At 48.7% G+C, this 61,430-nt stretch overlaps 1 long non-coding RNA gene across 3 annotated transcripts; it reads left to right on the forward strand.

Moving 5' to 3' along the window:
- Positions 1–36,727: 36,727 nt before the first annotated feature.
- Positions 36,728–53,217, forward strand: LOC137201530 (uncharacterized). 3 transcript variants are annotated; one of them, XR_010932210.1, is made up of 5 exons: positions 36,728–37,007; positions 37,640–37,692; positions 38,399–38,504; positions 50,565–50,698; positions 51,368–53,217. It is a non-coding gene; the product is annotated as an uncharacterized lncRNA (long non-coding RNA). The 3 variants fall into 3 exon arrangements; XR_010932209.1 differs by lacking the exon at positions 36,728–37,007 and adding an exon at positions 37,181–37,318; XR_010932211.1 differs by lacking the exon at positions 36,728–37,007 and adding an exon at positions 37,181–37,318 and having other exon boundaries at positions 38,403–38,504.
- The last annotated feature ends 8,213 nt before the right edge of the window (positions 53,218–61,430 follow it).

Raw genomic sequence — 61,430 nt, forward strand, 5'->3', positions numbered from 1 at the left:
AGCAGGTGTTCAGCTCCCAGGCTTACACAGAGACAACCTCCACCAGCCCCACTGGAAGTTTTTTGTTTGTTTGTTTTTAAAGGGCTTCAAATGCTTGGCTTTTTAATTATTTATTTGTTTGTTTTTGCTGTGTTGGGTCTCCATTTCTGTGCAAGGGCTTTCTCTAGTTGTGGCAAGCGGGGGCCACTCTTCATCGCGGTGCGCGGGCCTCTCACTGTCGTGGCCTCTTGCTGCGGAGCACAGGCTCCAGACGTGCAGGCTCAGCGGCCATCGCTCACGGGCCCAGCCGCTCCGCGGCATGTGGGATCTTCCCGGACCGGGGCACGAACCCGTGTCCCCTGCATCGGCAGGCAGATTCTCAACCACTGCGCCACCAGGGAAGCCCCCCACTTGAAGTTTTTAGGAGAGAAAGTCTGACCCAGTTGCAGTGGAATATCTACCCCTGACCAGTCAGCTGTCAGGTGGGGGATCAGCACATCGTAAGGACTCGGCCACCCTCTGACCTGCAGGCCGGGCCCAGGACCGGGAGAGGAGGGATCGTGAGAGCTGGCAGACACCCGGGAAGGAGCCAGCTGGTCCGCCCTCGCTGCCCTCAGTCCAGCCGGAACAAGCCTGCTCTGCTGGCCACCAGGACCAGGGGAAGCTCCGCAGCAGAGGGAAAACCAAGATGGCCCAGAGCTCTCAGGAAGTTTTACAAACAGGCAATTGACAGCCGGTAGCAACAATAGCTGTGGGTCCAGAAAGAATCCCCTTGAGCAAAAGAGGATGTAGCGGGTATGTTGGCCTCTGGGTTCAACTGTGAAATGCAGCCCAAGGGCAACAAATGTGAATAGAGACAGCTGGATAGTAAAAGGTTATTACTGCACCTGGTGCCCTTCAGGACAGAAAGTGCTTGAAAATCCCCACACTCCTGGCACTCTCCTCACGAGGGCCCACCTCTCCACATCCCTCATCCTCCAGAGTCGAGTCAAGTGATGCGAGGTTGGAGCCAAGACCCCCTCTGTGTCCCAGCACTCGTTCCAGACCCCTATTGTTTCCCTCCCCCAGGAAGGAGGTTTCAACTAGTGCATTAGGACACTGCAGGGGTACGGTGAATTTTTATTTCACTGACAGGCTAGGGCATCTCATGAGCTTCTTGGGCACAAGATGGAAAAGTATGAGTGGACCTAACAGCGCAAGTAGGCGGATCCACAGCTGGGTGAGTCCAGCCCCCATCCAAGGGCAGAGGGCTCCCCCGGGGAGCCACAGGGCCCTGCTTTGCCCTACCTCGGTCAATGTTTTTAATGATAACTTGGAATATTATTAAACACTAGGTTTCACAAAGCTCTGAGAAATAGCCAGTAACTTGGGTAACAAATTATAGTTCAAAGAGATCTCAGGGTCTAGAATAATGGATTATAACACCCAAAGGATATATCTTAACAGGAATAAATAATCAGTGAATGAGGTCAAGCAATCAGTATAATATGTTTAGCAGAGTTCCTGATCCTTACGCTTCAAGGAGCTGAGTAAGTTAATAACATGTTTGTCTGGTTGGATAATAGTGTTTATCCCCCATGTAAGTCCAGAGGCAACCCCAGGTGTTGACTGAGTAGCAAGGCACTGTCAAAAATGGCATCGCTGTGATTCTCTTGGCTTGTACCCCATGGTCACAAGGTAGCTGCCACAACTCCGGACATCTCTACATTCACAGCAGGAAGTGGGGAGAAGGGCAAACGCTGCATACAACTACCCTTTCTATCTAAGATGCAAAAGCTTCTCCCGACAGCCTGGAAGCCAACTTCCATCTGTGAACCATTAGCCAAAATCTGACACACGGGTACTCAGAGCCATAAAGGAAGCTGAGAACACGAGTATCTAGTTCTTCCAATCTACAGTGAAAGTGGAAAAGGGGCAAATGAGATGTGAGTGTCTCGCTGGTGTTTTGGTTTGGTTTTTTTTGGCCGCGCCACGCGGCTTATGGGATCTCAGTTCCCCAACCAGGGATTGAACCTGGGCCCTGGTAGTGAAAGTGCTGAGTCCTAACCACTGGGCCGCCAGGGAGTTCCCAGATGTGTTTGATTCCATCTTACAGCTGGAGAACTTGAGGTTCAGAGAAGTTACATATTTGTCCCGAGATCATCCAGTTAATATACTAGATACAGATTGGAAGCCAGGTCTGTACTCTTTTGGTCTTATTGCACATTTTACACAGTGGTGCCTCCCAGGATTAATATCGCAGGAGGAGATTTAACAAAAACATACTGGAACACCTTTTCATGGGAAGACCTCAATTCCATAAATACAAGATAGAAAACAATACCGTTTGGAAAAAGACATGAAAAGGTAGCTTATCACAAACCTAACTGAAGCCAAATCTGTGAGGTAAGGCTGTCCTGGGCTCCATCCAGAGAGGCAGATGTCCAGGTGGAGGGAGAAAATAAAGCCACGGATGCAGCAGTCAGGCCCCAGAGCAGTATGTTGCTCCAGTCTGGGGCCTCCTCAAAAAGGAAGGTGACCAACTCCAGAGACCCGGAGGGGGCAGCCCTAGAACCCTGTCTTGCAAGGAAAGAGTGAGGGACCAGGGGATTCGAACCTGGGCAAGGATGGTGAACCAACAACACAACAAACTTTGTTTGCAAGTATCTAGAGAACTATAAGGTGGACCAGGGGTATATGTTGTCCCAGGGGCCACAGCGAGAGTTCATGGGTAGAACTCACAGGGAACAGATTTTGCCATAATGCCAAGAAAACTCCTTGAAACCAGGGCTGCCTGATAGAGCGGTGGGCCCTGGGCTATGGGGAGCGGCGGGGGAACAGGAGAGCCTGGAGATGGGGACTTGAGGAACTCCTACATCCCTTGCATCTTAGAGATCTCATAAAGACGTAGGTCTCCCAGCGAATACTCACGAAACCAGGGCTCTCTCTATTTTTTTTTCACTTGGGGTGCAGGGGTGGGAGCAAGGGTGAGGGGAGGACCTCTAGTAAAGATTAAAGTAATAGGAATGGTGAATATTTCCATGGACAACCCCAAAATATTTCAAAATAATGCTTTACCTCTGAAATTGTTGCATGTTTTTTCCATATACAGTGCCATGGTTGGGCTGTTCAAGATGTGAGCAGATAGGGTAGGGGGTCCCCAGAGAAAGAGAACCAGGCATAGTTTTCTTGACATCAGAGAAGCCGTCCTTGGCCTAAGCCAGTTTGTGATCTAAGCCTGGACACAGTGCTTGCCCTCGAACAGGTCTCAGTAATCAATGATCTTAAGGGAACAAAGGAATGCAGGAACACAGGAAAAGCAGTCAAGAGACAATAGTTGAGCCATAAAACAGGGTCCTAGTTCCTCCCCAAGGAGCATAACAGTCTGATACATACCTTTGAACTAAGGCCCCAACACAGGTGGAGATCGGAATGATGATCTTGACTTTTTTTTTTTTTTTGGCCGCAGAGATCTCAGTTCCCCAGCCAGGTATTGAACCCGGGCCACGGCCGTGAAAGCCCAGAATCCTAACTACTAGGCCACCAGGGGACTCCCAGATGTTGACCTTTTCTGACCCTAGGATTTCAATCAACTAAAGCTGAGACTCCGTCAACCGTTGCCCAGATTCTAGGCTGAATTCCCCTCAACTCAAGCCCCTTCCTGAATATGCACGGACCCTTACCTTAAATCTTCCCCAATTTTGCTGTTTCGGAAAGGACCCTGCTTTGGGAAAGACCCCCGGCGTCCTCCCTACTTGTTGCAGGTGATAAATCCTTCCTCTTCCCGCTCTTTGGCGTGGCTGAGTCTTTTGGCTTGACGTCCACCAGGAAGCGACCCCATTTTTGGGGTAACAAAGGTGCAAAGAAAAGAGCACCCCAACCCTTAACTAATGGGATTCTGGGGGAGGATATTCAGCATCTCGGCAGCCACACCATGACTTCTGCATTTCTGCGCTTCTCATCTGCATCGTACAACAGACCTGACAGAAGCCCAGGACAGGGGCTCATCCCGGCTCTGCATATGGCATCTCTGCTTCTCTCTGATCTCACAATGAAGCTCCCTTAGCAGAAAGGATCTAGGGAATTCCCTGGTGGTCCAGTGGTAAAGAATCCGCCTTCGGGCTTCCCTGGTGGCGCAGTGGTTGAGAGTCTGCCTGCCGATGCAGGGGACGCGGGTTCGTGCCCCGGTCCGGGAAGATCCCACGTGCCGCGGAGCGGCTGGGCTCGTGAGCCATGGCCGCTGAGTCTGCGCGTCCGGAGCCTGTGCTCCGCAACGGGAGAGGCCACGACAGTGAGAGGCCCGCGTATCGCAAAAAAAAAAAAAGAATCCGCCTTCCAATGCAGGGGACGCAGGTTCGATCCCTGGTCGGGGAACTAAGATCCCGCCTGCCGTGGGGCAACTAAGCCCGTGCGCCATAACTACAGAGCCCACGCGCCCTGGAGCCACAACTAGAGAGAGGCTCACGCGCCACAACAAAGATCATTGCCCACACCGCAACGAAAGATCCCGCTCGCCTCAGTGAAGACCCCACGTGCCGCAACTAAGACCCGACGCAGCCCCAAAACACGGATCTAAACGGTAATTGGCACCATCCAATGAGAAGCATCCCTACTGGCACCTCTTATCAGGACACTGATCCCTGGTCCCAGGGGTTATGGTGAAGGGAGCAGTGTCCACGTTCAGGATGCCCCATGGTCTCCCAAGCACAGGAAATTAGGCAAAAAGAACTTCCTTGGACACATTTCCCCGTTAGAGCTGACTGGCTCAAGGACCACCTGGGACAGCCTCCCTAGATGATTCCGCCCCACAGCACTCACACCCCAAGGGGATCTTCAATGGAATACTTGGAGTAAATAGGCCTGTTGAAGTATGTTCTCCTTACATAAGTGTGATCACACTCCGGGAGGGCTGGGATTATGCGTGTGGGTCTTGGGGAAAGGGAAGTTACAGGGAGGGTCTAAGAACCGTGGAAAGTCAATGGCAGAGTCAGCTGCAGGTTCCTGGGTCCCAAGCCAGGGATCATTGGAGTCTTAGGACTTTATTCCACCAAGCTAAGTTCTCTGCTCTCCAGCTCAGCCCACCCCACCTACAGTTTTAATGCTGGCTTGGAGAGGCCTGAGCAGCTAATGTAATAGTTTTCACTCAGGCATTGGCTGGCAGACCCCTGGAGAGCTAATTCGATTTCTTTCCTTTTAAATTGGATTTCCCCAAACCATCTGCTTCCCCTGTGGCGATGCAGACAGGACCAGATCTGATTCCAGGATAGAATCCCCTCTACTTTGCAATGTCCCACGGAGGCAGAGCTGACCTTTTGGCCAAGTCAGGCAGTGAGGGACCCAGTGCGGGCTGTTCTAACACCCCCTGCAAGAACCCATAGACCTCAGCAGAGTTTGGGCTGTCCACCTGACCCTCAGTACTGCCCTAGGAGTCAGGGATGCCAGCTAAAACTTGTCGCTCACCATCTTGTTCTACAAGAATGAAGTCGTGAGCCATTGCAGCCGCTGACCTTCAACACATCCTGAAAGGAGTCCAGGGTGGAGATCAGGAGTGAGGGTCTCTGTGTTCTGGGAAAAACTGGCAGAACAGTCCTTCAGATAGTTCGATATTTTCAGGAGAAGATCTTATGAGCCCAATTTCTTGCATCTTCTCATATCTAGAAAAGCGCTAGAATCACTAACAGAGATATCTGTCCCTTGTGACGAGCAGCAACCTTCTGCCAAAATGTGGGCTTCACTGCGTGGATCCCCCTTCACTAAAATCATACATGTACTGACCTGCCCCCTCTTTGGAGCAGTTCTTCAGAGCTCCCTGAGAGTCTGTCTCCCAGGCTATACTGGCCCTAGATAGTTAAGGTGCACATCAAAGGGATGGATTTCACTGAACCCAGACTCTTGCATCTTCCCATACACGGAAAAGCACTAAAGTCATTAACTTGAGATATCTGGTGGGTTTTCTTTAATTAACAGTAAGCTTTTTATTTATTTATTTATTTATTTATTTATTTTAGCTGCACCGCATGGCATGCGGGATCTTAATTCCCTGATCAGGGATGGAACCTGTGCCCCCTGCAGTGGAAGCACAGAGTTCTAACCACTGGACCGCCAGGGAATCCAACAGTAATTTTTGATGTTCCGACTACTTGGGATTTTTTGCAGAAACTCCTGTGTATCCTGGCCCTCCCCTTACCTCTTCAGAGCAGTCCCTCAGAGCTACCCGAGAGGCTCTCTTCTGAGCTTAAGTCCTCAGAAAGTCCACCACATAAAACATAATTCTCAACTTTTAGGTTGTGCATTTTTTCTTTCAATCGACAGGGAGACACGTGGATTATTCTACATTCTCAACACATGGGGAAATAAGAGGCAAAGAGGCATGGGACTTCTCTTCGGCGCCGTGGTTAAGAATCTGCCTGGGGGCTTCCCTGGTGGCGCAGTGGTGGAGAGTCCGCCTGCCGATGCAGGGGACACAGGTTCGTGCCCCGGTCCGGGAAGATCCCACATGCCGCGGAGCGGCTGGGCCCGTGAGCCATGGCCGCTGAGCCTGCGTGTCCGGAGCCTGTGCTCCGCAACGGGAGAGGCCACAACAGTGAGAGGCCCGCGTACCGCAAAAACAAAAAAAAAAGAATCTGCCTGCCAATGCAGGGGACACTGTTCGAGCCCTGGTCCAGCAATATGCCACATGCCGCGGAGCAACTAAGCCCGTGTGCCACAACTACTGAGCCTGCGCTCTAGAGCCTGTGAGCTACAACTGCTGAGCCCGCGTGCCACAACTGCTGACGCCCGCACGCCTAGAGCCCGTGCTCCGCAACAAGAGAGGCCACCGCAGTGAGAAGCCCGCGCACCACAACGATGAGTAGCCCACGCTCACCTCAACTAAAGAAAGCCGGCACGCGGCAACAAAGACCCAAAGCAGCCAAAACTAAATAAATAAATAAGTAAAATTTTAACAAAAACAAGGTGTGGACTCGCCCAGGACCACAAAGCCCAAGCCGGCTAGAGAAGACCCACAGCCATGGGGGAGGGGCTATCGGGGGGAAGACATTTTCCTCTACCCTCCAGGCTCCTCTGGCTGATTTAAGAATTAAATTGACGTGAGACAGATTCACAGGAGAAAATCAAACAAAAGTTTCCAACCCGCCTACATGGGAGATGGAAACCTGAGTAAGCCTCACCTTAAATACCACCCTCAGCAGAAGACAAAAGAGGTTGCAGAGGGCGGGAAGAGCCAGTTAGGGGAGGTGACCAGGAACAGCCCAGCAAACAAGGGTAAGGTTGTGATGCGGTTTATTTATTTATTTATTTGTTTGTTTATTTATTTATTTATTTATTTATTTTTCTTTTTGGCTGCGTTGGGTCTTCAATGCTGCGCGCGGGCTTTCTCTAGTTGCAGCGAGCAGGGGCTACTCATCGTTGCGGTGCGCGGGCTTCTCATTGCGATGGCTTCTCTTGTTGTGGAGCACAGGCTCTAGAGCACGGGGTCTTCAGTAGTTGTGGCTCGCGGGCTCAGTAGTTGTGGCGCACGGGCTTAGTTGCTCCACAGCATGTGGGATCTTCCCGGACCAGGGTTCGAACCCGTGTACCCTGCATTGGCAGGCGGATTCTTAACCATTCCGCCATCAGGGAAGCCCCGGTGATTCAGTTTAAAGTCATTGCTTCTCCAAGGATGTTTCTAGAGATCTGGTCGTTCTCTTCCTGGTACAACAAGAAAGACATCTTAGAAATGGAGATTTCCCTTATAAATGTCTGTGTTTCTTACACAAGGGTGACTCCTCCTTGGTTTGCAGAGTTTCTTTCAGGTCTCCTGTTTCTTATAAAATAACCCGCTTAAAAAAATTAACATGCCAAAGAGACACATTTGGAGGTGACAAATTCTGGTCCCCCACAGGGCAGAGACACTGAAACAGATGTACATTCAAAAGACCTGTCCCTGGCATTCAGCAAACATGGTCCTTGGCCTTGGTTTCTTCATGTGTAAGTTGGAGCTGATAAAACATATCTCTGGGGTAGTTTTGGAAATAAAAAGTATTAAAAAGAAATGAGCTATCAAGCTGCAGAAGGACTTGGAGGAACCTTAAATGCATATTACCAAGTGAAAGAAGCCAATCCGAAAAGCCTACCAACTGTGTGATTCCAACTACATGACATTCTGGAAAAGGAAACCATATCCCACAGGGTTAACAGAAACTGGTGACTAACAGAAATTCTTGAGCTTGTCTTACAGAGCAGCAGGTAAGGGAACAAATTGTTTTAAAAAAAAAAAAAAAAACCCTCTGCTTGTAACCTGCCTTCAATTATCTTTTGACTCCTTAACTATCCCTACAGATAACACCTCTGACCTGTGGGTCGCTATAGTAACAGGGTGGGGGGCGTGGCTTAAGCCATTTTGAAACTTGGCATCAGCTCTTGTCCAGTTCATAGTCTGGTCCATGAATGACATTCTGGGCAACTTTTGGTGTAAAGCAAAGGCAGAGAAGAAAGGTCATAGCACTTCAGTTAAGTACAAATCTCTCTCCCCTGGAGAGTAGTATTTTATCAAACCCTGGCTGACATAAGCAAATATTTCATCATTTCCTTCATAAATAACTGGTTGTTATATTCAGTATAATTTACATCTGCTTTCAATTGTGGTGGATTGGAAATTGTTAAATAACCAGTGTATAATCACGGTCTGGTCAAGAAGACAGAGTCCAAAATAGGTAATTCATCAGAGAGAATTTAATATAGGGAATTGGTAAACAAGTTTTGGAGGACTGAAAAATCAAAAAGAGAATACAGGGAATGAAGAAGTAGTGTCTTTTTGAATTATGGTTTTCTCAGGGTATATGCCCAGTAGTGGAATTGCTGGGTCATATGGTAATTCTGTTTTTAGTTTTTTAAGGAACCTCCATACTGTTCTCCATAGTGGCTGTATCAATTTACATTCCCACCAACAGTGCGAGGGTTCCCTTTTCTCCACACCCTCTCCAGCATTTATTGTTTGTAGATTTTTTCTTTTTTTTGCGGTACGCGGGCCTCTCACTGTTGTGGCCTCTCCCATTGCAGAGCACAGGCTCCGGACGCGCAGGCCCAGTGGCCATGGCTCACGGGCCTAGCCGCTCCGCAGCATGTGGTATCTTCCCGGACCGGGACAAGAACCTGTGTCCCCTCCATCGGCAGGTGGTCTCTCAACCACTGCGCCACCAGGGAAGCCCTGTTTGTAGATTTTTTGATGATGGCTATTCTGACCAGTGTGAGGCGATATCTCATTGTAGTTTTGTTCATTGCAGTACTATTTACAATAGGCAGGACATGGAAACAACCCAAATGTCCATCTACAGATGAATGGATAAAGAAGATGTGGTACATATATACAATGGAATATTAGCCATAAAAAGGAACGAAATTGGGTCACTTGTAGAGACATGAATGGACCTAGAGACTGTAAGAGTGAAGTAAGTCAGAAAGAGAAAAACAAATACCATGTATTAACGCATATATGTGGAATCTAGAAATGGTACAGATGAACCTGTTTGCAAGGTAGAAATAGAGACACAGACGCAGACAACAAATGTATGGAAACTAAGGGGGAAAGGGGAGGGGTGGGATGAACTGGGAAATTGGGATTGACATATATTCACTATTAGTACTGTGTATAAAATAGGTAACTTGGGCTTCCCCGGTGGCGCAGTGGTTGAGAGTCCGCCTGCCGATGCAGGGGACGCGGGTTCGCGCCCCAGTCCGGGAAGATCCCACGTGCCACGGAGCGGCTGGGCCCGTGAGCCATGGCCGCTGAGCCTGCGTGTCCAGAGCCTGTGCTCCACAACGGGAGAGGCCGCAACAGTGAGAGGCCCGCGTACCGCAAAAAAAATTTTTTTAATTAAAAAAAATAAAATAGGTAACTGATGGGAACATACTGTAGAGCACACAGAACTCTACTTAATGCTCTGTGGTGACCTAAATGGGAAGGAAATCCAAAAAAGGGGATGTATGTATAAGTACAGCTGATTCACTAACCCAACATTGTAAAGCAACTATACCCCAATAAAACAATAATAATAACCAGGGGAAACAGCTACCAACCCTAGGGTTAGGGGAACAGAGAGCAGATGTGGGGTTCCCGGGCCCTAGAAGCTCAGAAGAGGGGCCCTGAGAGCTGGGACAGACTCTGAGGAGGGACCACGTCCCCGCTGTTGCCGGCACCTCTGCCGGCTGCCAGGAAGCTGATTTAGGGAGCACCACATCCTACATTTCTGATCGTTGGCATGGGATTTCTGAACTTCACTGACTGGGAACTCAGAAGAAACACTTAGGAGAGCAGGGGTGAGCCATGCCCCTCCCCCAGGAGCAGGTCCCTCGAGGCCCAAAGAAAATGGACATAACTTTGACTATAATTGGAAGCTGTGGCTATTATCTGAGACTGAACCTTGTCATTCTGGAATGAAGGCTGTTTTGCAACTCGAAGCCGCTGTAGACCTTATCCTAAAAGTCATCAGGGAAGTGTTGGGACTGCACATCACTGCTGGGCCAGGGAGAACTGCCCCACGGAGCACAAGTTAGGAACAAGGCAGAGTCGCTGTGACACTGCAACCCACGGGCCCTGCTAACCTACTAGGTGCAAATATAAGATGCCCACCACACAGTAGGCACGCACTGATCGAATTGTTATTTTGAATCCCAGGGCTCTGACTCCTCCCACGAAGCTACACCAAAGGTAAGGTAAAGAGAATGTTGGATTTTCACCTCCTCGAAGATTACAAAATCCTCAGGCCCAGCTCTGCCAGGAGCAGGGCTGTCTGAAAGCGGCTCTGGGATTCCCTGTTCTGAGCGGGAAGGGCTGCCCCACGCTCAGCTTCCCACAACTTACAGGGAACAGCCACGTCCTAGGCCGAGGTCTCCAGGTGCTGGGCTGTTCCCAGTGCCCGTCAAGCACCAAAACCCAGGCTGGCTGACCCCAAGCAGCTTGTGGGTCTGTAACCGATCAGGACCCTATGGGGTCCTCCCCCATACCCTTTGCTTTAGCTCCTCCCTGAAGGACCTACGTAACAGTATTTAATGCACATTTCCTGAGTTGTTTTGCAGATGTGAAAACCCCCCACCAAACGGAAGATGTTAACTACTGGATGACCTGAGAACGTAGCCCCAGGCCACCTGGAGCCCAAGGACTGCTCATGGTAACCCCTGTGACACCGCCCTGTCACCTCACCATCAGCCAATCAGAGAACTGTGCACGAGCTGATCCCAGACCCTGCGACCCCGCCCCCCCCCTCACCTGGCTTTTAAAAAGGCTTTGCCGAAACCCTTCGGAGAGCTCGGGGCTTCCTAGGGCATGAGCCCCCCGTCCCCTTTCGTTTCGGTACGTTTGGCCTCACGGTGCGTCGGGCACACGAACGTGCACTAACATGTCCTTCACTACCAAGGCTGCTTTAGAATTCGCCCTACAGAAAGGGCCAGGGGCTGTTCCCTGAAACATGCCAACTGGGTCTTGCTGACCCTGGGCTTGTCGATATTTCCTGTCCCCACCCCCCAATAAATAAATAAAGCTCATTCCTTTATCCATGCCATGGGATACTGTGGGATTCATCCCAGAACCCAGTGATGAGCAGTGAGGTCCCACATGTTACTGAGTCCAAGCTCACTCTGCTCGCCACATGACAGGCCAGTGAATCGGCAGACTAAAGTCTCAAAATAACCATCTTATCGGGGTTTGGATGCCAGTTTCTTTTATAGCACAGAGAGGGGGAGGAGATGAGGAAGTAAAGCCAAAAGGTCATAAGTTTTGCAGATATCCCCTGGAATGGCCCCCCTCTTGGAGGGAATGTGTTAATTTCTTCTTTCTTGCAGCCATCCACAGGTAGACAGGTCCGGATGTTTCCCTAAACAAAGGCACTTTGGTTTAACATTCAGGCAGAGGAGCAGGGTTCCCCGAGGCAGGCCGTTATGTAGAGACAGTATCCTTTTAGTGAACAGAAGCAGCGGAGAGCAAAGGTTCAAGTAAAAGGAACAGATCCAACGTGTAGCCTGATTTGTCTCTTCCCTGTTACAGGTAGAGTCCATCTGCATAAGAGTTCCAAACACAACACAAAGCAGACTGACACATTCAAGGCACTATAATCTGGTCTCTTTCTTTCTCCCCAAATGGACATACCTCTCCACCCCAAATGCAGGCCCTACCCCAATCAGCTCTTTACTGGGCCCAGCGCTACCCACTGAGAGACCCTCCCTCTCTTCCTCCCTAGGTCCCTCCTTCCTTCTAGGCCGGCTCAGATCCTCTTCAGCCGCCATAGTAGCTGTGGCAGAGGACACCCGCTGAAGGTCAGAGGTCCTGCTCCCTTCCCGGAGGGAGCAGTTGCTGCTGGAATGGCTGCCCAACTGGTCTCCTGGCAGCCGTGTGTTTAAGAAGCAGGTGTGTTTTCCTCACCAGCTAAGTGAGTAGAACCCCAAGGACCCAGAGGAAGGAAGGAAGGATCTTGGGTGTCTGAAGGAGCACGGGAAAGGCCACCTTGTCAGGACTGACTGTGCAGTGACAGTGACACAGTGAGAAATAGTTTGTACAAAAACTGAGACTTTCCGGCTTGTCTGTTACAGCAACTAGCATCACAGATCCAGCTGCCACCGGTTGCTGCTCTGCCTGACCTTGTACAGTCCTTACCAGCAGGGCCATCCGATGCCATGCTTCTCCTTAACTGGTTATGTAAGCAGAGAAAGTAGGGGGTCCCCCGAGAAAGAGAACCAGGCATGGCTTTCATGACAGAAGAGAAGCCATTTTGGGCCTAAGTCATTTGGGGAGCTAAGCCTGGCCACCATGAGTGTCCTTGGACAGGTCTCAGTAATTAACAATTGAAGGTAACAAAAGAATGCAGGGCTAAAGCGCCGTTATCAGGCAAGAGAAGTAACAATAGCAAAGCTAATACATCAGTTGCAAAGACTCCCCTTCCTGTTTCAATGGTAAAGATTAGCCTGAAGCGCTCCACCACCAGATCAACTGGAACCTAAGTGAGGATGACGTTGACCTTTTCTGACCCTTGTGACTTCAATCAAGAGAAGCTTGGCCTGTCAGCCACCCAAGCCCCTCCATGAATACGCACGTACCCTCAGCTTAAAACTTTGCCAGTTTTACTGTTGGGAAGACGCTGCTTTGGGGAAAATCTTACTTGCTGCAAATAATAAGTCCTTCCTTCTCACGCTCTTTGCCTTGGTTGTGTCTTGGCATGACTTCCACTGAGAAGTGAACCCAGTGTTTCGGGTCACACTACCATCACAGATCCAGCTGCCACTGACTCCCGCTCCGCTTGACCTTCCACAGTCCTTAGAGGCAGGGCCACTCAATGCTGGTTAGGATGCTGTGGGCTACAGATGTGAGGAGCACTAAGGAACTTGCCTCACAGATAGGAAGTTCAGAGGTAGGGCTGTTCCGTAGCGTTTGCACTTGGGTTTGTCCCTTCGAGGTCACATGGTGCCAGAAGTAACTCAGGGCTTCATCTCCTACAAAGTCTCTGTCTAAAATAGGGAGAAATAATGTTTCCTCATTGTGTCTCTTTTTCAAGAATATGAAAACTATTCCTAGAATTTTCTTAGAAGAGATTCCCTCACATCTCATTGGCCAGAATTGATCATATACGCAGTTAAAATCAAAGCACATGGAGCTGAATTACCATAATGGGTCAGACAAGACTCATTCCCCAGGCCCAGGGCTGGGGAGGATCCCAGCCTCACCTGGGGCACATGGCCTCTGGACACCTGCACCTGGGGTGGTGGTATTGGACAGGCCCTAATGATGCTGAAAACTCAGTCTCTGTGCACCAGTGCCGAATCAAATCTCAGAGGCAGAGTTTTGGGTGAGGTAGAAAAGAATAGCTTTATTGCTTTGCCAGGCAAAGGGGGACACAATGGGCTCGTGCCTCAAAAACTGTGTCCCAACCCAGGGGGATTTGGTGAGGAGTTTTATAACAATGGTTCAAGGGTGAAGTTACTGGTAAGGATCAGGGTGTGTGCAGGGCCTGCATTCCTTTTTTTTTTTTTTTGCGGTACGTGGGCCTCTCACTGCTGTGGCCTCTCCTGTTGCAGAGCACAGGCTTCGGACGCGCAGGCTCAGCGGCCATGGCTCACGGGCCCAGCCACTCCGCGGCACGTGGGATCCTCCCGGACCGGGGCACGAACCCATGTCCCCTGCATCGGCAGGCGGACTCTCAACCACTGCGCCACCAGGGAAGCCCTGCATTCCTTTAATCTGGTGTCAGGTGGTCTCTTGGTGAACTTCTCTGGTTCCTTTGATCTGGCCTCAGGGGGTCTCCTGATGAGCTTCTTGAGGTTATCAAACTGTGATCTTCTCTGCAATGAAGAATGCTTGGAATTCCCTGCTATTCCAGTGGTTAGGACTTGGCTCTTTCACTGCTGTGGACCTGGGTTCGATCCCCAGTCCCTGGCTGGGGAACTAAAATCCCACAAGCCAAGCAGCAGGGCCAAAAAAAAAAAAAAAAAGAATGCTAACATCTTCAAACATATTGTCATGTGTATCCCTTGAAGCGGAACCAGGACCTGCCCCGAGGCTGCACTATTGTTTCTGGGCTGCTCCTCCCTTGTCTCTGCATCCCCTCCCTTCCCTGACTAGCAACAGTTCCACTCTGTCTTTTGGAGCTCAGGGAAGGTCATGGAGGCTGGAGTCTGTTCCCTACAAACAAGAAACAGGGGACACAGAAAGGCTTCCATGCCCAGGAGCCCCACAGGGTCCTGCTTGGTTTCACTAACAGCATAATCAGATTCATATGTGTCCCATTTTTTCCTTTTATCATCTCAACCTGTGAAAGGTATAAGATACTGGGCAGGAGACCTGGATTCTGAAGAGCCACCAAGATGTCACAGGGACAGAGTTGGAGGGAAAGGTATGTTACAGGGCACTAAAACCTCAAGAAATGACAAGGAGGGACCAGGAGTCTGTAAACAATTACAACGACCATTACTCCTTGCTCCAAGGCTTCTCTTTCCTGCCTTGTGACACAGGCCTCAGTTGTGTCACTTGTTAAGTGTGGAAGCTCCCTAAGGCCTCCAGTCCCCTGATGGTAACTTTCTGCAGCGCCAGGACCGGGTCTTCCCTCTTCCTCTGCATCCCCATCCTCGCAGCTCTGGGTGCAGGGCTGGCATTCTGTGGGGACAGTAGCCAGTCAAGAATTGTAATGTTTACACTTCAGCTCTGTGGGAGAGCCTGTGATATTGTGATTTATAACAAGAAGTGTATTTGGTCTTCATCCTGTTTCTGGCACAGAGCTCCTAAAACCCTTGGAATTTCCTTAGTGAGAACAATAAGGGGTACTGTTTTAGCCAGCTCCTGTCCACCACACCCGAGGTTATGTTCATGAGGTGACTTTTGGAATGCACCTAAAGATGGGGCTGGTTGTCGGGGGAACCAACTAGGCGATTGGAGGGCTGGGCATTTCAGTCTCACCCTTGACCTCCGCTAAGGGGAGACGAGCTAGAGGTTGAAGCTACCAATGGCCAATGATTGAATCAACCATGTTTACATAATGAAGCCTCCATAAAAACCCAAAAGGATGGGGTGTGAAGAGCTTCCAAGCTGGTGAACCAGAACACATCCACGTGTGCCGTGCTGGGCCTCAGGCTCCCCGGGGACAGAAGCTTCTGCCTTGGACACCTCACCCCATATATCTCTTCATCCGGCTGTTGATTCCTATGCTTTAATATCCTTTGTAATAAACTCATAGTCTAGTGAGTAAACTGGTTCCCTGAGTTCTCGTAGCCGTTCTAGCAAATTAATGGCACCCAGGACAGGGTAGTGGGAACCTCTGATGTGTAGCCAGTCAGTCAGGGCACGGTTAACGACTTGGATGTGCACTGACATCTGAAGTTGGGGGGGGCGGGTGAGCAGTCTTGTGGGACTGAGCCCCCAACCTGTGGAATTCGATGCTGTCTCTGGGTAGATGGTGTCAGAACCACGTTGACCTGTAGGATACCCAGCTGCTGTTGGAGAACTGGTGTCAGAGCTATAGAACCCAACATCTACGAAATAGGTGCTTTGTAGTTGTATTGAAGCATGAAATCTGAATCCTATGCTGTGAGGATGGTCTGTAAGAGGAGATCAGTCAGCTGGTGGGGGAGGTTGGGAGGTGCTTTGCAAAGGCTACACTGAGGAGTGAGATGGACCTGAGTTCAAATCCTGCCTCTGATGCTGAGTGACCTTGCGCAAGGCACTCAACCTCTGAACTCCTGACTCTCCCCTATAGAATGAGAAGTAATTTGTGCCCTGCAGCGTTGCTTGTAGGCACATAGAGGGGCTCCAAAGTTGGTGACTGACCTTGACATTGTGTTGCTGTCCTGATGAACACACCTGGAAAGAGTGAGAGGTCTGAGTGAGGAAACCCACCCCGGGGCTGTGACCCAGCATTGGAGGCAGGTTGCTAGGATACTGAGGCAGGTTGGAATCGCTGGTGGGCAAGGAGCCAGCAGCTGCTCAGGGTTGGGGGATCACTGGAAAGAGTTAGACCCAGAAATCTTGGGGCAAGGAGGAAGGACCACCTTCAGACTCCTGGGCATTTCTTGAAGAGTTTTGACCCTGGTACAGTATGCTCTCCAGCGCTACCCCTATGAAGCATTGGTGATTTCAAGACTCACAATAAAATTCCTCCAACCACCTGGCCTCTGAGCTCTTCCACCTCCTCACCCGCTCTCAGTGCCAATGGCTTTCAAATTTGTTTGTCTATGACCCAATCATATGTGTGACTCGGGACACACAGGCACCATGGGTACAGACCTCAATAAAATAAGGCTTTATCATACGAAACTTACCCTTCCTACACACATTGATCTCTGCTACTTCCTGTTCTGTTCTATTTCAATTTTAGAGATGCACTAACTTAATTTTATAATCCACTGATGGGCTGTGTCTCTCACTTTGAAAGACACTGGCCTCGATTTTTTTCATGGCTTTGCCCCAGCCTTAGAGACCAAAATGTTGAGGAGGAACCAGCAAAGGTGGGCTGAGACGAAGTAGCCAGTGAGGCAGGAGAACAAAACGCCCCTTCACCACTCAGTCCAGGTATGCACCATCTCATCTCCTCCTGTCTCTCAAACTCCTTCCTCTAGAACTTTGAACCCAACCATTTTCCCACCCTATCCAGAGCCTTCCATCCCTTGACCTTGCCACCTGCCCCTGCCTCTCCTCCCTCCTGATGTCACTTCCTCTTTGTCTGGTTTAGATTATACAGCTCATAATAAATCATGCACTCAATGATTCATTCAATCAACAGCAACCCAGGACCCACACTGTACCAAGCGCTGTTCTAGGTGCCGGAGATACAACAGTGAAAAAACAAAGGCTCTGCCTGTGCAGCGCTTTTTATTGAGGGAAACAGACAATAAACAAATAAAGCAGAACATTGAAGCTGTTTCAGTATAACAGCCAGTGCAAGAGCCTAAGGCAGCAGGGTGCCGGCGGGTCCCAGGGACAGTGCAGAGACCGGCGAGATCAAGAGAGTCACGGGGAGGGGGTCAGACAGGAAACAAGAGACAGATGGCCTCACAGGCTATTCCAAGGACTTTGGGTTTTAGTCTAAACGAGGTGGGCTGCCATTGCAGGGTTGGGGGAGAGGAAGGGTCCTGATCTGACTCAGGTCTTCAAAAGCTCCCTCTGTTTGGAGAATAGATTCTGGGGAAACAAAGGAAGAGGATGCAGGTTAAGATACCATTGGATTAATCCAGGTGAGAGATGACGGTGGTTTAGACCAGGGAAGTAGGGGAGGAGGATCTAATTAGGAAGGTCAGTCTAACAGCATTTGCTGATAGGAGTCAGGAGGACGCCAAGGTGTTTGACCTGAGCAGCGGAAAGTATGGAGCTGCCTTTTACTGATAAGCGCAGACTTTAGGAAGAGATTTGCTGGTGAGGGAATCAGGCATCGAATTTTACCTACATCAGTCGGCAGTCCAAACAGAGGAATACATGGTCAGAAGTTCAATATATGAAGTTCAGGAGGGGAGTCCAGGAAGGAGCTCTAAACTGGGAAATAAATACAGCAACCAGCTCTCTTGGGTGTGGCCAGGAGAAGTGTAAATAGCTACAACCACTTGGCATTTTTTTTATGACATCATAAGATGATATCATCCATCAGAAATTCCTCTCCTAGATACCTACCCAACAGAAGTGCTTACATGGGCGCACTAGGAGATGTGTAAACCCTTGTTCTTAACAGGGCTGTTTATTATTGCAAAGAGCAGCCAGGGAGCTCCCGGCGGGAGAGTGGACAAGTAAATTGTTTTTGTCACATGATGAAATAGTGTATAGCAGTGAACACAAAGGGGTCTGAGTCGTGCTTTTAAAACTATACGTCAGATCATGTACTCCTCTGCTCAAACCCCGCAACGGTTTTGCGTCTTTCTTGGAGTGAAAGCCAATCTTTACAAGGGCCTGCAAGCTCTCTGCTGGATCTGGTCCCCACTACCTCTCTGTCCTCATCGTTTTCTCTCTGGTTCAGGCCAAGCAGGCTGCCGCCTTCCTGTTCTTCTGCCTGAAAAACTCTCCCCCAGATACACACCGGCATACTTCTCACTGCTCTTCAAGTGCCACCCTATCAGTGGGGCCTCCCCAGCTGGCCTCCTCATTGTAATCTAGCCCCCTTAACCTGCTTTCTTTCTTTTCACAGCCCAGTCCCCCCAGTTTGTGTCCCCCAAGGAGAATATAGGCTCCTGGAGGGCAGGACATTGTCTGGATGGCCCTGCCACTAGGGCCACCTCCAGGACGGCTGAGCCCCCGCCCAGATATTCTTTCTCTGGGCTCCTATCTAGATAGACAATTGGAGTCACACAGAATCAGCATGTCAGCACCATTCCGGCAGCTCAGTCTCGCATGATCCCACACCGGCCGGCGGCACAAGCTGACCCCCGGAACTGAGGCCTGGCCGTGGGGCCCAGAGCTCCTGGGCTCAAGTCCATGCAGGGGGTAGAGGGTGGGGAGTGGGGATATGGGGACCCCACCCCAGTCTAGAGGCAGCACTGCCTCACTCACAGAAGGTGTCACTAAAAATTATTGCAAGAATACCCTGAGCTTGATTTTTCTCTTTCTAACCTCCTCTCCTGTCCAAACTCTGGCTAAGAGACCACAAACATTCGCCTAAACAAGGGCTGCCCACCCTGGAGTGCAGTTTGCCGGCTCGCACTGAGAGGACGTCTCCGAACACAGAAGAGGGCATCCCTGCCACGCCCAAGGCTGTTATCTGGGGGCCACGCCCAAGGCTGTTATCTGGGGGGATTATTCAGGGAAGTGGGGCATCTTGACTTGCATGAATGAGCTTCCTGGACCCCCAGGGCTCAGGCTGGCCACATAGAACTGCTTCCGAGGGGATGCAGCCCCCGCCGCCTTCATTAATGAGCTGGAACCACAGATCAGATCTCCCAATGGCCTCTCGTGGGGCTTTTCTCTGAGGCTCTAGAGGGCAGAGGCCAGGCTCTCTGCTCCCTGGACCTGGGACTGAACAGGTAGGTCTTGGGCCAAGATACTGCCGTATCTCACCAATCTGGATTCTCTCAGCAGCACTCACGACAGAGATGCTCTAACGCCCGTTTTTACGAATGAAGAAACTACAGCTCAGAGAGGTTAAGTAATTTGCCCAAAACCACACAGTAAGTGAGGGGGTCAGGATTTAAGCCACATCTGTTTGCCTCCAAAGTCCACAGGACCGGCCTCCTCTGCCAGGCACACGCCTCTCAGGAACGCAAAGGCCTCCGGAGCCTGGGAATCGGAACTCCCTGGCGCTTGAGGCCCAGCCTTCAGTGCCCATAACAGGAAACAGGGTACGTAGGTGCCTAAGAGGCAGAGGAGGGGCCCCGAATACAAGAGCCTGAAGTATTCCCAGTGGAGGGGGATACTGTGGACGCTGTGCTGGGTGCCCACCTGAGCAGAGTTGGCCGGACCCCAGAATGTCCAGTGTACTTTCCAGACCAGACCCTCCTGCCCTCAAGCCAGGTGCCCACTCACTGTGGACAAGTCACAGGGGAGGACGAGTCCCAAAGTCGTGTGGGGTCACAGCCGGGGGCCTCCAGCTGAGGTAGATGCGGAGCTGTCCTCACAATGGACATTCACCTGCCCAGGCTAGACAGGCGGCCTTCTCACCTGGCCGGTGCTGGGAAGAGCAGCGCCAGCTCCTGTGGGGGAAGGAGCCGGACCCTGGGGGAAGGAGGTCAGCCTCTCTCAGAAAGAATTCTCAGAAAGTCTCTGCCCACTCCCGGGACGGGCAGGGGCGAGCCCTGGAGCCAAGATGAGCGCTCTGGGCGAGAGAAGGTGGAATTTCCCCACAAAAGAAAATGGCAGGAATTTAATTTTTGTTTCTGAGAGGAAGAGGATAGCGATGAGAGGGCAAAGGAAGGAAGAGGAGTGAAGGTGGGGAAAGAGGGAGGGATGCTCAATAACAGGGAGCCAGAGCCGGGCTGCAGAAATGTCGGAAATGCCGCAAGAAGCTGGTTTCATAAGAACATGTGGGCTAATATCCAGTCTGCAGCCTTCACTGCTGCTCTGTACGTTCCCTCCATCTCCCTGGGCACCTGGAAAGCCTGCCACACCACGGATGCCTCGCGGTGGGGCGGGAGAAGGTGGATTTTGAAACAAAGGGAAAAGGTTGCTAGGTTGACAAACAATATTGCTGTCCGGGAAGAAGCAGGACGTCAGGGTCACTTGACCAAGAGAAGGCACCCCGACCTCCACCCCAGGCCACCTTAGAAACGGTGCGGAAGATGTTGGACTTTCCACAATGGAGGCTGAAGAAATCGGCCGGTATTATCTAGATGTCGACAGATGTGCTAACCCAGCTGCCCAGAGCCTCCCTCCTGTTTTTTTTTTTTTTCTTTAGTTACTAACATAATTGTCACTTCTTTAGTACCCACAGTCCAATGAAGACTGGGAAAACTTGTTACATAAATAAAAAGGATTCATCCTTATTTCCACTAGGAATCTTTCCAGCACCGTAAGTGGTCTGGATGTACTTAGCTTACTGATATGCAGATTCCTTCTAATGAACTACAAGGCAAAGAGCAGAGACGTATCTTCCCCTCTTCACTACGGGTGCTCAGCTCCAACACACTCTGAAGCTATAACACTGTAAAGCCCCAAATCAAAGTAAGATGATGATATTATTATTATTATAAACAGGTTGCTTAGTTGATACATGATCCCCAAGCCCAGACCCTTGTCGGTCTTAGAAGGAACAGAGCCTTGAATAAAAATTGACAGGGCTATCCCTTTCCATCAGGGTCTAATCATGACCCCATGGGTCGCTGCTTTGGGCACCTTGGGTGCCGGTTTTCGAGTAACACCCAGAGAACTTTCTCAGCGCAGTCGCGGGAGATGCCCCTTGGTGACGGCATGCACCGCAGCCCTGAGTTAACCTCATCACTGCTCTGAGCCTCTGCTTCCTTATCTTCAATGGAGACCCCAATACCTACCTTCCGGGTTGTAGGGATTAAACAGGAAAGCCCCCTCGATGGTTAATTTGATGTGTCACCGTGGCTAGACCACAGTGCTCAGACATGCAGACAAACATTATTCTGGGTTGTTTCTGTGGGGCTGTTTTTGGATGGGATTTACACTTATATCTGTGGAATTGAGTAAAGCAGACTGCCCTCCATAATGTGGCTGGGTCTCATCCAATGAGTCGAAGGCCTGAGTAGAAAGAAAGACCAACCTCCTCTGACATCCTGCAGCAGGCAGCCTTCAATCTTGAACCAAAACACCAGCTCTTCCTGGGGCTCCAGGCGGACAGCCCACCCTGCAGTAAAGGTCACTGCCCCCAGGGCTGTTGTGAAGCTGAAAGAGATAAGCTTTGCACAAAAACTGTGGGGTTCTATCAGCTGTGGGTCTTATCAGATCTTCCAGCCTAGGTACCCAGAGTCAGTGTGATTCCCAAGCAGCTCCGTCGGGGTGGATGACACACTCATCTGCATAAACAGCTTCTGTCATTGCTCCATTGCTCCGTCGGGTGGATGACACACTCATCTGCATAAACAGCTTCTGTCATTGCTCCTTGGGGTGGGCAGGGGCGTGCTGTCTTGTGGGTGTACGATGGCCCGGTGAAACATCACCACCTTCCTCCTCCGGGAGAGATGTTCCCTGCTGGGTTGAACTTTCAAGGCAAAAATCTAAGTGTACGTGGAGGTAAAGGGGCTTAAACATGGAAGTGCCCTTGGAAAGGGTCTGGCCACGCTCTCATCTTGCCGTTGGGGAACAGAGAGGGGACCCATTTGCACAAGGACAGTTGGAGACAGAGCAGGAGCAGAGCCCTGGCCCATTGTCCTGTGGTTTCAGGTGACCTATGTCAATGAGAAACAAACCGGTTAAGGAACTTTCTCTAGATCACACTGCAGCAGGTGGTGGAGCGGGATACGAACCCAGATCCTCCCCATTTGAACCCAGGCTCTTCTCACGGCCCCTGAAGGGGAAGTTGAGAGACGCTGGGCACAGATCTGTATTATATACAATGTTGTGTGTATATATATATTGTGTGTATATATATGTGTATACACAACATTGTACACAATTCTTTTCCCTTATAGGTTATTACAAAATATTGAGTACAGTTCCCTGTGCTATACATAGGTCCTTGTTGTTTATCTATTTTATATATAGTAGAGATAAAATAAACAGATTCTTTTCCCTTACAGGTTATTACAAAATACTGATTGTAGCTCCCTGTGCTACACAGTAGGTCCTTGTTTATCTATTTTATGTACAGTGGTGTCTGTATGTTCATCCCAAGCTCCTACTTTATCCCTCCCCCCCTTTGATTTCTCTTGACCTAAACCACCGCCTTGCAACTCCTTTCCCTCCCACAGCTCCACAGAGATCTGCGTCAACAAAGTGCCACTCAGCACACGTCTATGGAGTGCCCTCTGCGTGCAAGGCATGGTGACATCAGATCTAAAGGGAACCAGACTCACCAAACGTGGGGTGCAGGGCCACAAACCAGGAAATGGACAATTACAGTCCAGAGGAGGAAGCAGTCTGACAGTGCCAGACGAGGACTTGGAGAGCACACAGGGAGATGGGCTTAGGAAAAACCTCCTGAGAAAGTGACCTGTAAGCTGAGACCCCGGGTGCTACAGAGGAGTTCACTGACACGGTGAACAGTGCAGGCTGGAGTCTTTCTAAAGCCCTAATCTGATCAAACGCCACCAGCCCCCAGCCCCTCCCCACCTCTGACTAGCAGCCCTCCTTGGCTTCCCGCACCTGAATGAGAAAATACAAACTTCTGAGCATGGCCTGCATCCCGTTGGGGGCTGTTTAGAATAGCTCTGCCACCTCCAAAGGAGGACGGCAAGTAGAGTGGCAATGGCAGCAAGAGACTTGGGTCAGAGGCAGATCTGGGGGCTGGGGTGGGGGCATAAGAAGGAGGTCAGTTAGCCCACAGTGAGCCCTGGAATGGGTGCGCTCACCCAAGGGAAGGGAGCAGAATGGGAAGAGAAAGAGGAACACCAAGATTGAAGAAACCAAAGCGTCCCAAGCCAAGGCGGGCCAGGAGAGGCAAAACCCACCGGCAGGTGCCATTGTGTGGACCACGAGCTGGCTGCTGACCCGTTTCCTGGGGCCACACGCACGCACGGGAGGTAGACGGCCTGGTTTTGAAGCCACTCCCTCCCTGGGTGTGGGCTCTGCTCAGTGTGACCTCACTTAGCCTCTCCCCTTCGGTCTCCTCGTCTGTCAAATGGCTTAGTAATAGTACCTGCCTCTTTGGGTGGCTGTCTGAAGATTCAGTGGGTCACCACACGCAAGCACCCAGAACAGCACCTGATACACAGAGCTCGATAAGCGTTCGATTAGAAAACATTACAGGCCGAGGAGTGAAGGCGCTGGAGGGGGTGATGCTCTGAGCCTAAGCTCATCTTTCGAGGAGTTTGACTCCAAAGTGGGGGAGAAAAACAGCAGCTGACGGTGATGTGGGAGTCAGGGGAGGGTTTACTTTTTAAAACAGGAAAAATCTGAGCATGTTGGAATGCTGGCTGGCTGGAGCCCCGAAGGAGGGGAAGGTGGAAGACCTGGGGAGTAGGGGGCAGAGGCGGAAGGTTTCAGGTGCCCAAGGGAGGGCGGGAGGGAGGGGAGGTGGGGCAGATGCCAGTCAGTGGGTAGGTGGGTGGGAGTGGGAAGCTGGGGCACCACCTTCCCTTTACTCCCCCGGAGGAGATGATGTCACCGTCCGGGGAATGAGGAGGTGGGCAGGAGGCCAGCCGAGAAGGGCAGACCCGCCCTCGAGAGGAAAGGGAGAACCTCTTCCTATCTGTCCAGCCGAGAATAACCCCTCCCCTCAGGGACATGACGAGTCACAAGACGGTTTCCCAGCACATCCTCATGCCACCCTCGCGACAGCCCCAAGGGATATTTTTGTCACCCTCACTTGTGGGAAGGAAACCAAGTCCGAGGAGGGTTAAGACAACAAACCTAGAACCACAGTACAGCGTGGGGCTGCCGCACTAGGGCTCCCCCAAGGTCCTCCTGGAGGCACGCGCGCACACTCACACTCACACACACACACACACACACTCTCACATATACACACACATACACTCACACACTCACATACATACACACACTCACATATACACACACTCACATACACACACGTTCGCATACACACACATATTCACATGCAGACACACACATACACACTCACATACACACACACACATACACACACACTCACATATACACACACATACACTCACACACTCACATACATACTCACACACACTCACACGTTCACATACACACACATATTCACATGCCGACACACACGTTCACATACACACTCACATCCACACACACACACATACATACTCACACACACACACTCACATACACACACGTTCACATACACACACATATTCACATGCAGACACACACATTCACATACACACTCACATACACACACACACTCTCATACACACACGTATACACACTCATTTTCTCTCTCTCTCTCACACACACACACACACACACACACACACACTCGCGCAAACACCCTCCCTAAGGGCCTGGCCAGAAAGGGCTGCCACCCACCGTGCCAGGCAGAAAGTTGCTTGGGAAAACGCCCCTGCTACAGGGATGACCTCGAATGTACCCTCACCCAGGGGGAAAGTTAGTCAGTTATTCACAATGAAGAAAAGCAGGCGCAGGACAAGGGGAATCGTGTGCTAACATTTGTGTCATAAGGGGGATGTGCGTGTGCTTGCTTCTAAGTCATGGAACATGTCTGGAAGGATGCCAACAACTGTGCAATGGTCGCCTGGGGGAGGGGAGCTGGCGGCCGGAAGGAGGGAGACTTTCAGCGGACTCCCTTCTGTGCCTTCTGAATTTTGAAATGGTTAAATGAAGACATGGACGCTTTAAAAGACAAACTAGTGCTTTGACTGTGGTGAGTAACACTCTACTGAAAACACACCCCACGGCCAAGCTCCGTGGTGATGTCATGACTGGAAGCCCACCATTCCACCCCTGGTCCCTCTGGCCCTTCCTTTCCCTCTCCCTGGGCTTCTAGAGTCCACATCTTACCTTCTTCAGCCTCTGGCCCTGAGGCATCCCTGTGAATCTGAACCGCAGGAGCCAGGGACCCAAGTGCGGGCAGCCACAGCCCCCCAGCTGCGGCCCTCGAGGATGTAGCGGGCAGACCACATCAGGTTCTGTGATCTGGGACTGTCCTCGTTCACCCTGTCTGGTCGCCACAGTCACTCACTCAATTAGGTCTAAAAATGTACTTGTAAGGAAGTCACAGTAAGAAGGGTCTAAAGGATTCCAGGGACCCCCAGTAACAGCCATACTGGGGGCCCCGTAACTCAGGAAGGGGACATTGCCCAGGACCCAGGGCACTCTGGAGCCCGACCACCTCTCGGGCGGGCTGCCTCTTTTCCTGCTGTTTCTGGGCAACTTCCTGCTTCTCCCCGCTCTACCACAAGGCCCAGCCCATCCCCAGCACGCCAAGGTGAGCACAGCCCTGACGGCAAAGCCCCACCAAGGACCCCTGGCCAGCCTGTGGTGGGGCTGCTCTCACGTGGGTGCTGCTGCTGGACCACCCATCCATGGCCAGAGGAGACAGGGCCACATGATCCAGGACAGTATCTCTCAGAAGGGGCTGTGGGCCGGGGATCCTATGGTATCCCCTAGGGATCCCAAATCCCTAGGACACCTGCAATCCAAGAGCCTTAGTTCACCCCCAAGGCTGGCCTGGCCTCACCTGACCCCTGCGGAGCTGCCTCTCCTGGAAGTATTCCTATGAACAGAGGGGAAGGTACCCTTCCCAAGTCTGAGAGCCAGAAGAAATACCTCTGATATTTGTTACAAGGGAGAAGGTCCAGGTTCATAAACACCTGACTACAAAGGACCCACAGAGGCACAACCCAGCTTCCTGCCGCCTCTGCCGCCACAGCCCCTGGCAGCCACCCCACTTGCTGTTATTGCCAGGACTCCAGCAGTGGTGAAAGTATTTGGAGATTTTGGGCAAATCCATGCACACAAAAATAGAGAAAAGTAAACCACAGAAACAGCGTGGGATTTTAAATCAGAAAGTTCTAGATTTTATCGCTACGTCTGCTACTAGCTATACGATCTTAGGCAAGACCCTTAACCTCACTGAGCCTCAGTGTCTTCATCTGTGAAGTGAGAGTGACAATACCTAATTCACAAGGTTGATGTGAGAATTAAAGAATGCGGATGACAGAGCCTGGTAGAAGCCAGAAAACTTGCTTTCCCAGCCTCCTTTGTAGCCAGGTAGCAGGCGTGTGACCGAAGCTTCACCCACCAGAGGAAACCACCTGAGGTTTAAAATTGGGGAAGTGAAGAAAGAGTGTGAGGAAGCAGGTACCAGGGCGGCTGCATCTCCTGGTGATGAAGGAGATAGAGGCGTGGGGGTCTGGGACTTGCTGGAGAGGAGGTTCCAGTGTCTGGGGGACCAGTGTTGGCCATATGAGATGCACTGCCCATGACCAGAGATGGACTCAAGCCTTCGCTGATCTAGTTAGAGATAGGGTCTGTGTAGCCTGCAAGCTGGGTTCTCTGGTCCTACTGGAAGTTCCCTGGGAATCAAATATCCTAAAATAAATTCCTTTTCTGACCAAAACATGAATGAGTTTTATATTTTGCAACTAAGAACACTGACACACACACACACACACACACACACACACATAAACTACCTGATTTATTTTATTTCAGTCTTAATGAGGTATAATCGACATATAAAATTGCAAGATATTTAAGGAGTACATCATGGTTATTTGATATACATATACATTATGAAAGGATTCCCCCTATCTAGTTAATTAACACATCCATCACCTCACATATTTATCTTTCGGTTTTTTTGGTTTTTTGTTTTTCGGTAAGAACACTTAAGTTCTACTGTCTTAACAATTTCAATTATACAATACATTGTTATCACCTAAAGTCACCTTGTTTTACATTAGATCCTCAGACCCTTTTCATCTTATAGCTGAAAGTTTGTACCCTTTCACCAACCTCTCCCTATTTCCCCACCCCCCACCCAGGCCCTGGCAACCTCTTTTCTACATTCTGTTTCTATGAGTTTGACTTTCTTTTTCTTTTTAAAATTCCACCTATAAGTAATAACATGGAGTATTTGTCTTTCTCTGTCTGGCTTACTTCACTTAGCATAAAGCTCTCAAGTTCCATCCCTGTTTTCACAAACAGTAGGATTTCCATCTTTCTCGTGGCTGAATAACATTCCGTTGTATATACATCTTCTTTATCCATTCATCCATCAGTGGACACTTAGGTTGTTTCCATATCTTGGCTATTGTGAATAATGCTGCAATGAACACGGGAGTGCAGATATCTCTTTGATATCCTGTTTTCCTTTCCTTTGGATAGATACCTAGAAATGGGATTGCTGGATTATATGGTAGTTCTATTTTTAATTTTTTGAAGAACCTTCATACCATTTTCCATAGTGGCATAGTGGTTTTAATATCAGCATAATGCTGGCCTTATAAAATGAGTTTGAAAGTGTTTCTCCTCTTCTATTTTTTAGAAGAATATGAGAAGTATTTTTATTAATGCTTCTTTAAGTGTTTTGTAGAATTCACCAGTGAAGCCACTTGGTCCTGGACTTTTCCATCTTGGGAGGATCTGATTACTGATCTAATCTCCCTACTAGTACTAATTAGTTTGTTCAGATTGTCTGTTTCTTCATCAGTCAGTCTTGATAGGTTGTATGTCTTTAGTAATGTATCCATTTCTTTTAGGTTGTCCGATTTGTTGGCCTATAATTGTTCATAGCAGTCTCTTATGATCCTTTGTATTTGTGTGGTCATTTGTTTCAGTTGTAATGTCTCCTCTTTCGTTTGTAATTTTGAGTCCTCTCTCTTTTTTTCTTGATGAGTCTAACTAAAGTTTTATCTATTTTGTTTATCTTTCCCAAAAAACAGCTCTTAGTCTCATTGCTCTTTTTAATTGTCTATTTAGTCTTTATTTCATTTATTTCTGCTCTGATCATTGTAATCTCCTTTCTTCTACTGACTTTGGGCTTAGCTTGTTCTTAGTTCCTTGGGGTATAAAGTTAGGTTGTTTATAGGCGATCTTTCTTTTTTCTTAATGTAGGCATTTATCACTATACACTTCCCACTTAGAACTGCTTTTGCTGCATCCCATGAGTTTGGGTATGTTGTATTTCCATTTTCATTTTTCTCAAGATTTTTTTTCTCTTTCAATTTCTTCTTCAACCCATTGGTTGTTCTGCAGCATGTTTGATATCTACATATTGGTGAATTTTCCAGTTTTCTTCTTATAATAGATTTCTAGTTTCATACTGTTGTGGTTGGAAACAATGCTATGATATGATTTCAATCTTCTTAAATTTATTGACTTGTTTTGTGGCCTAACATATGATCTATCCTGGAGACTCTTCCATGTGCATTTGAGAAGAATGTGCATTCTGATACTGTTAAGTGGAATGTTTTGTAAATGTCTGTTAGGTCCATCTGGTCTAATGTGTAGCTCAAGTATAATGTTTCCTTATGGATTTTCCTGCTGGATGATTTGTCCACTGTTGAAAGTGAGGTAGTGAAGTTCCCTGCTATTATTATATTGCTGCCTATTTCTCCCTTCAGGTCTATTGATATTTGCTTTATTTATTTAGGTGCTCCCATGTTGGGTACATAAATAGTTACAAATGTTATATCTTCTTGTTGAATTGACCCCTTTGTCTCTTGTAACAGTCTTTGGCTTAAAGTCTATATTGTCTGATATAGGTATAACTATCCCTGCTTTCTTTTGGTTTCCATTTGCCTGGAATATCTTTTTCCATACCTTCACTTTCAGTCTATATTAGTCCTTAAGGCTGAAGTCAGTCTCTTGTAGGCAGCATATAGTTGGTCTTGTTTTTTATGGCATTCAGCCACTCTATATCTTTTGATTGGAGAATTTAGTCCATTTACATTTAAAGTAATCATTGATAGGTATGGACTTATTATTGTCATTTTGTTAATTATTTCCTGGCTATTTTGTAATTCCTTTGTTCCTTTCTTCTTCTCTCATTCTTTTCTTTGGTGATTTGACAATATCCTATAGTAGTATCTTTGGAGTCCTTTCTTTTTATCTTTTGTGTATTTACTATAGGTTTTTGCTTTGTGATTACCATGAAGCTTACGTAAAACAGCTTATATTTATAACACCCTATTTTAAGCAGATAACAACTTAACTTTGGACACATACTAAAGCTCTAGATTCTTACTTTCCCCACACATACATTTTATGTTTTTGATGTCACCATTTATATTTTTTTACCTTGTGTACTCATTAACAAATTAATGTAGTTATAGTTACTTATAATACTTTTGTCTTTTAACCTTTATACTACATTTATAAGTGATTTACCCACCACCATTACATTAGAGTATTTTGAATTTAACTATATATTTACCTACACCAGTGACATTTATACTTTCATATGTTTTTCTGTTACTAATTAGTGTCCTTTCATTTCAGGTTGAAGAACACCCTTTAACATTTCTTTTAAGGACAGTCTAATGGTGATGAACAGCCTCAGTTTTTGCCTGTCTGGAAAACTCTTTCTCTCCTTCAGTCCTGAAACACAAGTTTGCTGGGTAGTAGTCTTGGTTGGCAGGTTTTTTTTTTTTTTCTTTCAGCATTTTGCATATGTCCATATCATGCCATTCCCTTCTGGCCTACAAAGTTTCTGCTGAAAAATCTGCAGGTAGTCTTATGAGGATTCCCTTGTATGTAGCAAATATTTTTTTTTCTTCTTGCTGATTTTACACTTGATCTTAGCCAAAAGCATGAGAAGCGATCCTCTTGCTGATTTTAAAATTCTCTCCTTGTCTTTAATTTTGACAGTTATACTCTGTCTCAGTGTGGATCTCTTTGGATTCATCTTGATGGAACTTTCTAGGCTCACTAGATCTGAATATCTGTTTCTTTCCCCAGGTGAGGGAAGTTTTCAGCTATTATTTCTTTGAATAAACTTTCTGCCCCTTCCTCTCTCTCTTCTCCTCATGGAACTCCTATAATGCAAATATTAGTCCACTTGATGGTGTCCTATAAGTCCCTTAAGCTATCTTTACTCTTTTTTATCCTTTTTTCTTTTTGCTCCTCTAATTGGATGGAATCCACTGTCATGTCTTCAAGTTCTCTGATCCTTTCTTCCACTTGATCTAGTCTGCTGTTGATTCTCTCTATTGAATTTCTCAATTCAATAATTGAATTCTTCAGCTCTGTGATTTCTGCTTGGTACTTTCTTATATTTTCCTATCTCTTTGTTGAAATTCTCACTTTGGCCATGCGTTGTTCTCCTGACCTCAGTGAGCATCTTTATGACCATTATTTTGAGCACTTTATCAAGTAAATTGCTTATGTCCACTTCTTTATCTTGTTCTCTTGCTTGAAACATATTCTTCTGTTTCTTCATTTTCCTTGACTTTCCATGTTGTTTTCTGTGCAACAGACAGAACAGCCATCTCTCCCAATCTTGACAGGCTGGTCTCAAGTAACAGATGAACTTTATCATTCAGCTCAGCCTGAGTTCTTGGTTGTCTTTCAAGACTTTGTGATTGTCCAAGCTGATTTCTTTGTTCTCCATGGCTCCCAGTAGTTGAGGGTGTGCTAAGAACTGTCAGCGTCCCAAAGTGGAAGATCTCAGTCTGCAGATCTGGATGCAGACTGATTGGAAGCCAGATGCTGAGGCAACAGTTTTTAAGATATGCAAATAGGAGTCTTCAGGGAAAGACTGGGAGATGGGCATTTCTGTCTTCTCCCTCTGCACTAAGCCTTGGGGGTGGGGGGGGGTGTAGCTCATTAAGAACTATTGCTTTGTTTGCTATAGCCTTGTGGGCCCCATGGATGCAAGTCCCGTTGACTTTCAGAGCTAGGTGTTTTGGGGGGTCCATCCCCCAAAGGTGGAAGTCTTAAAAGTTGGGGTGCAAGATATTACATCCAAAGCCTTGGCTCCTCAGGGGGACACTGGGATTTGAGTTCCCTCCTGACGGCATGGCGTTGTGTAGGTTGGGGTTTATGGCCAGTGTGTCTCAGCCCTTCCTATGCATTTTGATTTGAATATTTTCTCATTCATCCAATGTGTAGAAGCCACTCAGCTGATTTCTGGATTTTTTGGTGGAATTTCTCCACATGTCACTATAGATTTGCTCTATTTGTGGGAGAAGGTGAGTTCAGGAGTCTCCTATATCTCCATCTTGGATTGGCTTTTTTTGGTTTGTTTTGTTTGGGTTTGGTTTTTTGTTTGTGTGGCCACTTGGCATGCAGGATCTTAGTTCCCCGACCAGGGGTTGAACCTGCACCCGCTACAGTGGAAGTGCAAATTCTTAACCACTGGACCACCAGGGAAGTCCCAGTACCTGAGTGTTTTAAATACAGTCAGTTACACTGCATTAAATTTCACCAATGTGGGGTTTATTATAAAATATCCACTTTAAAAACTCCTAGGATCCACAATTGTCTCATTTGTTAGGAGCCTCTGTTTTCCTTGTCAACTGTCTCTGAGATCAGCTATACCAAGGAAACACAAAGAGACTGGTCTGCTTAGAGCAGTGGGGATAGAGGAAGTCTGGGTGGGGTTGTGGGGTTCAGTGGGGTTCTTCAGAGAGGGTGGCAGGCTTTGGCCACACGCACACATACATATATGTATATGTATGTATATAAAATGTACTGTCTGTCTCTCTGTTTGAGGGGGATCTTTACTGGTTTTGTTCATTAATGTATCCCAAGAACCTAGAACACCTGGAACACAGTAGGTGCTCAAGAAACATGTATTGAAAGGGCAATGAATTTATTCAGCAGATATTATTTTAAGCCACCCATGTCTACACAAGGAAGACAGCCACAGTCCTTGCATTTTGAAGCTTACGGTCAAGCTTCTTACCTGCTAAAACTAAGACATGTCAAGAAATGAATGAAGGGAATGTACTCACCTTCCCAGGGAATGTGGGATCTTTACAGAGAAACTTTTTAACCCAGAGAGTGACCCTTGAACTTTAGGATTTCAGCCTGGCTATTTCTGGGCAGGGCCGCCTTCTGGGTACATCTCAGATTACACCTACGAGACTACCCCACCTACATAGCCACCCTGCCAGAGCCTCACGGCAGAGAAAGGAGTCCTTAAGTGACTGCCCTCCTTCCTTCCTCCTTGTTAAGATGACTTCTCCAGTAGTCAGGCCCCCAGCAGCAAACAGAGAGAAAGGGGTGATCAGGGAGAGTTTGGTGGAGGGGCTAATCACAGAGGGGCAGGTGGGGTTGAGAGAAACCAACCAGGATGATGAAGCCCCCTGGGGTGCTGACCCGAAGCCAGAAGACAAGGGAGCCCAGGAGAAGGGGTCCACCAAGGTCAGCCTGCTAAGGTGCAGAGCAGGTGGGGAAGGTTGGAAGGTCTGCAGGGACTAATGGAATACCCAGCACATTCTCTTTATCTTCCTTTGCTCTGGCTGGGAAACTGAGGCACGAGAGTTAAACCTGGGGGTCTGTACCCCATCCCAGATGTGGGCCTAAGGCTGTCAGAGCAGGCAGGAAAAGGCACAACAAGTACTCTTCAGTTCGTAGGACAGGGAAACAGCAGTGTGCTTGTCTGACTGTCACCACGGCAACCACACTGAGCTGCCTTCCAGGCCCGAGTCCAGGGAACGGCTGGCAGTCACTTTTTCCATCACCCGCCCATTCCATTCCCGTCCCTCTTTCCTTCCTCCTTGGGCCCAGACAGAGTGATTTCCCATGATACATCCATTCCCAAGGAGAACAATGGATGGCAGCTCCGGGCGGAGGGTGCAGCACTTGGGCAGGGACAGAGATTGGGGTGGGAGGAGCAGAGAGACGCCAGAAAACTCAGAGTGAAGGGGAGAGGATTGGGGGGGCGGGGGCTGTGATATGATCTGGGGCACACCGTCCAGAACTCAGGTTCCCAGACTCCAAGCCTATCACCCAACATGTGCACCAAGTATCCAGAAGAACACACAGTAGCCACAGACACAGGAAAGGCTATCAGGCTGGGAGACAGCAGACGTAACTACTTCAGGGCAGGAGGCAACACTGAAAAAGAGCTTTAACAGCATGTCCCAGAGGAGCGGGGGAAGCAGTCCCTCCACCCAGCTCACCGGTCATGATAACAGTCTACTAACACCTGGGGAAAGAGGATGGAAGTGAGGGTTCCCTAAGGTCCTTGGGCTGCCAACACGGCTGGTTGGTGTTCAAGAGTTCAAGGGTCCCGAGCTCCAGGTGACCACCAGCTCAGAGGAGCTGACCACACTGCCCAGAACCTTTGAGAAATGAACATGACTGGGTGGGCAAGAATGCTGGTGCCTGGCAAGGAGAGAAATCCTGTCAACTGAGACAGGGGCCAGGAGAGGCTGAGCAGGGACCCCTGCTCCCTTTCTTGTATGGGAGAATTGATGCAAAGTTTCCGGGACAAGCTGTGAAGCAGCTCCCACACGTGACGCAGATGGTCCCATTAGAAGAATCTGGGACACTCTTCAAAGCCAATTAGAAGAAAGTGAGTTCCACATCAGAGGTTTGCAAATAAGGCAGCACCTGAAAATCACACAAGCAGGTTCTTAAAAATAGAGATTCCTAGGGCCCCCTCAACCTTACGGACTCAACCATCGGAGCAGCAGTGCTCAATCTCAGCTGCACACGAGGATCATCCCAACACCCGGGGGGACCCCCAGATGGACTCAGTCAGAATCTCCGCGGCGGGGGGTGGGGGGAGACCTAGGCATCAAGTCCACTGAGTATCAATGCATGATCAAGGCTGAGGATCACAGCTCTGCAGTGGGCTGGGATCTGTGTGTTTAACGTGCTCCCCAGCTTGGGATTCTGAAGAACCCCAAGTAGGCCTCACTCTGTTGGCAGGTATTTGGGAAGCTCTGCTAAAGGCAACGTTCCCCAAAGCAGTGAGTGTGGTCCACCAGACTGAGCAGGGGGAATGGTGGGGGCTGGAGACCAGGTCCTGGAGCCATAGCGAAACGGAGCAGGACCCTGTGTTCCCTGCCCCCATGTCCTCTGCCTGCCTTTTGTCTGTGGAAAAACTTTAGCCAAAGAATAAATTTAATCAGAGAAATGAGAAAATGCAGAAACAAAGGAAAACAGTCGAAGGAGACCAAATAATAATAATTTAGTCATTAAGCAAAGTCAAGGACCTTTAGTTCCTCCTCAAGGGCTATAGATAATATTCTGAGCCATATCCTGTGAGCTGTCTTATAGACACTGAAACCTCCACCAGGTGGAAGAAATGAACTACATGATGACCAGGCTGTAGCCATGACACAAGCTGCCACAATTCTAGGAAATGGCCTCAAGGAAATGGGAACAAACCAACCCTGGAACTGAAGACTAACTGTACTTAAAACAATCAAGATGATACTGATCAGACCACCTCATGACTAATTTCAAGACGAGTGTCCGCAGGTTCGTGCCCTGGTCCGGGAGGATCCCACATGCCGCGGAGCGGCTGGGCCCGTGAGCCATGGCCGCTGAGCCTGCGCGTCCGGAGCCTGTGCTCCACATGGGAGAGGCCACAACAGTGAGAGGCCCGCGTACCGCAAAAAAAAAAAAAAAAAAAGATGAGTGTCCGAGCTGATTGTGCTGTTTCTGCAGGTAGCCCCCTCCCTCGGTCTACAAAAGCTCTTGCCTCCTGATTGATGGGGCGGGGTGGGAGGGGGAGTTCAGTCTTTGGACAGGTGTCCACCCTCCCCCCCACCCCCCGGGGTTGCCGGCATCCAAAGTAAAGCAAACTCTCCTTTCCACCAGCCTGGCCTCTTTATTGGCTTTTGAGCGGCGAGCAGCCAGACCCCACTTTCGGTTACAGTAGGGATGTAGCCAATGACTGGACAAGAGGGATGCCCAGTGCTTCTCTTCTGCACTGTGGCACATGGGAAACTGCGGAACTGGGGCCCCAGCAGGAGGGGCAGGGCTCACTGGACCCCCTCCCCCAGCACGGAGCTAGCTCTAGGTTTAACACTATGCTCTTCAGACACCCTGAGAAGCAAGCCATCTGCAGCATACTCCTGTGATGAAATAAAATTCAAATTTTATGGTAAGACAAGAAACATAAACATAAAATTTTTCTTTGCCCATCTGGGCTTCCTCCCTCCTCGTGTGTGTGTGTGTGTGTGTGTGTGTGTGTGTGTGTGTGTGTGTGTTGCATCTGCATTAACACGATCTCCTTTGGAGATCACATTCTTTCTTAATCTCATAAAGGGTCACAGCTCCTTAAGAGATAACCTTCCTTCTTAATCTTGTAAGAGGCCACAATGACCCATGACCACGCTTTGTACGAGGGGATCTGGATTGTGTAAACTGTCAATAATACGTCATTTAATATACAGCCCTCGCTCAAAACTTACGTAACTGTGCTTTGACCTCTAACAGGCCAAACAGTTCTCAGAGCTTTTGGAGAGGCTGTTCCCAGGTTATAACCCTCAGTTTGGCGTGAATAAAATTTCCCATTTCTTTCTTAGATCGACTGGTTAATTTCTGTGTCAGCACCTGGACCTCAACAATATTTGAAGTCAGCCTCATGCATACGGCCTCTGAGGTCAGGGGGTCTGGGTTTAACTCCCACACTATACTTCCTAGCTGTGTGATGTTGGGCAGGTTACCTAACTTCTCTGAGCATGTTTCCTCAGCTGCCATATGGTGATACGAATAGTATCTATATCTTAGTGCGGTGGTGAGAATCAAACAATTCATCCATGAAGAACACTTGCAACAATACCGGGCATGCAGTAAGCGCCCCATGAAGATGAGCTATGAGACACATATATACATATATTATTTATTATACATTACGACTGACTATGCGCCAGGAACTATTTTAAGCACTTTCCGTGGCCTGGTGAGCAGGAGGTCCAGACCCAGGAGCTCGGCCTCCTCTCTGAGGCCTTTGGACAAATCACCTTCCTGCCTGGGCCGGATCTCCCACGCGAAGCCAGGGCCCAGGCTCCGCAAGGCCTCGGGCATCTTTGACCCCGGAGGTGCTGAGCCAGACCCTCTCTAGACACCGGGCACCTGTCAACCTGCAGCCAGGACTAGGGTTCCTCTTCCTTCTAACTTAGTCTGGGAAGAGGCGAAAACAGACGGCACGCCAAGGTACAGAGCCGGCTTTCTGCGTGTGGCTTTGGCGTGAGGGCGAGTTTCTCCGCGCCGCCCGCAGCCCACCCGGCACCCGGAGCATCCCAGAGGGCCCGGCCGCCTTTTTGGGAGCAGTTCTCCAGGCAACCACGCCCCTCCCCATCCCCCCGCCCGCAGGAAGTGCCACCGCCCAGCGCGGGCCCCCGGGCAGCGCCTCCGCCGTCTCCCGAGCTGGCACCCGCCGCCCTTGGATCAGCCTGGGCGCGCCCGGGCCCAGACGCGCACGAAGTCTCCTCCCGAAGCCCCGGCCCCGAAGGAGAAAACGCCGAGCGCAGGGCCCAGCGCGCCGCCGCTTTGGGGAAGCCCGGGCCCGGCCGGCGGCAGGGTGGCGCCCTCTGGGGCCCTCCCGAGGGTCAGCTGCGGGCGGCGGCCGGGGCGCGGCGGGCGCGGGAAGCCAGAGGACGGCTGACTCATCTTCCTTCCCGCCGCCGTGAGTCACCCGCCTCCCCCGGGACCCGCTCCCTCTACCCCCACCGCCCCCGCCGCCCTGTGGCTCCCCCTGGCGGCCGCCCTGACTCCCCGCTGCCCCTCCCAGCGTTCTGCGCCCCGCCCCCTCCCCGCCCCCCGCCTCGTGGCCCCGCCCTCCTCACCCCTACGCGTCTCCACCTTCTGAGCTGAGGAGCTCCGGAAGGCTTCTATGCTTAGTTTATGCATTTAATTCATACTCACAGCCACCCTGGGGGAGGCAGTTGCCATTATGCACCCATTCTCAGATAAAGAAATGAAGGCTTAAGTCATGATGTAATGACAATTTTTAAAAAAATATTTATTTTTGGCTGCGTTGGGTCTTCGTTGCTGCGCGCGGGCTTTCTCTAGTTTCCGAGAGCGGGGGCTACTCTTCGTTGCGGTGCGCAGGCTCTAGGCGCTTGGGCTTCAGTAGTTGTGGCACATGGGCTTCAGTAGTTGTGGCACATGGGCTCAGTAGTTGTGGTTCACGGGCTCTAGAGCGCAGGCTCCATAGTTGTGTGACTCGTTCAAGGTTGCTGGGACCCAGGCCTCGGTCCCCAAGCCCTGGGGCTCTTTCCATTTTCTCAATGTCATCTCCCCTCTCTCTTCCTGCAGGCAACCCATGTGACTCACGGTGGAACTCAGCCCACATCCAGATTCCAGCACCGGTGAGTAAGTTACCCTGCTGGATGCTTTTGCAGGAGAACCCACCCTGCTGGGAAGCCAGCTCTGTGGGGCCGGGATTTCTTTTCCTCTGTTTTATTCACCGCTGTCTCTCCAGTGCCTAGAAGAGTGAGTGTCTACATTTCACGGAGCTCCATAGATAAATGAAACCTCTCCGCCAAAGAGGCCAGGCAGTCCCAACAGGCCTCAAGGAGATGGAGAGAGGGACTTCCCTGGTGGTCCAGCGATTAAGACTCCGCCCCCCAAAAATGGGGAGACAGGAAATGAAGGGTGGTGGAGGGGTCAGTTCTTCTCCCAAACCTCTCCCAGAAGGAAAGACGCCTCCTAGGGCTCCTTTCGCTGCCCGTCTTCATGCTTCATACCCTGTCCGGGTCAGAAAAGTGTTCCCCAAACCTAGCCTTGATTTTATTCTCACATTCCCTACATACCTGAGGGGCAGTAAGTGAGGTTTGCATCCTCCTGGTTCCTCATGGCTGCTTCTAGAAGTGTCGTCCCATCACCACCCCTGCCACCCCTGTATAAACCTCCTTGAAGAATCTGGGCGATCAGCTTTAGCTCCCGTTCCCCTTCCTCCTGGTGCCCCTTCTTGCTGTTGTCCTCTGGCCTCTTGGCCACTTCCCCTCCTTCCCTGAAGACTCGGCTCCTGGCTCAATGCCTGCTGTCCCCGTGACTCTGCTCTCGCTCTGCCAGGCAGCAGCCCCGTGGGAGGAACCATCCATCACCACGGCCTCTGATCCTGGGCCTTTTGATTCATGCTACAACACAGAGGAACCTTGAGGACCTTATGTTAAGTGAAGTAAGTCAGTCACACACATATAGTATACGATTCCACTTCCATGAGGTCCCTACTGTGGTCAAATCCACAGAGACAGAAAGAAGTGGAACGGTGGTTGCCAGGGAATGCGGGGCCGGGGGATGGACATGGGAAGTTGTTGTTTGATGGGTACAGAATTTTAGTTTTACAAAATGAAAAGGGTTCTGGAAATTGATTGCACAACAATGTGAATGTACTTAACACTACTGAACTGTAAACCTAAAAAAATGGTTAAGATGGTAAATTTGGCATTGTGTTGGGGTTCTTTTACAATTAAAAATAAGAAAAACATAAATTAGCTGGCATTTCTCTCCTGCTTTAAACCCTAGAATGGCTTCCTATTATGAGAATAGGATCTGAATTCCTTACTTGGTGTAGAAAGCCCCGATGACTTCTACTCCTCTGTCACCCTCACCTCTGCTCTGGGTCCCCCTGTTCAGCCGCACCAGCTGCCTCTGCGTACCCACACCAGGCTCGTCCCCCCCGGAAGGCTCTGTCTCCACCTTTTCCCATGGCAATCCCCACCCTTTACTCTGAGCTAACACGCTCAGGTTTTCCCTGGCCAAGCTATCTGTAGATTTCCCCATTTTTCTATGTCGCTGTCCCCTTTACTTCTTCAAAGCACTTTTCTCAGTTTGCAATTACAGACTTATTTGTTTACTGCCTGTTTCCTGCTGACATGGCCACCATTGCTGCCATCACCTCCAGGCACTAAGCCCCAAGAAGGCAGGAAGCAGAGCTGTCCGGATCCCCCTCTACCCCAGCACCCAGTACAGGGTGCTGGACACACACTCAGTCCCTCCTACATCTTTGCTGATGAACGAGTGAGTCTCTGGCTTTTTTTCTCGGTGTAGCAACAGCACAGGGAGAAGCAGGCGTTCTTGGAGTTAAATCCCAGCCTCAACACTTATTAGCTGTGTGTCATTAGCTGTGTGAACTTCAGGGGTTTTGGGGTTTTGTTTTCTGTAAACTGGGGATATCTTGCAAGGTAATTTTGAGGATTATTGTGTTAAATTATATATAACAAGTGCTCGCCACCGATAGATGTCAGCGTATTAGTGCCTAACGTCATTGCATTCTACTCTCTCAAGGGGATACTGTTACCTTGAGTCTGATCAAAACTATAAAACCTCCCTCTAGATAGGAAAATGAAGCTAAACACATAATTTACACATAAATTCTAGGTGTTCACTGACCATCAGAAGCCTGACCAGAGTCACCAGGTTAAGAACCTGAATATAAGGGAGAAAAACAAAGCAAAGTGTTAGCGGTCAAGAATGCCTGGGGAATAACTAAAGCAGCCCCGCAGGTCCAGGGCTGCCATCCCTGGTTCTACAGCGCCGCCTGGCGGTGGGATAGAATTGTTGCCTAGGATTCCCAGGCCGGGGGAGAAATGCAGGATTCCGAGTCCCTGCTCCGAGCCTACCCTCAGCACCTCGGCTGGCCTCTGTCCACACTTCTTCTCCCTCATCCCATCTCTTAGGAATTTAAAGTCTCTTGGAGCACTGAGGGACTTCCCTGGCAGTCCAGTGGTTAAAACTCCGTGCTTCCACTGCAGGGAGCGCGTGCTCGATCCCTGATCCAGGAACCAAGATCCCGCATCTGGTGTGGCGCAGCCAAAAAAAAACCAAACAAAAACAAAAACAAAAACTCTTGGAGGACTTCCCTGGTGGCGCAGTGGTTAAGAAACGCCTACCAGTGCAGGGGACACGGGTTCGAGCCCTGGTCCGGGAAGATCCCACATGTGGCGGAGCAACCAAGCCTGTGCACCACGACTACTGAGCCTGCGCTCTAGAGCCCACGAGGCACAACTACTGAGCCTGCGCGCCACAACTACTGAAGCCCACGTGCCTAGAGCCTGTGCTCCGCAACAAAAGAAGCCACCGCAGTGAGAAGCCCGAGCACCGCCACGAAGAGTAGCCCCCGCTCGCTGCAACTAGAGAAAGCCCACGCGCAGCAACAAAGACCCAACGCAGCCAAAAATAAATAAATAAATTTATTTTTGTAAAAAAACAACAACTCTTGGAGGCTTGAAATGTTTCCAAGAAAAGTTGTATCACTGGGCCCTCAGGTAGACTGGTAGTTTCAGGGAAAAAAGTAATAAGCACCTTAGTTCTCCACTTTTCACAAATTCGAAATGTGGCATTGATTACAGCTGTCACAGTGTCTCATTATATTAATAATTATTACAATCCTAAAGGTTTCAGATTCTTAAAGATTTAATTAATGGGGACAGGGGACTCTGGTGAATCATTTTCCTGTCGTATGCATGTTTTTGTTTACCTTTTAAAATGTGCTTTATATGTTCATACTGTTGTGCTATGTTATACCCCCAAATTAGAAAAACTCATGAATGGCTCAAAAGTGCTTCCTTGATGTGTAAATGTAGCAATTGAGGTGGTAATAGGGACCTGACAACTCAGAACAATGCCATTCATAAACCGTGAACTGGGTTTCAGTGGGGATATAATATGTCTAAAGGTGCTGGGATGAAGGAAAATGTGAGTGATGATTTTGCACAGTAAGAAAAAAGAAACTGCAAATAGGAACTACCACAAACATTCTCTGGAAGCTGGATTTTATTGACTATTCATTCACCCCTGTCCCCAGGGCATTACCAGCTCTAAAATGTCAAATCGAGGTTCGAAGTCATTAAAGCTTGTGTATCGCTCATAGTTAGAACCTACTGATTTTTTCCAGAATAACTTCAATATAGCATTTCCCAGAATAAAAATTTAAGTTTATGATAGAGAGAAAGGCCCCAGGAGCGTGGCACATCACTCCAAGTTGCCCTCACTCTTCAGAGCAAACACGAGTACAAGACACACAACAGAGAAGACAGACAAACCGGTTGTGAAGTTAGTGACATAGATACTTAGGAAGTAGTTTTATCGCCACTGCTGGATGTCGGAGAACAGTGGCAAACTAGGTTCAAGATCAATCATCATCGGGTACGGATGTCAGCGTTCAGTTCTCTGTGGGGCTGGTGAAAATCCTCATATCCAGACGGTGCAATAGCTTTCAGAAGGGGGAACACATATGATGGCAAAGTAGTCAATGAGTTTCTCTTCCGCTTATCTCTAAAATTCTCTACTGCAAGAGAAAAATACTTTGTCTTATTAGAGATTATTTGGTAAATGAAAAAGACACACTGGGATCAGGACAGATGAAGCACTGGCTTTGGCAGCAAGAAGGCAGGAGGTCTAAATTCTAATAAAGGAGGTTGTCTAACTCTGAGCCTCAGTTTTTCCCTCTGAAAATTGGGAATGATGTTGATAACAGTAATAGCAATGCCTGTTTCATACAGTTGTGGTAAAGATTAGTGAAGAACTACCTATAAAGCATTTAGGGCAATGTCTGGCATATACTGAATAGAAAGCACTCAGTGAAGGTGAGTTATTATTATTACCATCATATGAATTCCAGTTCCAACACTGTTTAATTCACAGAGAACCACTGACAGCCCTCAATACGTGTCCTGAACCCAATTCAGTGTTGAAGGAAATAGAAAACATTTTCACCATGAGTCAAACAGCAGTCACTAAGGACACATTCTTTTCAACGTAGTCACAGAAATAGGCAGCAAGTACAAGAACGCTTCCTACCTGCAACCCCTAGGAAGTACACGGATGCTGGAGGGCAAAGTAATTCACATGAGTCTTGTTTTGTTTTAGCATTTTATTGAGATATAATTCACATAACATAAAATTCACCATTTTAGGGCTTCCCTGGTGGCCCAGTGGTTAAGAATCCACCTGCCAATGCAGGGGACACGGGTTTGAGCCCTGGCCCAGGAAGATCCCACGTGCCGCGGAGCAACTAAGCCCATGTGCCACAACTACTGAGCCTGCGCTCTAGAGCCCGCGAGGCACAACTACTGAGCCCGCGTGCCGCAACTACTGAAGCCTGCAAGACTAGAGCCCGTGCTCCACAACAAGAGAAGCCACTGCAATGAGAAGCCCGTGCACCTCAACGAAGAGTAGCCCCCGCTCACCGCAACTAGAGAAAGCCTGCGTGCAGCATCAATGACCCAATGCAGCCCAAAATAAATAAATAAATTTATTAAAAAAAAATAATTCACCATTTAAAAGTGTACACTTCAGTGACTTTTAGTATATTCACTATGTCATGCAACCAGCACCACTATCTACTTCCAGAACATTCTTATCACCCCACAAAGAAACCCCATACCTATTAGCCGTTAATCCAGATTCCCAGCCTCCCCCAACCCCTGGCAACTGCTAATCTACTTTCTGTCTCTATGGCTTTACCTGTTCTAGACATTTCATATAAATGGCATCATACACTCTGTGGCCTTTTGTGACTGGCTTGTTTCACTTGGCACCATGCTTTCGAGGTTCATCCGTGTCATAGCACGTAATAGTACTTCATTCCTCTTCACGGCTGAGTAATATTCCACTGTATGGATAGACCCCACTTTGTTTATCTATTCATCAGTTGATGGACATTGGGTTGTCTCTGTTTTTTGGCTATTTTGAATAATGCTCCCATGAACATTCATGTACGAGCTTGCGTGTGAACGTATGTTTTCAGTTCTCCCAGGAATGAAATTGCTGAGTCCTGTGGTAATTTTATGTTTTACCTTTTATGAGACTGCGAAATGGCTTTCCGCAGCAGCCGAAACGTTTTACATTCCCAGCCGCGATGTATGAAGATTCCACTTTTTCTACGTGCCCGCCCACACTTGTTGTCGTTGTTGTTGTTATAACTGTCCCAGGGGATGTGAAGTAACATCTCCTTGTGGTTCTGATTTACATTCCCCTAGTAACTAAAGATGTTAAAAACATCTTTTCATGTGATTTTTGGCCATTTGTATATCTTCTTTGGAGAAATATCTATTCAAAGCATTTGCCCATTTTTTTTTTTTTTTTTTTGCGGTACACGGGCCTCTCACTGTCGTGGCCTCTCCCGTTGCGGAGCACAGGCTCTGGATGCGCAGGCTCAGCGGCCATGGCTCACGGGCCCAGCCGCTCCGCGGCATGTGGGATCTTCCCGGACCGGGGCACGAACCCGTGTCCCCTGCATCGGCAGGCAGACTCTCAACCACTGCGCCACCAGGGAAGCCCCATTTGCCCATTTTTTAACTGGGTTGTCTTTTTCTTGTTGAGTTGTAAGAATCCTTTATATACTCTGGACACTAGCCCCCTTATCAGATATATGATTTGCAAATATTTTCTCCCATTCTGTGGGTTGTATTTTCACTTTCTTGTTAGTGTTCTTTGACCCACAAAAGTTTTATTTTATTTTATTTTTTATTCTTGGCTTAGTTTTATTTATTTATTTATTGGCTATACCACATGGCTTGCAGTTCCCTGACCAGGGGTTGAACATGCACCCTCAGCAGTGAAAGTGTAGAGTCCTAACCACTGGACCGCCAGGGAATTCTCTGATTCACAAAAGTTTTTTGTGTGTGTGTGTGTGTGTGTGGTACACGGGCCTCTCACTGTTGTGGCCTCTCCCGTTGCGGAGCACAGGCTCCGGATGCACAGGCTCAGCGGCCATGGCTCACGGGCCTAGCCGCTCCACGGCACGTGGGATCTTCCCGGACCGGGGCACGAACCCTCATCCCCTGCATCGGCAGGCGGACTCTCAACCACTGCGCCACCAGGGAAGCCCACAAAAATTTTATTTTTGATGAAGTCCAGTTTATCTGGTTTCTTCTCCTTGACTGCTTGTGCTTTTGTTATCATTTCTAAAAATCTACTGCCTAATCCAAGGTCACACAGACTTTCACATATGTTTACTTCTAAATTTCTATAGTTTTAGCTCTTACATTTAGGTCTTTGATCTATTTTGAGTTAAGTTTTGTATATGGTATGAAGTAAGGGTTCAAATTCATTCTTTTGCATGTGGATATTGAGTTGTCCCAGCATCCTTTGTTGAAAAAGCTATTCTTTCCCCATTTAATGGTCTTGGCACCCTTCTCAAAAATTGATCGACCATAAACATATGGGTTTATTTCTGGACTCTCAATTCTATCCCATTGATCTATGGCTATCCTTATACTAATACCACACTGTCTTGATTACTATAGCTTTGTAGTAAGTTTTGAAATTGGTAAATGAGTCCTTCAACTTTACTCTTGTCTTTTCAAGATTGTACTGGTTATTCTTGGTCCCTTGCAATTCTATATGAAATTTAGGATTCGCTTGTCCATTTCTGGAAAAAAAAAAAAGCAGTATTAATAGGGATTTCAGTGAATCTGTAGGTCAGTTCAGCAAATATTGCCATCTTAACAGATGGCAGATCTTAAATTTTCCAGACAGTGAACACGGATGTCTTTAGATTTATTTAAACCTTCTTTAATTTCTTTCAGAAGTGTTTCATAGTATACAAGTCTTGCATTTCTCTGGTTCAATTTATTCCTAAGTATTTTATTCTTTTTGATGGTATTATAAATGAAATTGTCTTCTTAATTTCACTTTCAGATTGTTCACTGCTAGTACATAGAAACGAAGCTGATTTTTTATGTTGATCTTATATCCTTCAACTTTACTGAACTTATTTATTAGCTCTAATCAGGGTTGGGGAGTTTTTTTTGTTTGTTTTTTGTTGTTATTGTGGTGGGGTTTTTTTGTTTTTGTAAATTCTTTAGGGTTTCTTTTAATATATAAGACCACGTCGTCTGGAAATTAAGATAGTTTTACGTTTTCCTTTTCATTACGTGAGATTTTGAAACGCGGGATGACGCTTCGTGACTGATAGTGCCGATAAAGAGCATTCTTCCAAACGCACGTGGTTTGCTCAAGTCGTATATCTTAGTGATGTGTCAGAATCTATCACCCAGAACCAAAAGTTCACAGTTGTGACGCTGGACATAAAATATCAGGATTTCTTAAAGCTAGAACTCTGGCACAGTTGCATCATCAAAGTTTTACTATGTCCCAACATTGGATTTCTTTGAAAAAGAAATTAAAAACACATAATTGGGCATATTTTAAAACCACTTTGATAAAAAAACTTTGTGCTGTGGATATTTTAACACACACACACACACACACACACACACACACACACACAGCTTGTAATTCTACATCAGAACAAGAAGTACTTTCCGAAGCTGAACGAAGCCAAAGACTGGATAAGGAATCCAACTGACCGACCTCCCAGGTGAGAATGGTCAGTCTTCCAAATTGCACATTTGGATTCTGATCATTCAGCAAACCACCTTCCCTGAGAATGCTCTGCACAGTTGAGTATAAGTTTCATCTGTTATCCAGGACTGTCTCATGAAGCACTCAGTGACGTTCCTTAACTGGTCCTAATTTAGTGGAAACAGGAAAAAAAAAAAGAAAGAAACTGTCTGGCTGTGACTCAAACCTGAGCCATGACTCAAACTCTCTGATATCAAGCTCAATATAAATACCCTAGTGAAGGTTACACGTATATCTTTCTCGTTGATTTATTACTTCGTTTTTTAAATAAGTTTATTTATTTATTTATTTTTGGCTGCGTTGGGTCTTCGTTGCTGTGCACAGGCTTTCTCTAGTTGTGGCGAGCGGGGGGCTACTCTTCGTTGCGGTGCGCAGGCTTCTCATTGTGGTGGCTTCTCTTGTTGCGGAGCATGGGCTCTAGGCACACGGGCTCAGTAGTTGTGACACGCAGGCTCAGTAGCTGTGGCTCACGGGCTCTAGAGTGCAAGCTCAGTAGTTGTGGCACATGGGCTTAGTTGCTCCGCAGCATGTGGGATCTTCCCAGACCAGGGCTCGAACCCGTGTCCCCTGCATTGGCAGGCGGATTCTTAACCACTTCGCCACCAGGGAAGTCCCTGAATTATTACTTTTTAAAATAAATGTTTCGTTATGCTATTTTAACATTTGTGATAATTTTTTAAATGTATCAAAAATTCTAGTACTTTGTGTGTAACAGACACTCACTAAAACAGTCTGTAGATGCTGAAGTTTGAAAAACACTGGTTTGGTGTGTGGCGGGAAGATGGCGGAAGAGTAAGACGCGGAGATCACGTTCCTCCCCACAGATACACCAGAAATACATCTACGCATGGAACAACTCCTACAGAGCATCTACTGAACGCTGGCAGAAGACCTCAGACCTCCCAAAAGGCAAGAAACCCCCCACGTACCTGGGTAGGGCAAAAGAAAAAACTAAACAGAGACAAAAGGATAGGGACGGGTCCTGCACCAGCGGGAGAGAGCTGTGAAGGAGGAAAAGTGTCCACACACTGGGAGGCCCCTTCGCGGGTGGAGGCTTCGGGAGGCGGAGTGGGGGAGCTTGGGAGCCGCGGAGGGGAGCGCAGCGGCAGGGGTGCGGAGGACGGGGCGGGCGGATTCCAGCGCAGAGGATCGGGCCGACCGGCACTCGCCAGCCGAGAGGCTTGTCTGCTCGCCCGCCGGGGCGGGCGGGACTGGGAGCTGGGGCTCCGGCTTTTGTCGGAGCGCCGGGAGAGGACTGGGGTTGGCGGCGTGGGCACAGCCTGCGGGGCGTTGGTGCGCCGCGGCTGGCCGGGAGAGAGTCCGGGGAGAGGTCTGGAACTGCCGAAGAGGCAAGAGACTTTTACGTCCCTCTTTGTTTCCTGGTGCACGAGGAGAGGGGATTAAGAACGCTGCTTGAGAGAGCTCCAGGGACGGGCGCGAGCCGCGGCTAAAAGTGCGGAGCCCGGAGACGGACGTGGGACGCTGGGGCCGCTGCTGCCGCCGCCGGGAGGCCTGTGTGCGGGCGCAGGTCACTGGCCGCACGCCCTTCCGGGGAGCCTGTGCAGCCCGCCACTGCCGGGGTCCCGGGATCCGGGAACGGCTCCCCCGGGGGAACGCACGGGCGCGCCTCGGGCTGCAACGTCTCGCCGGCCTCTGCCGCCGCAGGCCCGCCCCACACTCCGTGCCCCTCCCTACCCCCGGGCCTGAGTGAGCCAGAGCCTCCGAATCAGCGGCTCCTTTAACCCCGTCCTGTATGAGCAAAGAACAGACGCCCTCCGGCGACCTACACGCACAGGCGGGGCTAAATCCAAAGCTGAGCCCCTGGGAGCTGTGAGAACAAAGAAGAGAAAGGGAAATCTCTCCCAGCAGCATCAGAAGCAGCGGATTAAAGCTCCACAATCAACTGGATGTACCCTGCATCTGTGGAATACCTGAATAGACAACGAATCATCCCAAATTAAGGAGCCGTGTGGATGAAAGGCTCTTGGTGCTGCAGCCAGGAGTCAGTGCTGTGCCTCTGAGGTGGGAGAGCCAACTTCAGGACACTGATCCACAAGAGACCTCCCAGCTGCACATAATATCAAACAGCAAAAATTTCCGAGAGATCTCCATCTCAACGCCAGCACCCAGCTTCACTCAACGACCAGCAAGCTGCAGTGCTGGACATCCTATGCCAAACAACTAGCAAGACAGGAACACAACCCCACCCATTAGCAGAGAGGCGGCCCAAAATCATAATAAGTCTACAGACACCCCAAAACACACCACCAGACGTGGACCTGCCCACCAGAAAGACAAGATCTAGCCTCATCCACCAGAACACAGGCACTAGTACCCTCCACCAGGAAGCCTACACAACCCACTGAACCAACCTTAGCCACTGGGGACAGACACAAAAAACAACAGGAACTACGAACCTTCAGCCTGCAAAAAAGGAGACCCCAAACACAGTAAGATAAGCAAAATGAAAAGACAGAAAAACACACCGCAGATGAAGGAGCAAGATAAAAACCCATCAGACCTAACAATTGAAGAGGAAATAGGCAGTCTACCTGAAAAAGAATTCAAAATAATGATAGTAAGGTTGATCCGAAATCTTGGAGATAGAATGGACAATAGAATGGACAAAATGCAAGAATCAGTTAACAAGGACCTAGAAGAACTAAAGATGAAACAAGCAACGATGAACAACACAATAAATGAAATTAAAAGTACTCTAGATGGGATCAATAGCAGAATAACTGAGGCAGAAGAACGGATAAGTGACCTGGAAGATAAAATAGTGGAAATAACTACTGCAGAGCAGAATAAAGAAAAAAGAATGAAAAGAACTGAGGACAGTCTCAGAGACCTCTGGGACAACATTAAACGTACCAACATTCGAATTATAGGGGTTCCAGAAGAAGAAGAGAAAAAGAAAGGGACTGAGAAAATATTTGAAGAGATTATAGTTGAAAACTTCCCTAATATGGGAAAGGAAATAGTTAATCAAGTCCAGGAAGCACAGAGAGTCCCATACAGGATAAATCCAAGGAGAAATACGCCAAGACACATATTAATCAAACTGTCAAAAATTAAATACAAAGAAAACATATTAAAAGCAGCAAGGGAAAAACAACAAATAACACACAAGGGAATCCCCATAAGGTTAACAGCTGATCTTTCAGCAGAAACTCTGCAAGCCAGAAGGGAGTGGCAGGACATATTGAAAGTGTTGAAGGAGAAAAACCTGCAACCAAGATTACTCTACCCAGCAAGGATCTCATTCAGATTTGATGGAGAAATTAAAACCTTTAGAGACAAGCAAAAGCTGAGAGAGTTCAGCACCACCAAACCAGCTCTACAACAACTGCTAAAGGAACTTCTCTAGGCAAGAAACACAAAAGAAGGAAAAGACCTACAATAACAAACCCAAAATAATTAAGAAAATGGGAATGGGAACACACATATCGATAATTACCTTAAATGTAAATGGACTAAATGCTCCCACCAAAAGACACAGATTGGCTGAATGGATACAAAAACAAGACCCATATATTTGCTGTCTACAAGAGACCCGTATGCTAACACATATATATGGAATTTAAGAAAAAAAAAATGTCATGAAAAACCTAGGGGTGAAACAGGAATAAAGACACAGACTTACTAGAGAATGGACTTGAGGCTATGGGGAGGGGGAAGGGTAAACGGTGACAAAGCAATAAAGAGGCATGGACATGTATACACTACCAAACGTAAGGTAGATGGCTAGTGGGAAGCAGCCGCATAGCACAGGGAGATCAGCTCGGTGCTGTGTGACCGCCTGGAGGGGTGGGATAGGGAGGGTGGGAGGGAGGGTGACGCAAGCGGGAAGAGATATGGGAACATATGTATATATATAACTGATTCATTTTGTTGTGAAGCTGAAACTAACATACCATTGTAAAGCAATTATGCTCCAATAAAGATGTTTAAAAAAAAAAAAAAAAAGAAAAACACTGGTTTAGTGGAAAGGGCACTGGACTGTGAGCCAGGAGGTCTAGATTCTCGTCTTGCTTTTGACCTTGACTGTGTTAGTCAACTTCGATAAGCCTTAGTCTCCCAGTTGTAGGATAGATGGTATTCCCTGCTCTGGCTTTTCCTCACATGGCTTCTGTAAAAAGCAAATGAGAAAGTAGACGCACAGGTGCTTTGTGACCTGTAAGACTTTGTGCAAACGTATGGGATGAGATGGGTTTTTTTTTTTTTAATTGGAATCTGGTTGATTTACAATGTTGTGTTAGTTTCAGATGTACAGCAAAGTGAATCAGTTATACATATGAGATGGTCTTTTATTTATTTTTTTTTTTAACATCTTTATTGGAGTATAATTGCTTTACAATGGTGTGTTAGTTTCTGCTTTATAACAAAGTGAATCGGCTATATGGACACATATACCCAAATCTCCTCCCTCTTGCATCTCCCTGAGATGGTCTTTTAAAAAGACTGTGTGTCCCTGTGGCTTCCTTGCTTCTGGTTCCTTTGTGTACATCCCCATGCCCCACCCACCGACCCCAGCTTTGCATTTCTGAATCTGGCCTATCACCCCACCACCACCCTGGGGACCAAACCCCATTTGTCTCTGGTGAAGAAAGTGCCTGGGTCCCCTGAGTCTTGCTGTAACTTTTCTGTACCAGAGGCTCGCGCTCTCTCTCTCTCTCTCTCTCTCCATCTCTTGGGCTCTCCCCATAATTATCTAGAGAGAGGGAGCTTCTGATCAGCTTGGGGGCTGCACTGTGTGTACCCCCAGGCCCGACTGCAGAGATCTGTCCCTCTACCCCACTCAGCTCCTTCCCCTCCCAAGGAAACCCACACCTGAGATTCAGTAGACAAACTCTCTCTCCCCCAGTGCCCTCTGCTATAGTCTGGGAAACTCTGCCAGGTTCTGAGCCAGAGAAGGAAGAGGACGGCCTCACCCTGCGGACCCCACCCTCCAGGAATGGATTTATGCTTCATTGTTGGTGGCAACTATAGAAACCACAGGTGAGTATGAGTCACAAGGTAGTAAACAGGATTCTTTACTAACAGAGGTTGCCCAGGGCAACCCTGGGAGGGCAGGGCCCTGGATTTCTGGATTGGCCTCTGAAAACCTCCTAGAACACAGAGCTCCCAGACCATGGCACTGGGCCAGGCCAACAAACCCAGATGAATCATTAGCCATTCTTCTGGAGTTCCTGCTCACGACCCCCAAGGTCCTCTCGAACCTGGGCTGATTTCCCTTCCTCAAACTCACCATACTGGCTCTTGGCTCTTTTTTTTTTCTTTTTTTTAAATTTAATTTTATTTTTGGCTGCGTTGGGTATTCGTTGCTGTGCGCGGGCTTTCTCTAGTTGCGGCGAGCGGGGGCTACTCTTCGTCGTTGCAGTGTGTGGGCTTCTCATTGCAGTGGCTTCTCTCGTTGCGGAGCACGGGCTCTAGGGCACATGGGCTTCAGCAGTTGTGGCGTGCGGGCTTCAGTAGCTGTGGCACACGGGCTTAGTTCCTCCACGGCATGTGGGATCTTCCCGGACCAGAGCTCGAACCCGTGTCCCCTGCATTGGCAGGCGGATTCCTAACCACGGCGCTGCCAGGGAAGTCCTGGCTCTTGGCTCTTGACTTTCCTATCTGAGCTTCCAGCTCCATGATATTTTCTTCCCTCTTCTTTTTACTCAGAAAACACCTATTTATCCTTTAGATCTCAGGTCCCTGAAATCTCGGGACCTTCCCTGACTGCTGGAAGTGTCAGAAACCCCATGAAAAGTGGAATCTTATTTCTCACATCGGTGAAATCAGGGCGCTCTCCATGGAGTCCTCCAGAGCCCAGGCTCCTTCCCCCTCTGCCAGCCTGAGGGCAAGTCCCTCTGCCTGGTCCAAGGAGTACTCAACACACCATTGGAAGAGAATCGATTGCCACCAACTCAAACTCTCTGTCACCTTCTTCCTGCCTGCGCTCAAGGTATCCGCTGGGTCTCTGTCCTACCTGGCTGTTGGCTGTTCTACCACCTTATAAAGGAAAGGTGAGCCTCTTATCAACCGTGTGCAAGAGGAGGGTAGTGGGACTCCCCCCGACCCTGCAACCACCACTGTGGGCAGGCAATAGGCTGCATCGTCCATAGAGAATTTTAAAACATTAACCGTCCCCCAAATGGGCTGCTCTTATTATCACCTCGGGGCGATTCCAAACAACCTCAGTAGGGACTTCCCTGGTGCCGCAGTGGTTAAGGCTCCATGCTTTCAGTGCAGGGGGGCCCGGGTTCAATCCCTGGTCAGGGAACTACATCCCACATGCATGCCGCAACGAAGAGTTTGCATGCCACAACTAAGGAGCCTGCGAGCCACAACTAAGGAGCCAGCAAGCCGCAACTAAGGAGCCTGCCTGCCACAACTAAGACCCGGCGCAACCAAATAAAAACAAATAAATAAATATTGGGGGAAAATGTTAAAAAAAATAAAATAAACAACCTCATTGATAACATATTCCTCCCTGAAAAAATATTTTGTTGGTCTAAGTTCTGAATCTACACAAATGTTGTGGTTTCCACTGGCTTTCAATAATAGATATATAAACTGCAAATTGGCCTATCTGTGTAATTTAACCTTTAAAAAACATTATATTCAACATAGAATTTAATCCTGAAAACGCCAGTTATACAGTGGGCCCCGGACACCCACCACCTCAGCCCCATGGACCCCTTTCCAGAGTGAGTTTATGAGGATTCCCTCCTTTGGAATCATCTGAGCTCCCTTCACGCTAGGTCAGCACCTCCATCTCTGCAACACGTATCTGTGTTCAAACAGTAGAACCAAAGGAAACCATGACGGCACCTTGACTATAAAGACAAAAGAAATGAATTGAGTTATTTACCTCTGTCTACTTGGACTTTTTAATTTTTTTTTTGTGGTATGCGGGCCTCTCGCTGTTGTGGCCTCTCCCGTTGCGGAGCACAGGCTCCGGACGCGCAGGCTCAGCGGCCATGGCTCACGGGCCCAGCCACTCCGCGGCATGTGGGATCCTCCCGGACCGGGGCACGAACCCGTGTCCCCTGCATCGGCAGGCGGACTCTCAACCACTGCACCACCAGGGAAGCCCTACTTGGACTTTTTATGTGCATTTAAAAATTTTAAACAGTGAAAAGGAAGGCAAATTACAGGTTAGACTTTTTTTGTTGAGTCAGGACAAACATGAAATGTCATCATTTCTTTTTATGATTATTGCTGAAAATAATTTTGTCTAACGGAGAGGGAAGGTGTTTAATCCATGCCACGTGAGACGCTTCAGGTGTGCCTCAGCCTCTCCCCGCTCCTGGATTTTGTTAGGAATTATTGTTAATTATTATCAATGCTTGGAATGCAAAAGCTTTGTGGCCCCACACAAAAGACACCAAAATGTCAGTTTTGATGAATCCTCCTTTAATCGAATCACCGCAAGCCTGTGACACATCTTCATGTCTTCTCTGTCATGTATGTATTTTTGTTACGGGCACAATATGAAATTAATAAAAAGAAGATATTTTGTGGATGGACCTAGAGATTGTCATACTGAGTGAAGCAAGTCAGACAGAGAAAGACCACTATCATATGATATCTCTTATATGAGGAATCTAAAAAAAGGGTAAAAATGAACTTATTTACAAAACAGAAATAGAGTCACAGATGTAGAAAACAAACTTACGGTTACCGGGGGAAGGGAGGGGAAGGATAAATTGGGAGATTGGGACTGACATATATACACTACTATATATAAAATAGATAACCAGTAAGGACCTACTGTATAGCACAGGGAACACAGTACTCTGTAATGGCCCATATGGGAAAAGAATCTAAAAAAGAGTGGATCTATGTATATGTATAACTGATTCACTTTGCTGTACACCTGAAACCAATACAACATTGTAAATCAACTATACGTCAATAAAAAAAACCTTTTTAAAGAATTTAATAGAAAATGAGTACATAAAGCAGTGCTAAAAAATAAAAAACTAAAATAAAAAGATACTTTGGCCCATGTTGGGGTGTTCTGGATTCAGATATGTCACAGAGGGGCTGCACCTCAAGGCATGCAGAACTTCCTGGACCAGGGATGGAACCCGCGCCCCGAGGAGCAGAAGGGTGGAGTCTTAACCACTGGACCACCAAGGAAGCCCGATGATGGTACTCATTTCCATACACCCCCAATTGTCTAAGGATGCCTGATTCCTGAGGGCGAATCCCTTGAGCACAAAGCAGGTGAAGTTCTGAAGGTGATCATACTTTATATCACGCAGGTGACAGACACATGGCCAAGCACCTTGCCTTATCTGTCTTAAAAATATTCATGATTCTTAAAGAGCGTCTGGGCATTCGATGCCGATCCGCTGTGAGGCGCACCCATGCCCTGGCTATTCTCAGCCGTGCCAGAGCTCAGCTGGCACCCTCAGCCGTCCTGTCTGGGTCTGTTTTCTCCTTTGCATATTTGCATGACTTCCAGGAGGAGGAAGTGAAAAGTTTCACATTTACTTTCAACAGCTGAACACGATGTCTTTAAATAAAAGGAACCTATATCAGAGGCACTTTAGTGTTTTATATTTTTGCAAACATTTAATGACCTGTAGAAAAAATGTTTCATTAACTTTTGCCCCCAGATTCTTGGATAATGGAAAATCATTCTTTTTTAAAAAAAATTTGGATACGTCTCCTGCCTGCTGTCAATCATCAATCATTTCTCTGCTCATTTGTTTATTCCTACCATGGTCTTATTAGATTAACTTTAACAATGTTATGTGATTCTCCTGTAAATAATGCATTTAACAACAATCATGAAGTACATCTTTTGTAAGCCTGAAACTTACTAGTATTATAGTGTCTTCTCTTCTTCTTGTTAATATGCTCTGAAGCCTAATTATTCTAACAATAAATAATTATTTGCTTATTGGTGCATTTTATTTGTACCATAAACGTAAATTGAACATACAATATGTCAGGTAACATTGTAAGTGCTTTATAATATTAACTCACTTGGTCCTCATACAACCATATGAGATAGATTTTGGGATACAGAGAGATTAAATAACTTGCCCAGGCCACAGAGCTAATTAAGTGTCAGAACTAGCGTTCAAATCAAGGCTGCCTGACTCCACACTTGAGCTAAACAACTGTACTATTGCTGCCTCTCTGAACAAATTGAAGGAAGTCAAGAACAGCTCTGGCCACCTCCCTGGGGAAGTACAATCCCCCCAAAACATTTCTTCTTAAGTTTAATACATTAATAATTAATGAATCTAGGAAAAGGCATACAAGAAGTCATTATATTATTTTGCAAGTTTTTTACAAACTTTATTTTTTATATAAAATTTAAAAGTGAATAGTTTTACTTTTAAAGTTAATATTGATTAAAATTTTAAAAATTACATTTAAAACTCTAAAGAAAAATTTTAGGTCTAAAAAATATGCAAGGATGTATACAGTTTTCCAAAATTTTTTTGGTAGTGGTAACAAGCACAGTTTGAAGACAGCGGTGACAACGGTATTTTCAAAAATGTATTTTGTTGAAGTATAGTTGGTTTACAATGTTGTGTTATTTTCTACTGCACAGCAAAGTGATTCAGTTATACATATATATACTTTCTTGTTCATACTCTTTTCCATTATGGTTTATCACAGGCTATTGAATATAGTTCCCTGTGCTCTACAGCAGGACATTGTTGTTTAGCCATCCTATGTACAATCGTTTGCATCTGCTAACCCCTAACTTCCACTCCATCTCCTACTCCCAACCTCCCTGGGCAGCCACCAGTTGGTTCTCTAGAAGGGAACAGTCTCAAGGAACATTTCAGGAAACTGTCATGTGATTCTTTTTCTTTATTATTTTTTTTTTTTGTGGTACGCGGCCCTCTCACTGTTGTGGCCTCTCCCGTTGTGGAGCGCAGGCTCAGCGGCCATGGCTCACGGGCCCAGCCGCTCCGCGGCATGTGGGATCTTCCCAGACCAGGGCACGAACCCACGTCCCCTGCATCGGCAGGTGGACTCTCAACCACTGCGCCACCAGGGAAACCCAGAGAGACCACACTCTTAACCCTCATCCCACAGCCACGTCCCTGTCCAATCTTTAGTTAGTATCTATTTCAAGTTCCATCAGCTGGTGCAGACAGCACCTTCATGGGCTCCGTGGAAGGGACAAGGTCCTACCTTCAAGGAGCACACAGCCTAGTTAAGGAGACGTGACACCCACCACGGAAAGTTTGGTAACAACAAAGGCAGGACGAGTGGCAGGGGTGACGAAAGCAACAGGAGTCAAAGGTAGGAAAGGGCGGGGAGACTGGAGAGGCCCGAGGGTCGGGTGGGCATTGATCTGGGTGGTGCAGAACGTGCAGAAATGGGTCCTATGGTGAGTCGGGAGGGACAAATAGCTCCCCTTCTTCCTCCCTCCGCGAGATACTGATGGAGGGGAAGGAAAATGGAGATGGGACGGGGGAGGGGGCCCCTGAGGAAGGTAGTTCTCTAAATCACCTCTCGGTTGCCCCCTCAGCCATTAGGATTTTCTGTTGGCCTTGGATATGCACTGAGTCCAGATGCCAAGCACAAGCATGTTCCATTCTTACTACCCGATTTTTTTTTAATCTATTTATTTATTTTTGGCTGCGTTGGGTCTTTGTTGCTGCGTGCGGGCTTTCTCTAGTTGCGGCGAGCGGGGGCTACTCTTCGTTGTGATGCGCGGGCTTCTCATTGCAGTGGCTTCTCTTGTTGCAGAGCACGCGCTCTAGGCGTGTGGGCTTCAGTAGCTGGGCACGCGGGCTCAGTAGTTGTGGCGCACGGGCTTAGTTGCTCCGTGGCATGTGGGATCTTCCCGGAGCAGGGCTTGAACCCATGTCCCCTGCATTGGCAGGCGCATTCTTAACCACTGCGCCACCAGGGAAGCCCTACTACCTGATTTTAAGCGCGGTGGCTTCCCAGAAAAATCTGCCAAAGAGAGGACCAGGGCAGGTGACTTTATAAAGGCAAGGGGATGGGGCTTTGGGACGGGCAATCAGGAAGAGGGCTTGGGAGGAGACAGAAGAGTGGAGAGGCTGAACAGATGCTGTGCGGAGTGATATTTTGGGGACGGGATGATGTGTGAAGATGCTTTTTCACCGCGTAGCATGAGGGATCTTAGTTCCCCAACCAGGGATCGAACCCGTGCCCCCTGCAGTGGAAGCGAGGAGAGGGGAAGCTCGGAGTCTTAACCACTGGACTGCCAGGGATGTCCCATGAAAATGCTTTTTTTTTTTTTTTTTTGCGGTACGCGGGCCTCTCACCGTTGCGGAGCACAGGCTCCGGACGCGCAGGCTCAGCGGCCATGGCTCACGGGCCCAGCCACTCTGCGGCATGTGGGATCCTCCTGGACCGGGGCACGAACCCGTGTCCTCTGCATCGGCAGGCGGACTCTCAACCACTGCGCCACCAGGGAAGCCCGAAAATGCTTTTTTAAGGAAATCTTGCTGGTGGTGAGCTGCAGGTCCTTGTGCTGCAGGACGCAGCCCTGAGCAAGGGCCAACATCACTGCTCAAGGCAGTTTCTTTGAATGCTAAGCTGACGTTTAGGATGGAAACAAGGCAGCTGGTTTCTTCTGGTTTTCTTCCCCCACGGCAGGCTTACCCACAGTAACCCACTTATCTTCTACAGGAGAGCGGTGAGAAGTGCAGGCTTTGGGGTCAGACAAATGTGAGTTCAAATCCTGGCTTTTCCTCTTGCTAACTTTGTCCTCATGAGCGTGTCATGTAACCTCTCCGAGCCTGTTCCCTCATCTGTTATAATGAGGATAATATCTAACTCGTAGGGCTTTTGTGAGGATTAAATGAAATTACACATGTCAAGTGCTAAGTTATTCCTGCACCTAGTAATTGCTTTATTAAAAAGTTAGCTGTTATTATTATAATAGTCCTAAAGTGTAGTAGTATTATCCTCATTTTACATACAAGGGTGGAGACTTGGGGAAGTCAAGTTCACCTGCCCCAGAAGCCCTTCTGAAGGGCCCTGCCTTTGAACAAAGACAGGAAGGAACACATGAGGCCATGACTGAAGGTCACCTAGGCAGATGGAAAGGATCAATGCAAAATTAGAGTGGAGACGCGCATAAAATAGGGGCGAGGTCAGAGGATGCATGCGCCCAAATGCTCACAGAGGTCTTCTGGTGGAGGCTCACGGTTGGACCAGATGCCCGCTCTGAAGCCCTGTTGGCTGTAGGGATTGGATCCCAGCTGTTCCACATGCTGGTTTTGTGTCCTTAGCCAAGTTACTTTACCCCTGAGACTCATTCTTGCATCTGGCAAGCGGGGATAATACCAGCAGCCCTGCTCCACTGGGTTGTGCTGAGGAGAAGGGTGACTGTTCTACACTGAGCACAGCGCCGGGCACGTAGGACAGCTCCTGAAACCTAGGGGCTGCCCACGTGACCCCCAAACTGAGAACCTGGGTCTCTGAAGGATGGGGAGAGGATCCAAGGCTTCTGAATGCTGCTAAAATGACCCGAATTGTGGTCCAGTTATCCACAGAGGGGTCTGTGATTCAGAGAAGGGTATTCCCCAGAGCATGAGGAAATTACTATAAGCTTGAGCAGGCGGTATGTGGGTCAGTGATGAGAAAGAACTTCCTGAAATTCAGGGTTGTCAAATTAAATTAGAAAAAACAATTTGGGACTGTTGTGCCAGCGTCTGCTCTAGGAGTAAAATATCTGCCCATCTTCCTGGGCTGGGCCAGAAGTGTCATAATGAGATACACATGTCACGGCAAGGGCTGGCTGTGAGCCTGGACTCAGTGACAGGGGCCAGAGAGCTCATAGAAGCTGACCATGTTGGGGGCAGGGGGCAGGGCGAGCTGTTCTAGCTTTGGAAACGTGCAAGGACTGACCCAAAGCCTTAAGACTCTTCATTCCGTGTGCTTTTTGTTTTTTGTTTTTTTGCGGTACGCGGGCCTCTCACCGCTCTGGCCTCTCCCGTCGCGGAGCACAGGCTCCGGACGCGCAGGCTCAGCGGCCATGGCTCACGGGCCCAGCCGCTCCGCGGCATGTGGGATCCTCCCGGACCGGGGCACGAACCCGCGTCCCCTGCATCGGCAGGCGGACTCTCAACCACTGCGCCACCAGGGAAGCCCTCCGTGTGCTTTTGAGTCACTCAGGGGCTGAGCAGGTGGACACCCGGTGTCAGCACAGACCTGAGGGAGGAAACCAAATGACTGTTTGGAGGAAGGGGCTGTCACTGATCAGAGCCACTTGAACAAAGGCACGGACTGGGCAGCAGCCTCGCTGGCGGTTGTCAGGCAGCAGTGAGGACCGTCTGCCAAGGACATTAGTCAGCCTTTCTGCACAGGGAGGAGTGTCAGGTTGTGAGACCACATGGCTGCCATCCAGCTGGGAAAGGCCACTCCTGGCCCACAGACCAAGTCAAATCTACCTGCAGTTCCAGGAATTGCCACTAGGGGAGAACACGGCTCCCAAGGACAAGGAGGCAAGTCAAGGCCACGAACTAAAACGCCTCCAGAGATTTTTCACTTTTGCTGCCTTCTCCTCATTCTTGAAGGCCTGAGCTCCCTGGGAGGAGAAAGGAGCAGGGAGCGTTCCCACAGGTGTGGACTCGGCGCCGTCGCCTTGGCCTTCCCGCGGAAATGCCGGGCATCCTGAGCCATGGAGGCCCTCCCGGTCTTGCTACGATGCCACAGCCCCTCCGGGGACCCATTGTGTCAGGAGCAGGAGGGGGCCTGGCCAGAGCACAGACCCGAACATTCACACACCTGACTCCAAGGTCTGCCTCAGGAGATCCCAAGAAGGGCCTTTGGGGCCCCCAGCTCCGCTCCTATGCCCTTTCCCCATCACCTTCCACCAGAGGCAAAGGCCACACTCTCCCAGTGCCCCAGTTTTGGCTTAATGTGAGAAAAGCATCCGATGAACTCCCTGAGGCAGAGGGAGCCCTTTGTCCCCACCAAGGCAGGCACTGCTAAGCCCAGGCGTTCTCTCTCCAGAGCCGTCACCATCCAGAGAATCCTTCTGGTCATAATATTCTAGGACACCCACTACTGATCCATCAGAACTGGCGCGCAGGGTACAACTTATGTGGCATGGTTGTCTTAAGGGGCCAGAAGCCTTTAGAAGGAGCGCCACTGAAGAAATGCTGAAGGGGCAGTAATGAACCAGCAATGCACAACTGAAGTTAGGGAAGAATTCCAGGTATTTAAAAAACAAAGACCGTCCTTTTGGGCAGGGGCAGAGAGATGACAGCGTAGGCACATCTACCTGCAAGTCCGTTCTATCTGGGTCCTTTAGCAAATCAAGGCCGTTCAACTCCACAGACACCAATGCCAGGCCTGCACAGGCTCCTGTGCTAGGGGCTCCCTGCCCTCAAGGAGTCCCGTGAAGGGCATGAGCACATAAGCCAACAGCAGCAGAATTAGGCAGAATATGAGTGGTGCCTTTCAAAGAAACACAATGGCCAAGGCATTGAAAGTGGGGAGGAAAGCCATCACTCTGGTTGGAGGATCCTCAGGAAAATGTCCTGAAGGAAGCAGGACCTTGAAGGAGGCAGAAGTGGAGATGGGGGGACAAGGGGTCAGGAACGTTAGTTATGCCAGCTGGGGGGAATGCTTGAGCAAAGGCTCAAGGGAGCCAGGGAAGCCCAGGCAGAGTCAGAGGAAGGGGACACATCCAGGGACGGAGCAGGGGAGCAGAAAGTGAAAGCAGGAAGTATGACTGGGGCCATGCCTTGGAGGTCCTTGCATGCCAGCAAGAGGTTTGTCCTCCGAAGCCACCACCCAGAAATCGGCACCCAGGACGGGGAGGCTCTCAGGAGGCTTTGGGAAGCCTGCCCTTTCCCTCTTTCTTTCTAAACACTTCTCTGTGTCTTTGCTCATGCCGTTCCCTCCTCCAGAAATGCCCTTCCCTCCTACTCTGGTCAACAAACTCCTACTCAACCTTAGAGTCCCGGTACAAAGTTCACCTCCTCTGTGAAGCCTTCCCTGGCTCCCTTATGTAGCTATTAGTCCCCCCAAAGTACTCCCCCAGCTCTTGGCTCATTCCTTATATGTAACTTATAGATCAATGTTCTGTCCCCCATTAGTCTATCTGTCTCCCCATTAGTTTGTAAGTTCCTGGAAGTCAGGGGCTATCTCTATACTAGGAATTATACTATTCTTATACTAGTCTTCATACTAGGAATGCATATTCTATATACTCCTAGCGCCTTGCACAGAGAACACTGCCAGTAAGTGGGGCAGGGACGGAGGGCATCAGTTCTGGTCTGAGGCGCTGTCAGCTGTGCCCCGTGGCCTGGCCTCCTGGTTTTATCTGCTTCACATGACCTGGTACCTCCCAGCTCGAGCCCTCAGCTTCTCCCGCCCCCAGCTCTGGAGGGAGGAAGACACACCTCCCATCAGCTCCCTCACTGCCAGTGCCTGCTAGCACCTCATTAACCCAGCTGGCCCCCGCCCTGCCCTGAGAGGTGTGGGCTGGGCAGAGTTCAGGGATCAAGGGAGTCTCCCTGACCTTTCTGCCCATGAGGAAGGGGAGAAGGGACTAAGGGCCCACTACACCAGCCCCAGAAGTCACCCTCATGCTGTACTGGACAGAGGCTTTTGATCCTCAGAGCTCTGCTCTTGGACAGACAGACACTTCACTAGCCGTGGGGTCCAGCTGGGGACTTGATGGGGACCATCTGCACTGGGGCAGAAACGGAGGCACCGAGGGATAGGACCCAGGCTAGGGGGAACTCCCTGGCGGTCCTGTGGTTAGGACTCC

The sequence above is a fragment of the Pseudorca crassidens genome, chromosome 11, assembly GCF_039906515.1.
Source record: "Pseudorca crassidens isolate mPseCra1 chromosome 11, mPseCra1.hap1, whole genome shotgun sequence".
NCBI classification, from domain to species: Eukaryota; Metazoa; Chordata; class Mammalia; order Artiodactyla; family Delphinidae; genus Pseudorca; species Pseudorca crassidens.